Source organism: Lytechinus variegatus, chromosome 8 (genome assembly GCF_018143015.1).
Source record: "Lytechinus variegatus isolate NC3 chromosome 8, Lvar_3.0, whole genome shotgun sequence".
Classification (NCBI taxonomy): domain Eukaryota; kingdom Metazoa; phylum Echinodermata; class Echinoidea; order Temnopleuroida; family Toxopneustidae; genus Lytechinus; species Lytechinus variegatus.
In genome coordinates, this window is record NC_054747.1 from 4,905,242 (window position 1) to 4,966,382 (window position 61,141).

At 35.6% G+C, this 61,141-nt stretch overlaps 1 protein-coding gene, 1 long non-coding RNA gene and 1 pseudogene across 2 annotated transcripts; 2 read left to right on the forward strand and 1 right to left on the reverse strand.

Annotated features, from left to right (window-relative positions):
* Window positions 1-389: 389 nt before the first annotated feature.
* On the forward strand, window positions 390-26,081 carry LOC121420687 (WSC domain-containing protein 1-like). The gene is made up of 4 exons (XM_041615349.1): window positions 390-780; window positions 8,518-8,691; window positions 10,336-10,539; window positions 25,696-26,081. The coding sequence occupies exons 1-4, from the start codon at window positions 504-506 to the stop codon at window positions 26,037-26,039; spliced, it is 999 nt and encodes a 332-aa protein (XP_041471283.1). The 5' UTR covers window positions 390-503; the 3' UTR covers window positions 26,040-26,081.
* Window positions 21,606-22,704, forward strand: LOC121420688. The gene is made up of 3 exons (XR_005970798.1): window positions 21,606-21,617; window positions 22,001-22,120; window positions 22,600-22,704. It is a non-coding gene; the product is annotated as an uncharacterized LOC121420688 (long non-coding RNA).
* A 26,037-nt stretch (window positions 26,082-52,118) lies between the features above and the next one.
* LOC121419873 overlaps window positions 52,119-61,141 on the reverse strand; it is a 16,635-nt pseudogene continuing 7,612 nt past the window's right edge.

The following is a 61,141-nucleotide window of genomic DNA, read 5'->3' on the forward strand; positions in this document are numbered from 1 at the left end:
GAATTGTCTTCCCTTGGTAAATAATACCATTATTATTACTATTATATTATTATCATGTCTTTTTAGGCCTACATGAAATTTCCAAAGTTTGAGCTCGTGATTCGCTCGCAATATCTCACAATTTTGTTTGGGTGGCCTTGCCCTTTAACGGTTGCCCATAGAAATTGACCCGACACTTACACAGCCACTTACACTGCCTTTTATAAACAAAACAAACGGTCACATTTGACTATAATGTATCTCCACGATCTATCATATCACTCTTTCAGTATATACCCAGCTCTTTGCATGATGAATCGATTACTCAAGCACTATTTGATCAGTCTGCACATTACATGTATATGCATGTAAACGAGAGAGAGAGAGATTCCAATATAGTGGATACATTCCCATTCATATCGTCCACATCTGGCAACTCGTCTTCAACCTAGATAGTGGTGGCGTCAGCGCGGTGTTATTCGAACCTTTCTTCGAATTAATACTTCAGCATCTATTTTTTCACGATGAAAGTCATTATGGAATGTTTCATTCTGGTAGCATCGGTAACAGTATTGGGGATACTTCTGGAATATTTCAGTACTAACGACGCAATAGTACCTTGCAGTACGAGTCGGAAACTGTTGCATGCTTACGGGAGAGGATCTTGCAGAATGATGATTAGGTCGTTGGAGTTTAGGCCCGCTAATCATACGGATTTTAACCTTAATCATATGGTCACTTCATATGTGAGAAATGCCTCAAGAATTTTAGCAGGCCAACCGAAAGAATCTTCAGAGAAAGGTAGAATCCGTTTATAACTTTAATAAAATATTTTTAGTTTTTTTTTATAGAAAAGTTTGTATTTTAGTTCAACAAACACTGCATTTATAAGCAAATGAATGCACAAAAACCGTCATGTCAATGATTTTATTCAATGCAATTAGATTTATTTTTATCAGTATGAAACAACTATAGAAATAGAACAAACATGAAATAAATCAGACTTATACATAAACAAAGTATCATACTGAAAGGGACACAGTCAACCTCACGTACGGCCGATCCAAATAAAATATCATATCATTTGACAATTAAAGTAGAAAAGGGGAAAGAATTAGTTAACTAAACCAAACAAACAATCAAAATAACAATTAAGTAAACAATTAATAAGTACTGATGATTTGGTATTTACAATTCCTCCTAGACACGTAAAAAAGCAACTATCGTTAAGTACTGTAATAGAGTATTCCAAATTCAATGGTTCCTATAAAAATTGAATTTTTAAATCGTTTTGTTCTCTCTTTAGGTAGGCCCTATATGAAAATCATTATTGCCCCTGAATGTATAATTATACAGTGCGTATAAAAAAAGTTTACACTTAGAAAAAACCCTGTAAATTATACATTTGTAATATTCTGAAGACTTTTCCACATTTTAACATTGGTACAGATCCATTTAAGTAAATGACGATAAAACTGTCGAGAAATATTTCCGCTTGAGTGAGCACCACTTACTTTTGAAGAGTTAGTGAAAAATGATTTGCGCAGAACCTTGAAATAGTTATGCGAACAAAAGTTGACCTTAATCATGAAAAACATGTAGAATTTAGCTAGTAAAATTTATTTGAAGATATCTTTTACCCTTTTAAACTTGTTTCCTTGCCCAAAACACTTCGAAGAGTGCATTGCGCCCACCCCACTCCCCCACACACCAAAGCCATCGTGACGATATTTGCTTTACACTGACCTGTGATTTACATGTAATGGCTAAGGCTTGATTTTCATTTTGTTAATCATTGCCAAGCTTTGAAAAGTGTGGAGAAACAAGTATTAAATGAAAAATGAAATGTAAACCCACTTTAAACGATAAAAACTTAGTGAAAAAATGCTGAAGATGTCTGATATAAACTTTTGTTCAGATTCAGTTATGTCCTCAGATCCCGCTGGCACAGAAAGGGTAAAGGTTGTGCTTACTAAGTGCTGAAATTTCAATTTGGGTGGCAACATTGCTACAAAATGCTTGAATGTATCCGTTTTATCTAAATTGACTGAAAGTGCAAGGAAAATGTATGAGAAATGTTTCGCAGAGTAAGTTTGATATCACCCTTTCCCCTTGACACAGCGTGAAAACGAGCATTTTTGCGCAAACAGATTTCTGCGAGCTTTACAAAAATGGACAGAGCTCACTCAAGTGTAACATACTGTCAAAACTTTTACTTTCATTGGATAGATGAGACCCAAATCCAATATTATATGTGAAAAAATTACCCACATGTTGCATATATTTTAATTCCCAGGGCTTTTTCAAAGTGTAAACTTTTTTCTGATACGCACTGTATACATTACGATTTACAACAACATAATTACATATTGACTGAGGTAAAATATATTTATAACAGTTAAACATAAAAATTGCAGTCTCATAATTTTAAAAGTTTTACAATTTCAAATATCTCTGAGACTAAAAAAATTGGTTTTGTATGAGTATAAAAAGATGAATGGTTAACGATTCTTATTGCACGTTTTTTCAAGTTTAAAATTCTAACCAGGTGTGAACAAGAAGCGCTGTTCCAGGCAAGAATAATACCGTAACTTAACTCTTAGCCCGCCACGTACACTATCCCCCCTGCGCCATATTAATTTAGGGGTGCCGTATGCATTGTATTGTGACTTGAGTCGTCGTTGGCAGTCCGCTGTATGTGTCGCGAGTCGTCCGTGGCGGGCAAAGAGTTAAAAAAGCGCAATAAATATTCCGTAAAACAATAAGTAGAAAATTGCGTAATCTGTACAAAATGCCTATAATTTTGGAAATTCTGCTACAAATCAAATCAATATGAGGAACCCATTTTCTATTAATTATAATACCAAGAAATTCTACTTGCGATGCCTTTGCTTCACTGAAATTTGCTAATAGCACATGCAGATTGTTAATGCATATTTTTTTAATATTAAAAACCATATACCGTGTTATAAAAGTAATCACAGATAATTTATTAATTGTCAACCAAGAAGTCACCCTTTTTATCGCACTTGCAGAACATCAATGTTATCACGTGACAAGAATATTTGTATCATCGGCAAATAAAATATGTTTCAATTTCGAGGATACAATACACAGATTATTTATAAACAAAGTCAATAAAAGGGGCCCGGGAATAGAACCTTGGGGTACTTCGCACCTTAAATCCTTGTAATTAGATTGACTATTTAAAGTTTTAACTTGTTGTCTATGACTTAGTTAATTGTTTATGGCAAAATTGTTTGGAATTTGAATTTATAAATTAACTACGTTCAATTGATATGAACCTTTTTTTTTGATAATATACATAAAATGATAACATAAAAGAAAACTATAGCAGTGTATCGTATATACAGTAGTATTTCATATCATATAATGCAGTTGTCATGAATTTCCAATGAATTTGCATCACGTTCGTAAAGCGGTAATAAAATAGGAATTGTGCAGAAATTCAAGAGAGAATACAGACAATGAAATAAAGATATGAAGATCAGGAATTTCCATGTTATTAGCTCAAGCTGGGCAGCTGATTATGAGGGAAAAAATAAGCACACCGTTATAGAAAACAAAAAATTCAACAACAAAGTCATGCTGTATGTAGGTAAAAAAACATTAATTCATCAATTTAAAATGTGTCATGACGTTCCAAACATTTAACTCTTTTTTCGTTTGATTTTCTAGAGAAATCTATTTGGGCCTCGTTCGTTAATGAAGGTTATTTTTACCAAGGACCTATTACAAATGGACACTCATCGAATAGTTTCACTAACACGTTACCGCCATTGTGATATTCTGAATGATATTCTCTTTATGTTTTTTCTACTTTAATCCCACCGTGTTCCACCGTCAGTAAATAGGCCATGAGTTGAAAGAAGCAATTCGTGATTAGACATTGATATTGCATAAACTGTATATGCGCAGAAGATAATATATCACTTAAAACATGGAAAATCGATGTGCAGTCCTGGTTTTTCTTTGCCAATCTTAGTTCCATTTATTTCATTTCTGGAAATGTATACATATTTTAAGATAAAGGCAATGGGATTAATCGTCTAATATTTATAATCCAGTTTTTACAATTTTCCTCCTAATATTCCAGAGAAACAGTTCATATCGTGTAGAGAGCCTTTATCTTGTTATTTAGGTCAGTATGTGCGTGCGGAAGTGTGGGGATCAAATGATAACATGTTTTATGTCACAAAATCGTCTGCTTCTTAACTTTGCTGCTTCAAATCTAAAGCACGTTGATTGACAAGGATTTTCTGACACAAGGCATCAACAAACAAACCCAAAACCAAGAAAGTTATACATTTGTCATATTTGTGAATCACCAGATAGGCCTTGGTAGTCGCTATCGTAAAAACATGTATTTTCGCGTGGAGATGCTCATAACACTAGGCGGCAGATCTCGAAATGATGGAGTTAATTTCCATCTTTAATGGGACCATCTTTTGACTAAGCTAGTACAAGACATTTGAAACTACAAGTGTTTAAATGTTTTACTTCAGTTGCAAGGTTCACTTTAGAGGTACATGTAGGAAATTAACGCAGCCTTGCGCGATGACTGCTACATGCAACCATCCGAGTGCGGTGCATGAAACAACAGCTGTCGCTAGGTAACAATAGTTAGGTTACAATATTTAATTGGTTTTGAATGAAATGTCGTCACGGCGACAAAAGCGGTTTTTTTTCGCTCTTACTACGCAGAACTCTCTACAACGAATCGATTCATTTGAACATGCAATTAAGATCACAATGAGGCTTTTGTCGAAGGTTGGTAGCTGGGAGAGGAGAAAGAGCAATAAGCCAGTTAATAAGCCAGTTCGTAGTTCCACTCGGCGCATGATCAGAGGAAGGTCATTAGTAATAAAGTGACATGTTGGTTTAAAATTTATTGGGATAAGCGCCAGCTTTGATGTCTTCATTATTGATATATTTCATGAATTATTTTTTTTTTCATTTACATCCACGTTCACATCAAATGCCCATCAAGTCACAATCGCAAGATTAATGGTCATTGCCAAAGGTTTGTGGACCAGCGGTCCCGTAACACAAAGGTTAGCGATTAATCGCTAAATGAACTGGCCTATCAAGATCATCGTTTTATGCGCATTTTCCTTAGTAGACTGACTAGGAACCAATCAGAATTGTTCTTTCAAATTAGCGATTAATCGCTATCCTGTGTGTTACGGGGCCCAGGACAGCACTTTGTCTTAAAGGTAAATGCCAGTTGTGGTAACGATATCAAAATGAGTTCGCACAGAATCCAATGAAATGATCACCAAAGTGTCTGTTAGCATAAATAAAACATATGTGCCAAAGGATTCTGTAAGAAATTGTGTAATTGCTGAGAAATCAGCAAATAAGCACAGGATTCGGGTCAAGCGTCGGGCTGACATTCAAAGCAATAATAATACACTGTCCCACGTGCGCTTATCTGTGTTGGTGATTTTCAGCGTAGATTTCAAGATTTCACAAATAAAGTTCAGTTTATGTAACTGTACCGGATCTAGATCCTCGATGATATACTGACAATTAAGCCTGGTTTACAGACTTTCTCATGAAATCAGTGTTTATTGCAACTACTGGCATTATCTTTAAGATTCAGACTGGATGAAAAATTGCATATATGTTGTTTGTCCAGAGTCCAGGGCTCCGTAACACAAAGGTTTGCGATGAATCGCAAATATGAAAGAACCGCACTGATTGGTCCCTGGTCAGTATTTTAAACCAAATGCGCGTGTATAACATTGATATTGATTGGTCAGTTCATTTAGCGATTGATCGCTAATCTTTGTGTTACGAAGCCCAGGACGTTGTTTTGATTCAACGATTTTCGACAAAGACCGCTCTGCTATTATTAAGGGTTTTTGACAAAAGATTATCTGCGTTATAGAAAGCGTCTGCGAAATAACTCTTCAACATTTCAGCATATCATTTAAAGCAATTAAGGTACAAATGCACCTTTTCTTCTACTGGAAACGATAGTTGAGGGAATATTGATTCGAAATCGACTGGTTGATGACACTTTAGCACTCTTGAATATTTTTATTAATTAAAGCTTTGAGCCACGCCCACTTTTGAAGCTAGTAATAACAATCATTTAGCATCAATCCTAAGCTAAATCATGTAAAAAGTCAATATTAATAATCTGAAACAAAATGTAAGATATTTTTTGTTCATACAGGGTCAAATTTATGGCCATATAGAACCATCCTAAGATAATATTGGCCATGCCCACTTACTGAAAAATAATGAATAAAGAAAATCATATCATGTTTGGTATCAAACTCAAGCATGTTATGATGACGAAATTGGTTGGACTGGCAAAACTACTATATTTAAAATAGTACTTGCCAGAGCAACCTCGGATAAATAATTGCACTATACTTTCTCAAAGCCTGAGATATTTGTTTTTAATGTGTAATAATACTACAGTATATATAGTGATGATTTGCAATTTTACTTTCAAAATTGTAATTAACGCAAAAAACAATTACTGGGCAATCGAATTGCTCATACCTATAGTAATTAGATCTTTCATGTTGCAATATTAAAGAATAAAGTATAATGTTTGGTGATTGGATATGCTATAATACGTATCACCAATGCACCCTACAATCATGAAGAGAAAAACTGAAATAATATACAAATAGCGAATATGCATGAGTGCGATGGTGCGAGATTTCGCATGAGGTGAAAGAAAGATGCTCTATTCATTATTCGTTAGCCGAGTTGAATAGAGCGTTTCTTTCTTTCACCGAATGCGAAATCTCGCACCATTGCACGAATAAGAATATTCGCTATTTGTGTTGTACAACGCCTCGGAATCAAGCGAAAATATAAAAAAACAAGAGTTTTTCCCTACAGTAATCTATGAAAAGGGAGCAAAAATATTGAAGGCGAAAAGCAAAATCCCACAAGCCGGGTCCACAAGCGCACATGATCTTGGACAGCATTGCGCTTTTAGCCAGCGAAATGTACGCGGATTGTCATTTAATCATCGCACTGTGACGTCACCTCCTAAAGCCGCGCAATGGTACATTTTGGATGGTACGTCTTTTGTGCAACGGTACGACTGTGTGACATTCAGCCTCCCATTTGCTCGCATACAACAAGATAAGTAGGCGTTGTACAATATATAATGGTGGGTCATGAAAAGGATAACAGGGGGTGTTTCACAAAGTATGACTTAAATCGCTTTTAAACGCCGACGCGTATCTGATATGCAGCGCGCAATCTAATTGATCAATACGCTGTAGTGCGCGTCTTTTTACGATCTGACCAATGTGGTAATAAACAAATACATCAGGCTTTGAGAAAGTATAGTGGAACTATTTATCCGAGGTTGGTCTGGCAATTGCTATTTTTCCTGAGGGGCGCAGCCCCGAGGGAAATGTAGTAGTTTTGCCAGTCTAACCATGCTAACCGAGGATTGATAATTTCCATTATATAACTCAAACGAAGATTCTTGCCATCTGATTGGTTGAAAGGTGTTCAATATTTGGTCCATCCTTTACTGCGTGCATTTTGTAATTTCCATTTCACGGTGACCGTGCATTTTTTATTTTTCCATTGCACGGTAAGCACGCTAGCGCTCCCTCATTATAATCATGTATATGTCTACTTGTGTGGGTGTGTGTGTGTGTGTTTGCGCGCATGAAGTTTATAGCGCAGATCAAACTGACTGTGCGCACTCGACTCATATGCATGAAGCAATGCGCGTCACAAAACAATGAAAGCAAAGGGCTCATGAGCTGTCGATACATGGTGTAATCCACCGACTAGCAATAATTTTTTTATCAGAGAAAATTGTTTTTTTTTATTCCTTTATTACATTTTTAAAAACTTTGTAACTGATATGAGTTATATAAAACAAATAATGAAAGTAAATATTTGTGCAATGGAAAGAATATTTACATTCGATGAAAGATTAAAAGTTCCATTCAACTCGGCTAACGCCTCGTCGAAATGAACTTTACATCTTTCATCTCATGAAAATATTCTTCCCATTGCACGCATACACATTCATTATTTGTATACTATGCTTTCGAATGAAAAGCCTGATGTATTTGTTTTCTATCCTTCTTTTAATAATATATAAGCAATGCGCTAAGCTTGTAAAGTCCGGTTACTTGAGTTGAATTACCCATTTTTCTCCAAGCCATCGCGCTCAGCGGAACGCAGATTAGTGCCTGCGCCGATGCATCGCTGGACTTGCCCGGGAGAGAGAGCACGCTGGCCGGTACGCCCGATAGTTTAGCTAGATATCCAGTTTTGTGAAATAATGGCGTCAGACCTCGATATATCCAAAATATATCGACGTCACGCAACATCATACTTGAAATATATTCGTTCACATGATGCTACTAGAACCAATAACTATAAAGGATTCAACCTATGTAGGATATAATGCCTTTTATACCACACCCAACTCGGCTTTAACATGTTAAAATCATACATTATCTTTGGGGAAACACCCCCAGGTCATTTTTTACGGTCTTCATTTTTTTTTTTTAGATGTTTCGTACGATGTATGTCAAAAAGCTACCTTAGTCACACCACATTCCTATCCTCTGACTGCCTTGGCTAGTTTTCCTGGATCTGGAAATACTTGGGTGCGATATCTCTTGGAGAGAGCGTCCGGATTTTACACCGGGAGCGTGTACTATGATAAAGGGCTTTACAACGGAGGTCAGTATTATGGACTACTCTACACTAGAACTCAATATTATTTGCTTGCAATGATAAGAGGATAAAACAACCCTATACCATGATATGAGAAGACGAGGAGGAATGATATTTAAAGCAATACATAGAAAAATGAAAAAATGCCTAAAAAGAAGTTTTTGCATTAATTAGTTGGCTATAGTTTGTACTTCATTCTTATGTTAATGTAACACCAGCAATAACAACGTCATACCTACCGAATCAATTATCAGTTTATCACAGGAATGATTTGATTTGGCTAACAATGCGGTAACATTATACACACGAAAAGAGACAGCCACTAGTAAAAAGGGTTGTTGTACGGTTCATTTGCTACAAAGCTCTGTTCGTGCCAGGAATGCAAAAACAATATAAAATAAATATAGCTCTAGACCACTCAAACTGAAAATACCGTATGTTGATCTCTTGTAACATTATTTATCATTCTTGATGCTATAGAAAGAACAAAGAGTCACATAGTGTAATTACAGTGCGTTCATGCAGTGGACTATGTGAAAATATTCACTCTTAAAATTCTTCTTTAAACCCATATAACATCACAATAATTTTATACTTTAGGATTAAATCATTTTTCCAACATATGTACTTTTTTCAAAACTTTTCCAAAGCTAAGATCACTTTGTCATTATCATCATGATTTTACCATAAATTATTTTTGTAATTTCTTGATTCTTTTGTAACATTGCTTTATGTTGATTTTATGTGTATTTTTATGATTTTTTGTAAAACATTTGCAAATTCAGCTGTAACAAGCTGCGATCATTTGTTTTAATAAAATCTTGAATCTTGAATCTTCAGCTATCTGTTCTTTTGGAAAAATTGGCAATGCCGAAAAGGTGTCTCTACCGGGAATCGAACCCAGGCCCCCAGTTTTGAACGCCGGTGCCTTAACCACTAGACCACAGAGACGGGTCAGTGGCTAGGGTGACCCCGATCCGCTTGACTGTCAGATACATGTAGACAGATTTTCGACACTATACCAATTATAATTTCCTTTGTCGGGTGTAGGTGGGGATTGAACAATGACAAGCCGCCATGCTTCAGCTGAATCAAAGCTATATTGCTTTTATACAGTACATGTATAGGAGAAGGTATACAAATGTGTGAAATTATACATGTACAACAGCTTTGGCAACTCTTTTATTTTAATATTTTGTGACAGAAATGGATAAAGAGAACAATGGTATGCGTAGCTTAAATCAAAGTTCCCCGGAGCTATCTGCCCTTTTGGAAAAATTGGCAATGCCGAAAAAAATGTTTCTGCTGTGAATCGAACCCGAACCCCCAGCTTTGAACGCTGCGCCGGTGCCTTAACCGCTAGGCCACAAAGACGGGCTATTGGGTAGTGGTCTCTGTGGTCTAGTGGTTAAGGCACCGGCGTTCAAAGCTGTGGGCCTTGGGTCCGATTCTCGGCAGAGACATTTTTTCGGCATTGCCAATTTTTCCAAAAGGGCAGATAGCTCCTTGATTCAAGCTACGTCTACCATTGTTCTCTTCATCCAGTTCTTTCACAAAATATTGAAATAAAAAAGTTGCCAAAGCTGTTGTACATGCATAATATCACATATATATATTATCTCTATCTTTCTTTCCGGGTTCATCGGAAAGGTTTTAAAGGAGAACCTGAGAAACCGGAAAAGGGAACTACTCTTATCGTCAAAACCCATGAAATGAGACGGCGGAAATCTTACAAGATGTTTGAAAAAGCGGTACTGATTGTACGGAATCCCTATGATTGTTTGCTAGCCTATGCTAACTTTAATGCTAAAGGTCATACAGGGTTTGCATCACGCAAGTACTTCAAATCTCATGGTAAGCAACATTTTAATTTCATGCCAAAGATCAATTGGATTCTTTTTTTTCGTTCAAACATCATGTATATGACGTCATAATCTCATGTCGTCCTCCCACAGAGGATATAGGAATAAGTGTATCCTTCAAATAAAAGAAGTTCCTGCAGCAGAGTCTGGAAAACACCTGTAATCTTACCAGATTGCGTAATCTTACATAATATCATGTAAAATGACAGGAAATTGGTATTTGGTGTATGGAACCTTACAAATTTCCTTGAAAAAAAACACAATTTTCCCCCTTTTTAAAGAGACCTATTCTGTTAAATTGCAGAAAAATTCCTGGTTTATGAATTTACAGATAATTCTGTTATTGCTTTTATGCAAAATTTTCTCTTTTTCTGTAAAATCAGGGTTTTTCAACAGTGTAAGAAGTTGTCAGAGATGCGCCAGCTGCAAATCACCTGCGCTTGCAAGTCAAAGACGGCGAAATTACATCAATTTTTAAAGTTTGTTTTTGCCCAGATATCTCACGGTTGGCCGTGTCAATTCTTTCATTATTATGCCATCTGAAAAATGCATCATGTATCATGCGATTTCAAAACTTTTGGGCGTCATCAGTTCATCATAAATAAAGTTTATATAAGCCCTATAAAACAAAGATAATCGATTAATCGCTAGTTAAAATTGTTATCAAGATCATCGTTGTATGTGCGTTTTGCTCTGTAGACTGACTAGGAACCAAACAGAATAGCTATTTAAAATTGGCGATAAGTCGCTAATATTTGTGCTACGGTGCCCTGGTCGTCACATGAAAAATTACATGATTGCCCATAAAGAGCTAATCACATATTTACATGATATCAACTTCACAATAGGGCTTATTAGAGCTTATCCGAATGTTATGACGCGCGCACTCGACCAAAACAAGCTTTATGAGCAATCATGTAATTTTTTCGGCAAGCCCACCCTCTGTTTTACTCTAAAATACAAAACCATTTGAAGTAGCTTACTTTAAAAAAAATTGTGTTTATCAAATCTGTAATTATGTTATATGTAAAGATCTGTCTTGTAACATTTTATTTTTACTTTGTAATGTTATGTACATGTATTATATTTTGGATGATAATGTGAAAACGAAATCAATGAAAATCTCAATATAAACAGACCATTGCCATGTTGCATAAAAGTTACCATTAAGGTAACTTTGTCATCCTATGGTAACTGCCATAGGATTTATCTATCAATAAGTAAATTAATAAAATAAAACTACCATAGTAACGATGCTCAACAGCCAATCAAAATCACGGATTACATGCAGTTTACCATAATTGTAACTCTTATGCAACGGGTTCCAGAATAATGCTTAAGGTCATTCTAATCGTTTCAAAAATTAATATCCAGTTGTGCAACGTATAATTGTCAAATATTTTACATTATTAATTAAGGAAGGAGAAAAAGAGTTCATCAACATAATCGATGTTTCCAACACGTACTAACGCATCAGGTGAACCCCAATTTCTCAAAGAACTTGCGTCCATGCATAGGCAATGCATTAATCCATGTTTTCCACTCTCCACCCAGGTGCAATAAATGGGGAGAAAGTAAATCATTGAATGTTCGAGCGTCCGACAAGGGTAGCTTTGATAAAGACTGGGTAATAGTATGTAGCATTTGAACTTCCCTGAAAAGGTTTTCAAGTAATTGATAACTAATGCACTTACCGTGCTTGATCAGATGTCAATCCAACGGTTTGAGTTCTTACTAGACGAATTTTGAATAAACTTAATTTCATATAATAAAATACAAAAGAACAAGTGGGAATATGACATCATCAGTTTGCTCATTGAATATTCATGAAGGCATGTCTAGAACTGTTTCACCAGAACAACGCCAATCTTAAAAAAATCAACAACTCTGTTATCCGACTTTGGTTAATTTTTGCTCTGTGAATTTTACTCTATTTATTTCATACGAATATCTTCATCCCGGGGCGTCCCTTTAAGAAAGATACCCACCCTGATCATGTTTACAAAAAGCTGCTGCTGATGATTCCATTCTGTCTCAAACATTTCCAGCTGGAAAATACGAGAAGGATCTGGAAGAAATAACCCTAGAAAAATAATGAGCATTGGATTTTTTTTTCTTTTTTGCTTATCCTTAGGGCTATCGTTATTACATTACAGTAAATGACAAATAAAATAGCAAATATAATCAGTATAGATCATGTATTGATCAATGAGAATTAACAAAATGGTTGTAGGTCAAATAGTAAAAAGAATGTACATATACATCATGTAATGAACTTAATTTGCTGCAATGCATTCAAATGAAGCCACCCTCAAAAAAATGAATGAAGATAGAATAACATTGCAATCAACCAGAATCAACTATCCATACTGCATTCCATTGACAAGAGTACGAAAAGCAGACATCGACCGTGAATCATTTTTGTATAAAAGCAACACATGGTTGTGCTTGCATTTCGCACTCAAGCAACAGCACTTGAGTCATCCATAGCAATGGCTGGGTGTCAAATTTTTAAGCAAGACAATAGTCCAGTAGAACCACACTTGACCTTCAGGTTGGGTATGTTTTTTTTTTTCCTCGGCGTGGTAGTACAGAGTATATTTTTAAAGGATTCGAAGGGTAAAACGAAAAGAATTCGATGGGTACCATTTGAGCACCCTTGGGCATCGTTTTCTTCTTATAATTTCATTGAAATAAACATTCACTTTTCCTCCATTTACATAAAATAGCATTTTTTCAATAGGAATAATGCAAAATCATTTGTTATGAAATTATAGTTAAAACATATATGCTAACAGAAAAAAGCGTAGGTCCCTGAACACAAAAGCGTTTTTGTGACGGGATATGCCTGTAACACAAATACAATACAAAAACACAATACGAAGGGCGAGAAAAGGACAAAGAACAGAAAGAGTAGGGAATATATTTTTTTTATCGAAGAATCATGCTTGTTATCAGATTGAAGCTGATCAGAAATAGGATGTAAATAAATTGCACGGCATTAATGTCACGTATAGGTCATTTAAAGGTCACTTGAGGTCTCCAAAGGTCAAATTGGGGCACAAAATGTTGTAAAATAATACGAAAATCTCATGTTAGGAAAATTAACATACAGTGTATTACACGTGTATGCATAAACTTTTTTTCTGCTGAATATTGTAGTTGAGGTTGTGTGTCCTCAGAATCTGACGGTTGCCACCTCATTATGACGTCATTGTACACAATGGCCCGTATTCTGAAGTCGGGTTTAACTTAAAATCAGGTTTAAAGTTGTGGTTTAACTATGGAAAACCAGTTGTAACATGAATCTATAACAGTAGAGGTTCAATGCATCAGCTCATTGACTCCCAAAACATCATTAACTGCCTGGAAAGGATAAGTATGACAGTTGTCTTCACCATTAGTAAAGAGCACAGTAAACATTAGAAGCATTCAATGTAAACCAAATTTCGAAACGTTTGGCTTCTCATAATTTAGCACAAGGTTAGACCATGGTCTATGAAATACGGGCCAATGACGCGTATACATGGCACTGATTGGTGTACGCATTGTATATTTTAGCGCATGCACCGCATTGGACTGTTGAATAAGGTCTCATATTGAACAGGCAAACGAATCAGACCAACATGTGCGTTTTTGATACAGAAATCAATAAATGAAATGAAATTAGCGTTCGTGATTCTAGTTTGGTTTCACACGTGCTAAGAATTCATCATTAGCCCTTTATTCACTGGAATATGGAAGCTTAAAAGTGCCACCGAGATGTTGAGATAATTATCTCGGGAAGTCGACATCTTGATAGCAAAATATAAGATGACGAGATCCTGGATCTCATCATGTTGACATCTTTTAGAAGAGATGATGAGATGACGAGATCCTGGATCTCATCATGTCAACATCTTTTAGAAGAGATGTTGAGATGACGAGATCCTGGATCTCATCATGTCAACATCTTTTAGAAGAGATGTTGAGATGACGAGATCCTGGATCTCATCATGTCGACATCTTTTAGAAGAGATGATGAGATGACAAGATCCTGGATCTCATCATGTCAACATCTTTTAGAACAGATGATGAGATGACAAGATCCCGGATCTCATCATGTCAACATCTTTTAGAAGAGATGTTGAGATGACAAGATCCCGGATCTCATCATGTTGACATCTTGTAGAAAAGATGATGAGATGATGAGATGATCTTGTCATCTCAACATCTCTTCTTAAGATGTTGACATGATGAGATCCAGGATCTTGTCATCTCATCATCTCTTCTACAAGATGTCAACATGATGAGATCCAGGATCTTGTCATCTCATCATCTCTTCTACAAGATGTCAACATGATGAGATCCGGGATCTTGTCATCTCATCATCTCTTCCAAAAGATGTCAACATGATGAGATCCAGGATCTTGTCATCTCATCATCTCTTCTAAAAGATGTCAACATGATGAGATCCGGGAACTTGTCATCTCAACATCTCTTCTAAAAGATGTTGACATGATGAGATCCGGGATCTTGTCATCTCATCATCTCTTCTAAAAGATGTCGACATGATGAGATCCAGGATCTCGTCATCTTATCTTTTGCTATCAAGATGTCGACTTCCCGAGATAATTATCTCAACATCTCGGTGGCACTTTTAAGCTTCCATACTGGAATCATCATTCAAATTACGATTATTATTTTTTTTACCGTGTGAAAGGACGGTTCGAGTGGTTAAAGGCCACCGCACACCTTACGACCCAACGGTCTACGACTGGCTGGCGACTGAGAGGGGGATATGTGATGTCACTGATCTTGTCAGCTTGATAGTTGCAGGCCGGTCAGAGACAAGTCGCAAGGACAATCGGAAGGATTTGACACGCAAAAACCTTATGACTGAATCACTGGCTCAATCCAACTTCCAGCCAATCAGACAGCAGAGTTGTACGACGGGCATATGATAAACAACGCGCATACGCAGTAGTAAGCGCATTTTCCTAGTTTTTTATGGCCAAAAGCAAAAGCGCATGCGTGGTAGTCGGATCGCAAGGTATGCGTTGTCGAGGCTTATGACCACCTTGCGATTCATCTCCCCTCACCAAAGACCTTTTATCTATTATTTATTTATTTATTGATATATTCATATTCCACAATCATCAAAGTACATTTCGTAATCATGTTTACAATGAAAAAAAAAAAAGTGCATAACATATGCAGGATTGAAACGTAGCAATGAAATGAAAAAAGTGGAGGGGCCTACTAAAAAGCAGAGCTTGTAAAATGTAGACCCCCTATCAAAACTTTATACAAGGGTAATAATTATCATACAAATAGAGTAAAATAATCAGCAAAATTCTATAAAATTATATAGATATAAACACTGTAAAACAAATGTATTTACACTATATACAAAATTAAATATTGACTTTAAAAAATAATCAATACTACCGTGGATAAGTATGAAGTTCACAAATGTTAGATTGAATCAATAAGAATTCAGGAGAAATTTTTTGATGAGTAATTTAAATCGTACAAGATTAGCTGCCTCTTTCATTTCTCTGTCCAGAGAATTCCAGAGTTTTGGTCCTGTGAAAAATACAGTTTTGCTAGAAAATACTGTTTTACTTTTAGGTAAGTGATAGTCATTTGATTGTCTCGTATTATATGAATGTAAAGTATTGTTTCTCATAAATTTCTTTTGTAGGACATTAGGTACACTAATTCTATCTAGCTGATACATGAATTGGAATAGTTGCAAGCGGTACAGGTCATTGATTTTAAGGATACGTTTCTGACGAAACAATTCATCCGTATGAGCTCTAAAGGACATATTGCATATTATTCTCAGTACTTTTTTCTGAAGTAGCAAGACTTTATTTAGTCTAGTTTGAAAGGCATTACCCCATGCCAGAATTCCATAATTAAGATATGGTAGAATTAATGCACAATACAACATGGATAGCGCCTGTGCTGGTAGAACGTATTTAAGCTTATTGATGACTCCAATATTTCTTGACACAGTTTTGCAAGTATTGTTGATATGAGCGTTCCACGTAAGCTTGTTATCAATAGTAAGACCTAAAAATTTTGTTGTTTGCACTTCTTTGATTTCAGTATTATCTAAAAGTATTTGATGCGGTAGATGTTTCAATGAATGACTAAAAAGCATATAATTAGTTTTTTTGCAGATTCAGTGACAATTTGTTGGCTTTAATCCAGTTTGTTACTTTTTTAAATTCTGTATTCATAGTGCTCACAAGTACATGTGGATCATGGTGTGTATAGAAAATATTGGAATCATCAGCAAAGAGAATAAATGAGAGAACATGAGATGAATTTTTCATATCATTAACATAAAGTATAAATAACAAGGGGCCAAGAATACTACCTTGTGGAATTCCACAGGAAACTGGCCTTGTTGGAGATTCTGATTCATTTACTGTAACAAACTGAACTCTATCAGTAAGATAACTCCTAAACCATTGTAAAGCTGTCCCTCTGATACCGTAATTTGATAGCTTACATAACAGTATTTCATGATCTATTGTGTCAAACGCTTTTGAGAAGTCAAGGAATAATCCTACAGTATGATCAGAATTATCAAAAGAAGTAGATATTTTATTTATTAATGTCAATATAGCATGAGTTGTATTATGTTTTTCTCTAAAACCAAATTGATTATCACATATAATACTATATTTCTTAAGGAAAGCAACTGTCCTTTTATAAATGATCCTTTCAAGAATTGTTGAGAACGAAGTTAACAAAGATATTGGGCGATAATTACTAGTAATTAATTGGTCCCCCTTCTTGAAAATGGGTATAACTTTAGCTATTTTCATCTTCTTTGGGACCTGGCCAAGCTGCAATGATAAATTAAATATATGAAGCAGGGGACCTTATAATATATTACTAGACCGAAAGCTGCGCTCGCGTTCAACACAAAACAAATCAGATTAGGCTCCGCCTACCGCGATCATTTGAAGACAAAAATAAGCCCTCATTGACATTCATGAGCGTAAATATATTCATAATCCACCCTTTTCATTGGCTAAGAGCGTCATTAATACGCGATTTCCCCGATTCTTTGTCATCGATACTAGTGGTATCGTGTTACAGAATTAATTATTCATTTGACCTCATTACGTCATCTAATTTATTCATTCTGAAACTTTTCTTTCCACACAAAAATGGACCTACGAACACTCCGGTGAGTACGTATAAATTGATATAACCACATGAATTCAGTGGACTATTTACAAATTTCACACTGTATTTTGTGATCTTAGGTTATTTCATTACCAAATTAAAGAGTTTGCTATCATTCTTCTTTTAAAGGAAAGCAGAATTTGGTCTTTGAAATTGAAGTTGGATTGTCATCGTCGCCCAGTGCAGCCTGTATGTTGCTTGCAGTGTTGCGGTTATGCCGCTGTGTTAATTACATGTATTTTGTACGGGCTCCTAGCCGATTGGGCATCGAGAGATATTCGAGCCGATTTGGTTGACCTCCAATGGCTCCAATTAACAAGGACCTACCCACGATTGATTAAAACAAGAAGAATGTACACTAACGTTAGATCTAGAGGGAGATGGAGGGAGATCTGCATCTATCTTCAGTAGATCGAGACCCAGTCAGGAATAAACTGTGAAGTGGAGTGTGGATGAATAATTGCCTGTAATTGTGTCAATCCTCACTTCAGGTTCAGATATCAAATTTATTTTGCATAACTTCAGGCCAGGCGCGCCGGAACACTTTCAGTTTTAGGGGGGCAAAATCCGTAAGGGGGCACAATATTTTGGACAGCGTGAGATACTCAGTTGCCAGGTACACTGACCTAAAAGAGACATTTTAAGGACAGTGCCATTAACTGATCATGCAATGCGAGCGCGAAGCGCGAGCTGAAAATTTTTGACATTCATACCTAGAAAGGGACATTGTCAGCAATTTTTATTAATCATGTTACATTCCTGTCTCGCTAAACAAACAATACAAGCTAGAATTTTGTAAAAAATTATGTTGACCCCAAACAGGGACATTTTAAGGACTATATTTTAGAAATCAAGAGTATACATATCTCACTATATTCCTTTAATGCGAGTGCGAAGCGCTTGCTGATTTCGTTAGGGCTATAAACTCAGGAAGCTCTTGTAGCCATTTTAATCATGATTATCAGACGCATCTCACTAATCAAATATTGCGAGCGCGAAGCGCGAGCTGAAATTTAGGAAATTCAGACCTTCTAAGGCTTGTTTGTAGGAATTCAGTAAGACCATACATATTTCACTAACCAAATGATGCAAGCACGCAGCGAGTGCTGAAAAGGGGATATTTTGAGGACTATTTTTAAGGAATTCATTAAGTGTATAGATATCTCACCACAGTAATCTAATGTAAGTGGCAAGCGCTTGTTGATTTGGTTTGAATTACATCTAAACACATGAAGCACTTTTTGTTGTCATTGTTATGATTATCACACGCATCTTACTAATGAAATATTGCGATTGCGAAAAATTGAAAAGCTGAAAATTTTTGATATTCAGATCAGAATAAGGGACATTTAAGGACTGATTTGATAAATTCATGAAGAGCAGACATATCTCATCAATCCTTTAATGCGACCCTAAACACGGACAGGAAATGTTTTACATTATAAATGGGGCGATCACTTTGATTAGTCATGAAAAAGAAGCATATGTCACTACATAAAAAAAAACGATAGCTGGAACTGCGGAGAAACATATTTGGTGTATATTGACTTGATTTGACAACGTCGTGTCTCTAACATATACATGTACTTGAAAACTATAGTATTCAGAAAAAAATATTTGATCTATTCTATCTAGTTAAACAGACAATGCGAGCTCCGAGAACAATAAAGACATTGGCCCTGAGCAAATTATGTTTCATAAAGTTATGACCAAAAAAATGTTTATTTATGTAATATACAGCAACATATATACAATATAATATTAAATTAATAATTTCTTTTTTCCACTACGTTTCTCTTTCTTCCTCCTTCTTTTTCTCCTTTTCCTCGATTTTTTTTTGTTTTGAGGGGGGGGGGGGCACGTGCCCCCATGCCCTCGTAGTTACGCCACTGACTGGAGCAAAATGAAATATGACAAGCTTAATTGTCTAACAATTTCAAACCTTTCTGAAAATCATTAAAATTTAAAACATTACTCGATTTATGTGCTTCCTGTTGCATATTTGTATGGCTGGGAAGCACATTTCGATGACTCCTTCAAAATCTTCTTTTTTCTTTACATATTTTCTGGGGAAAATGTGACCATAGCTAGGAAGTGATGAAAAATAAAATAATAACGTTTTATTTACCGAGGGTATTAACCACTTCATTTAGGAAACTGCTCTACCAGCGGGCCCTGCATAACATTATATGTTATATCAAATTCCAGGAAATATTAATTTGTAAATAAGCATGAACTGATTAACAAATTACCGCAGTTCATAATGTACATATTATTTATAAGAAAGATATTATATTTAGTCTGAAATTTATTCATTAAAAGGTTAAACGTTATCACACTGTAATAAGATGGAAAAGGGGCTTATTAAAGGTATGTTTCATAGAGGGACATTTTCATAAAATACGCGAGGCTTACTATGATATGTAATTGCCCCGTCAGGGGCGAAATTTTTTCATATTTGACAATGGAAATGGCAATTTGTAGGCAGAAAAGTGCCTTCATCGTTTACTTTTGTCCTTAAATAATTTAGCATTTTTCTACTTTTAGGGGGCACGTGGGGGGGGGGGCAAAATCCCGTTTTGCCCCCCCCCCAAAAAAAAAAAAATTATTTGGGGGGGCACTTGACCAGCTTCCGGCGCCCGTGCTTCAGGCTTCTGCATTTAGCCCCCACCCATTTAAATTTATTGTAATTTATATAGTTAGACTCTGTTTTAGAAATAACTAGACCAAAGCTTCAGTCTCTCTACTTTGGTTGTTCCGCTGAACTGCGTTGGCTCGCTCACTCACGAATAGTAAAATGTCAGAAATTGTTGAATAAATCCCCAGAAACGACGGTTATTCCTGTCTAAGATATAACGTGCTGCTCTGCATGTTTGTCTTATTATAAATAGATCTAGGCCTAGGACATATAGGCCTAACGTTCGATCTAAATTCTAACTTGGTTAACAGAGGATCATCTAGATCTAGTGTTGCTTCTTATTATTTTAGACTTACTTTACTTTTATTCATCGATGCTTTCTAATTCTAGGCCAACCTGATTCAAATCTAGTCATCTAACTTATACTTTCCCAACCGTGACACTTACTCCCAGGGCTTATGATCTAGGTCTGTAATTTAGGCCTAGATCTAGGTCTGGGCCTAAACGACTCCATTTACATGTACGAGAATGACTGCAGTGTCAGTGGACCAAGGACTAGATCTAGATCTACTCTAAGTCAATGGCAATGAAGTTTAAACTTTTAGCCAGGAATAAAAGTCAGAGTCAGACATCAAATCCATATAGATCTCGGTTTAGAACCAAAGCTTTACTTTCTAGGTCTAGATACTAGATCGAGAGTCCATCGTTACTATCTAGATCTAGACCTAAAAGTAATTTAGATACGCGAAAGCTGTTGCACAGCTCTGAGTCTTGGACTAGATCTATACTTTCTTACAAATATATCTAGACCTAGTGCATGAGATGAAATTATGTTAAAGTCAAATGAAATAAGATTCGGAAATAAAAAGATGCAGATGCTTTTTTTTTTGGGGGGGGGGGCGCAGGCATGTGAAAATTTTTTTAGAGAAACCTAAAATTCAGAAAGCGAGGGCCAGACATGACCAATATAGGGCTGTTTTGTGGCATTTTCTAAAATAAAATTGAAGGATGTCATGCAATTCTTTTTTTGATGAAGGTTTTCACATTTCAGCTCTTTTCAAATCCCTCCCCTATACTTTATATATAAGGCCATGAAAAAGATCACTTATTAATTATTGTACTCTCTTTTCTTTCACAAACAGGTTGAGTTTGAAGAACAAGAAAAACAGTATAGAGGTCTACCTATATGGTTCAAGATGATGATCATAAGTGCATGTATCATTTTGCAGATTCTCATCCAGGTATAAAAGTTAAACTAACCCATTCAAAATTACAGATTCATTACATGCATTGAATGTTAACCATGTTTGCATTCAATAAAAATAACCTGAGCCACAAAGAGGTAGGATCTGTACTGAATATACACTTCTTAAATATAAAGGCTGTCGAGTCTAAGGTAGGACCAATGTCAAAAGTTATGTACCTTGGGCAAATTTATAAAATAAGGTCATGTCCTTGATCTACTAGTAATCAAATTGCATTTTTATTTCTTATTTGTTTATAAACAAAACAATATTTATTTTTCAAGAGTTATATTTAATAAAATTCATTTTATTCATTCTTTAGTGTGATATTCATATTTCATATTTGTAGATTTACATTTTTTTTACATTTTTTCTGATAGGATGATGCAGTTTGACAATTTCCATGGAGGTGATTGATGATGATAAATAATTGGTGAAGTAGGCCTAATAGAACAGTGACTGGACCACAAAGAGAAATACAAACTACAGCAGTTATATGAGTGAGTGAGTTAGTTAGTGATTATTTTTGATAATGGAGGTTGTTAACATTTTTTTGGCAACAAATAGACCTGCCTTTGAAAAACCCATTTCAATTTTGTTTTTTTAGATTATAGTTACTGTCGTTTTTAATTACAGATCAAAATATTCTGTGCAACAAAGCATATCAACTTTAACTCTGACTATTCAAATAATTTATATATGTTAATTTATATATTCATATTTACGAGAAATCTCTGACATTTTTCAAAGAGTACATGTAGTTGAAATGGAGAGTGTTATGTAAACTGCATAGAATAGGTTTAAGTGATATGCTTTATTGAAGTACAAGTTTATAATTAGTAGAAGTAAGATTTCCTATGTTATGTGTTGAAGAAACATATATATATGCATAGTCTCACTTTTCTTAAAACATTTATGTTTTATAAATCATGACAATTTAAGTTAATTGATTTTCTTTCTCTATTTTTTCAATCTGCAGGACTGGTGTAACAGATGTTTTCATTCAAGAAATCCAACAATTCAACATTGAAGACTTGGGAACCACATGATGAAGATGGAAAAGGTTTTTTTTCCAAGTCCAATTTAAAAAAAATTATTATCACAACCCAAATTCATGACGTATGAAATTTCTTATTGATTTTCATTAAAACTGGTTGCAAAAAGAGAAGCTATAAACATACAAATAGGAGCGGCTGATTGAAGTTATAAGTGTGGGGGGGGGGGGCACAGGGAAATTGCTGTTTTATGTGAAATTTTTATAAAGTTGCGAGCGAGCAAAATTTTGACATTTTAAAAACAAATATCCAATTTTGTGATAGATTTTGACAAAATATTCAAAATAATATATTTCACCCTTTGCTTTCCTTTTTCTTTTTTTTGTTCGTGATTTTTTTTTTTTTTTTTTTTTTGGGGGGGCAATAGCATTGGCGGCGGAAGGCAAAAAAGTTAGGGGGGTCTACCTGAATCTATCCACCTAAATCTTAGAAGGGACCGCAAAAATTTCCAGCCAAAAAAAGGGTTGTCAACCACAATTTTAAGGGGGGGTCTACCTGAATTTAGGGGGGACGCAGGAAAAAAATTGACGAGCAAAAAAAAATTCTCAACAAAAAAATTTAGGGGGGGACTAGACTGTCCCCCCACCTCAAATTTAGGGGGACAGGTCCCCCTATCCCCCGCTTCCGCCTGCTATGGCCAAGAGTCCTTCAAGCCCCCCCCCCTCCATGTGTGCGAAACTGCTTATATACCCCACTCACATGAATTATTAAACTTAATGCACAAAGGATTTCCTTCAGAAGTATATTATAGAAATGAAAATATTGTTTTCTTGTTTCAAAGGACATTCGTCATGGTGACCATAAAACAGATCCTTCTCAGGTGAAAGGGCACAGAACAAGTTCTTTAGGAGCACCTTTCTTGGGTAAAAGGGGGCAGTGATTCAAGAAAGGGCACTTTCAAGAAGGCGAGGGGGCATTTTGTAACACATGAAACGGGCCCTCAGATGGAAGGGCACAGAACACGTGGGGGGGGGGGGCATTTGGGGTAAAAAAATTGCATATGAGGAAGAGCATTGATTGGTAACACCTAAAACAGGTTCTCATCAGGTGAAAGGGACACGGAACACGCTCGTGAGGGGGGGGGGGCATTTTTCTTGCATAAAAAAGGCACTTTTCAGTGCTTCAAAAGGTAGTGGGAATTGTGCCCCCCCAGCATACAAAAAAAATAGTTTGGTTCAAAGTATTAACATACGCTTAAGAAAAAGGTAAAGCTTAATCCTCATGATGATGTGATTTTTTTCTGGATAATTAATAAAATTCACCACTAACCAGAGAATTCCTTCATGTCTTTCATTTGTGTTCATATAGTATTTGTACAGAGCTAAAATGAAAGGGATTTGGAATTGGCAAATTCAAAATGAGACTGAGATCAAGAGAGGGAAAGAGTGATGAGAAGTGGGTTGAAAAGCAATGAGAAAAGAATAGAGGGCACATATGAAGAGATAATTTAGAGGGGGTGTAAGAGAGCTGATGTTTGAAGTAGGAACAAAAGGGATGGAAGAGAAATAAGACGAGATTTTTGAAAACCAGGAGACAGATAACAAGTGAAAAAAGAAGAAGGAAACATATGAAGAGTTAAGTTGCAAAAGGGGCTAGGGCCACTCCAAGAAAATCATTTTTTTTATTCTCCCATATTGCAATATTCTTATGCGAAAATGAATTTTCATGTTACCCTACCATGAGAAATTTAAAATTGGGTATAAAAGAAATCTACTCATCTTCATATAGATATCATTTTCCAGAAAAATTATGTATGGACCGTGTGGTGATAACTGATAAAGGTCTGCAAGCGTAGACTATACTTTGTTATTACACGTGACTACTTGCATGGAGAAAGTTGTGGCTGCTGTTAAGATGACGCAGTAGTGATCGTTGTTGCATCTCACCTAATAAATGTCTGTTGTATATACGTTTAAAGCACTGCCTACTGGACTTTTGATTTATATAACCTAAGTTCCAACTATGGTGTCAGAAGTGGTTCCAACCATGGTGTCAGATCCTGCATTATTATGCTGAGTAACTCACCGAGCTTTGAGATGGAAGAATCATTGAAATAACCATGGTTTGTCCCCACCCCCACCCCAACCTTTTTACCTAATCGCGACTTGATCTTATTCATCAGCATATAGGCCTATAAGACGCAATACAAACATTGTTTTGTTTTTAAGTGATATCGCTTGTGATATCGATACTTTATAAAGCGCAACGTATCGCCTCAGATTTGCGCTTGCTTGATTCGCTGAATCCTTTGCGTCACGAGCGCGTAACAAAATGAATACATTAATGAATTTTCCAAGTTGACCTTTGTCATTGCGCTGATGTGCGTATTGTGTAATGCACGTACAAAACCACAATTGACGAGGGAGCATCGTACGAAATTAATATTAATGATGGCTTATTTTAGCTTCTAATGGATTAAACAAAATGGCGGTAGCTTCGGGGGCCTGCCCCTCACTCAGTCGCAAGCCAATGAGCTACCAATCAAAATCAGAAAGAAACATTCAAGGTCGAGTTTTTTATATTCGCGGAACATTTTCTTAGAAAGTTGTATACATTTTTTTTTGGTATCATTTAACATGCCTTTGCTTTTAGTCTAAATTGTGATATTTCGGCATTGTTCATTATACATGTACTACAAACTATGGTTAGTAGTAATAGTAGTAATATATAATGAACTGTTCATTTTAAATAACAAAGTGATAAACAATTATGTTTAATTGTCTAAACTACAAGGGGCCAGACTTGAACAGCGTTCATGCTACTTTCTGGCTCCTTTTATGCCGTTTTAATACTAATTGGTGTTGTATAAACACTTGTCTGGTGTTAGACCAACACCAAACTGGTGTGGTTTAACACTTCTCTTGTGTGGACATATAGATTCTGGGCATTTGGTAAATCAACATCGGATTTTTTTTTGTTTGCAGTGTGCAGCATTACAACATGGTTGAGAGGAAGTCTTTCTTTAATTTAATTTCCTTTTTCTAATTAAATGTTTAATGTTTATTATTTCCTTTTAACAGAATGGGATAACTTCGTTGAGAAGAATTCTCAGATCTGGGAGAATACTATAGCATCGTGGATCGCTCTGAATAACACACTGCTTGTATTTTACGAAGATCTCCAATCGGAACTCTGTCAGCAGATCACAAGAATTCTGAAGTTTCTTGGCGTTCCTCTCGACGAGGAAAGACTAAGTTGTACGGAAGCTTATCCACAGGGGAGATTTCGTCGTAACAAGACCGACAGTGATAGATTGTTCGATCCTTACACAAAACAGCATGAAACAATCATTAAGACACATATCGACGCAGCTTCAAAATTACTCCTTGAAAAGGGCTACATTTCGAAGAATTTAACTTATTAGTGCAGGATAGGCCCCATAGAAACTTGACCAAACCTTGTTTTTTTATATATACAATATTTTTTATTGGTTTCTTGTCAATTCGAGGGTGCTGATTACGAATCTGGATGATGCCACTCGTGTAACCTTGAGCATTTTCTGCAAATTGGCAAAATCCAATATGGCCGCCAAAATATGCAAATTACCCATGAAAATCCTAAAATTGTCCGAACATTGGCTGTGGAATGCATGAAAGCGTGTGGCAGGAGTAAAATAAACTCTGAAAATATAATTGTTGACAAAATATTTATTTTCCTGATATTCAAAATGGCCGCCATAGTCCTTTGTATACATTGTATACATTGTATACCATATTATGTACAATATAAATAGGGAAAACCAATTTTCACAAAAATGAGCACTAAACCGCAAAAATTGCGATGTATGAACGAAGTAATATATGCAAATCATCATTACTAAAGAGATATATCATTTATTATGTCATAAATGGGAACATTTCTGTATTTTGATATCTAAAATGGCAGCCACTGGCCCAAACAGTATTGCGTACAATAGCAATGGGGGCCGAAAAAAATCACAAGAGTGATCACAGAAATGCATATTATTAAGATTAAACGAGTGAAATATTGACTTAAAACATAATTTTTAACGAAATATATTATTAATATGTCATGTATGTGATGAATGTTGTATTTTGATATTCAAAATGGCTGCCAAAGGCCCTAAAAGTATTATCCACAATGAGAAAGTGGGCAAAGAAATCACAAGAGTAATCACTAAAATGCATATATGTGTGATAAATTAATGAGATACTGTTTAAAAACCTATTTTCTAACGAAATATATCATTCGGGTTTAAAGTGTGTGTTAAATACTGTATTTTTACTTTCAAAATGGCCGCCAGAGATATTAACAGTATTATGCACAATGCAAAGTGGCAAACCAATATTCACAGGAGTGAGCACCATAAATGCAGGTATTAGTGATCTATGAGTAAAATATTGTCTGAAAGCATAATTTCTATTAAGCAGTTAAGAGATATCATTTATTCTGCCAGTTTGGTGATAAATACTGTTATTGGAACGTCAAAATGGCCGCTACAGGCCCTTACGATATTATGCACAATATGAATGGGAACAAATTATTTCAGCAGAAATTGGCTTTGCTTGGCCAGATGGTGCCAGGTAAATGGCAGAGGTAATAATGGCAGAGGTAAAAATGGCAGATACTGAGGTAAAAATGGCAGAAGTAAAAATGGCAGAGGTAATAATGGCATAGGTAAAAAATGGCAGAGGTAAAAATGGCAGAGGTAAAAATGGCAGAGGTATAAATGACAAGAGGTAAAAATGGAAGACGTGACAATAGCAGAGGTAAAAGTGGCCGAGGTACACTATTAGAAAAAACAGTAGATTCTACAGAAGAAAAATAAAAAAAAACAGGTTTTACAGAAAAAAAAAATAATAATTTTGAAGATTATAATAACAGGAGGGTTTTCCACAATTTTTCTACAATTTTACAGAACAGATATGTTTTTAAAAAGGGGAAAACAATTTTATTACAATAAATTTGTATCGGTACATGCACAAAATACCAATTTTCTGTAAGTTTATACAAATGCATGCATGTAGGATTACACAGTGCAGTAGCTAATTACCAAGAGGGTGCTGCTTATGGTGTACAAAATACCCAACAGCACTTCCGCTTCCAAGGGTTATGACCATCAAGCCGTCTATATCATATTGGATGCAATAGTAAAGAAGGTTCAGGGTCTTCTTTTATGCAAAGAATCTGAACCAGACGGTACCACTCGATCGACCCCAAATTGGTTTACCAGTCAAGATTATTATTGATTTTCATAATCAGTTACATATTCAGTGCCAAACCTGGGAATGCATGCTTATTGTCATTCAAATATTTAACAAGAATAGTACAGACGACATTACAAATTAGGACATAATATTCAACCACAATCATTCGTGACAATTTCAAGGTCTAAGCTTTTCCTGCTATGTTCTTTTCCCACCTCTAACCCTCTCTGTCTCTCCACCTCTCTTATGTCTACTCTTCCTCCTTTTTGTAACGGTAAACCTGGCAAAACTTTAGATAAAAAAAAAAAACAGCTAGACAAAAAGTAATGTTATAAAATGATGAATGAGAATAGTGCAGTTTCATTTTGCTCCTGATGAATTGAATTAAAAAAAAAAAATCGTTTGATTTCTTTTTAAAAAGCCTTCACGGTACACCTCCAACGAATTCGTAAATAGCATTGTTAGGCCGATAAAGACATAATGATATGATGAAATGCCTAACCGTGACATGCACTTCTAATTTAATCTATGTACATGCGGGGGCTTTTTGACAATTCATTTCCGGGTTTGAGGCTGGCCATATTTTACCTATAGCTGTCATTTTTACCTCTCCCATTATGACCTCTGCCATTTTACCTCTGCCATTATTACCTCTGCCATTTTTACATCTGCCAATTTTACCTCTGCCATTATTACCTCTGCCATTTTTATCTCTGCCATTTTTACCTCTGCCATTATTACCTCTGCCATTTTTACCTCTGCCATTATTACCTCTGCCATTTTTACACCGGGCCGGCCAGATGGTGATGTATGAGTAAAATATCGTCTGAAAACATGATTTATAACAAAATATATATCCTCTTATGTAATTTAGGTGATAAATACTGTATTTCAACATTCAAAATGGCGACCAGTGGCATAAAGAGTATTATGTACAAGGGCAATGGCCGGGGAAAAAAAGTGACAAGAGTGAGCACTAAAATGCATATAATTAAGATAAACTAGTGGAATACTGACTAAAAACATCATTGTTAATATGCCATTTATGTGATAAATGCTGTATTTTGACATTCAAAATGGCCGCCATAATCCCTATATTTATTATGTACAATGCGAATGGAGAAACTAATTTTCACAAGAGTGAGAATCATAAAATGCATATGACTGTGAAATACGAGTAGAAATATTGTCTTAAACATGATTTCTAACTAAATACATCACATATTGGTTGTGGAGGTAATAAATGCTGTACTTTGAAATCCAAAATGGCTGCCATAGGTCCTAAAAGTATTATGTACATTGTAACATTGGACATTTGACTCTAAATATTGCCTATAAATGTGAATTCTGATGCAAGGGTGAAATGTTGTCTAAAACCATGATTTCTAACAATATATATCATAATTTCGTGTATTTAAGGTGATAAACACTGCATTTTTAAATTGAAAATGGCCACCATAAGCCCTTAAAAATATGCAATTTGAGTGTAGACAAATAATGTTCACAAAAAGGGAATATGGCAGCCATTTTGAATGTTGAAATACAGTATTTACCACCTAAATTAAGAGATGATATATTTTGTTATAAATCGTGTTTTCAGACGATATTTCACTCATACATCACCATTTGGCCAAGCAAAGCCAAATTCTGTTGAAATAATTTGTTCCCATTCACATTGTGCATAATATCATAAGGGCCTGTATCGGCCATTTTGACTTTCCAACTGGCAGAATGAATGATATCTCTTAATATAAATTATGCTTTCGGACAATATTCTACTCATAGATCACTAATACTTGCATTTATGGTGCTCATATTGGTTTCCCACTTTGCATTGTGCATGTGCATGTCTATGGCGGCCATTTTGAAAGTAAAACTACAGTTTTTAACACAAACTTTAAACCTGAATGATATATTTCGTTAGAAAATATGTTTTTAAACAGTATCCCATTAATTTATCACATATATATGCATTTTAATGATCACTCTTGTGATTTCTTTGCCCCTCTTTCTCATTGTGCATAGTACTTTTAGGGCCTTTGGCAGCCATTTTGATTATCAAATTTTTTTTTTTTTTTTTAATAATGTTTTTATTCTGATTTCATGAACATAACATTTCAATTTAACATTTCAAATCATATATAATACTTTACACTTCATATTTTCACTTTTTTCCACTAACTTAACAAAATCATGAGTCATATATATCTTAAAAAAAATCAACAATGAAATCAGTTATTATAAAAATGCTTAAAGACCAAACTTCCCCCTCCCCCCCCCCCCCCCCCCACCACAAACACACCCAAACACACATACACAACACACCACTGCCCAGAAGATCTGCTCACACTCATTATAAATAAATCATGTTTAAAAGTACAAAACAATTCGATGAAAAAATTTTGAATATAACAAGCTCACGGGAGAAGCATTACATATATTGAAAGTAAATAAAGACTTACAACTTAACCTTGTCACAATGTTTCCCATTTTTGCAAGTGCCGCCCTAATTTCCCCATTTTAATAGCTATTTTCTTTTCTTGATCCTTATATTCTAAAATAAGTTTATGTATATCGTCAATGGTTGGTAAAACCCCCTCCTTTCTAAATATAAATAATATATATTTTACCATAAAGATAATAGTATTACAACTTTTTATTCTATTTGTATTGCCTGACAAACCAACAAATATATCCCGCCAATTCAAGTCCTTTATTTCATCTAATTCAAATCGCTGTATCAAAGTTTCCCATATCAGTTTGACCTTTAAGCAAGACAAAAATATATGTGAATATGTTTCCGTTTCCAGTTTACAGTACGAACAGAGATTATCTTCAACAGATCCAAATCTAAACAAATTAACTTTAGTACAAATTGCCCCATGCAGAAGCTTAAATTGAAATTCCCTCTGTCTTCCAATTAATAATGTTATTCTTGGTCTAAAAAAACATTCACTAATTTCTTTCTCTGTATAATTATAATTATTTTGTCCATCTCTTATCTGTAAATCATATGATTTTTGCAATTCTTTAATAAAATATTCATATATTTTTCTTGATAATACTTCCTTAAAGCTAATTTCCCTCCCCAACAGAAGCAAGTTTATATTATAATTAATTAAGTCTATCTCACAAAATTGTATCGAACCTAAATCATTTCTCCAATCACTTGGAATTGCATGATATATTTCACCTATTATAAACAAAAGATCACTTCCCATACCAAGGTTAAAAAAATATGCGACTGGTTTAACATGTCCATTGTCAATGATATGTTCAACCTTAATTAACCCTCGTTCTAATAAATCTTTATCAAATATCATTTTATTTTTTATACAAATATTCTTATTATTGAAAATGATTGGATTTTTAGAACCATTGAAATGTCTTAAATTATCAATCTTTTGCCAAGCATCTAGCATTTCCAAATAATAAGATGGAATATTCAACTTACTTTTTATCTTTTTCATTTCATAATCACATAGAAAAATTAACCTTCCTCCAACTGAACTTAGGGAATAATCAAAAAATAATTTCCCCCCCAGATTTCTTTCTCCATACAAAAGTCTTTTTACCCACATTATACGCTGCGTTCTAACAAATATTTCAAAATTTATCATTTTAACCCCACCACAATTATAATTCTGATACATAATTTTTCTTTTAATACGATCTTTCCTCCCCATATAAAATCAAATGATAATTTCTCGATTTCTATATACACCCATGAGGGGACAACAAGGATGGATGAAACATAATTTAACTTTGTCAATGCATATGTTTTCAATAAATGTATTTTTCCCATAATAGTCAAGTCTCGTTGTTTCCACCAACCTAAAAGCTTTTTTAATTTACTTAATATTTCTTTATAGTTCAGATCATCTTTTAATCTAAAGTCAACTGAAAATATTACTCCTAAAATTTTAACTTCCCTAACATATTTGCCAAATACATATACAGGGTCATTTGTTTTTCCATTTTCCTTACCCATGTACATAAAATGTGTCTTGTCCATATTTACCTTTAAGCCACTGACTTTTTCAAATTCTTCAAAAATATAATGCAACCTTTTTATTGAATCCATGTCTTTCAAAAAAATTGTCATATCATCGGCATACAAGACCTGTCTTATTTCATGCTCCCCCAAACTTATCCCTTTAATAATTTTGTCCCTTCTTATTTCATGTGCCAGTAATTCTATTGCAATCAAAAACAAATAGGGCGAAAGTGGGTCACCTTGTCTGACCCCTCTTTCTACATTAAAGTAACCGGTGGAATACCCACCATTCATAACACAACTACTTATATCCTTATATAGTATTTTCACCCAATAACAGAATGACTCCCCAAAACCAAAAAAAATTGAGTGCTTTCAATAAGTATTGATTAAGGACCAGAGTCAAAGGCTTTTTCAAAATCTACCACAATCAAAAATCCTTGTCCTTGCTCCAAGTAATGTCTAGAGTAAAATAATATATCTTCTATTAGTCGAACTGCTTCCCCAATATTTCTATCTTTTATGTATCCCACCTGATCATAATGAATTATTTCGTTTAAAACCTGTTTGATCTTTGCTGCCAAAACCTTGGATAATATTTTGTAGTCTACATTTAATAACGTAATGGGTCTGTAATTTTTAATATATAAAGCATATTTTCCTTCCTTCTCTATCAATGTGATAGTCCCTTGTTTTTGAGAAATTGTTAATTCCCCTCTTATATATGTTTCGTTTAATACTTCTACCAACAAATCCCCTAACACTGGCCAAAGTGTATCATAAAATTCTACGGTAAGACCGTCATTTCCAGGTGACTTATTCCATTTCATTTCTTTTGACACCTTAAAACATTCTTCTTTTGTTATTTTACCTTCACATAATTCTCTGTTCTGTTCACTTAAATTTAAGACTTCGTTAAAAAATAAAGTGTTATCATAATAACTTTCATTTTTCAAAGAATATAATTTTTCATAGAAAATCTTTATTTCTTTTAAAATATTATTTTTGTCCCTAATAATTTCTCCATTTTTAATGACTAATTCTTTAATAACACTTTTCCTCTTATTTATTTTTAACAGTTGTTAGAAGTACTTCATATTATTTTCCCCCTCCTCAAACCAATCTGCTCTAGAGCGAACTTTAATTCCTTGCCGAGAAAAATTATATAATTCATTTAACTTATCTTTTTCAATTTAATTGTATCAATCACAGATCCCGATGATCCTTCGAGTATCTGCTTTTCTAAAATCTTGATTTCAGCCTCTACTGTTTCTATTTCGCGTTTTCGTAATTTTGCTTTTTCCCGAGAGTATTTCATAGCGAATTCCCTCATTTTCATTTTTAAGAAATCCCAAAAGACTAATTTATTCGAAAACCTAGGTGCCCATTCATTTTTCAATTCAGATATAATATCATACATCTCTTTAATAAAATCTTTATCCATACAAAGACTATTATTAAATTTCCAGTACGAATTTCCATAAACATAATTTTCTTTCAAATTCCGAAATTGTAGAATAATGCCCGAATGATCCGGTGTTACTGATACTAAGATTTCACACTTATTCACTAATTTTTCTAAACTGCATGATATAAACCAATAATCTAAACGACTTTGGACTAAAGGCGACCTTTGTCTAAAAGTAAATTGTCGAGCATTAGGATTCCTTTTTCTCCATATATCTTCTAAATCATACTTATTCAAAAATTCTTTCAAAACTGCACTAAACCTAGAGTTTGATATGTTTGGCCCTTTATAATCCATACTCCCGTCCATTACAGTGTTAAAATCTCCTCCTAATATTATCGAATAATCCGAATCAAAAACTTTATGAATACTTTTATCTAGATCATTTAAAAGATCACATTGCAATGCTACTTTGTCTCTTGTAGGAAAATAAACATTTCCCAACAAAAATTTAACCCCTTGGATTTCTGCTTTAAGTATAATGTATCTTCCTTCTTTACCTGTAACAACAACATCCCTTTTAAAATTTAAGTTAGGGGAGAGCAATATAAGAACACCCCTACTGTGGTTTGACCCATGACAAAAGAACATTGGCCCACCCCATTCTTTTTTCCACTTTTCTTCTACTTCTATAGTACTATATGTTTCCTGTAAAAACGTCACATCACTCCCGTTTCCTTTACACCACTCCCAAATGCGTGTTCTTTTAACCTTATCCCTTAACCCTCTAACATTTAAAGTAATCCAGGAAGAATTTGGCATTATAAACCCCTGTAAGTAACTAAACGTCTTATTGTACTAAACAAATGAAACCAAGTAATACATTCGTGTCTCCCGTGAGCTCGTATACCATATATCCATTTTATCACCAAACAAAGATAAGACGAACTAAAATAAATACCTCTTCCAGACTGCGAGCAGACCCCAAACCCAAAACACCCCACACTACATCCAAATAACATTGTATACCCTTTTTCAAATAAAATAAAAAGTGTGTGAGGGATACAAACGCACACACAAGTACCATAAACCATCTTATGTACAACAGGACCACACGTGAAAGGCCCTCCCGTAACCAATTAATATGTTTTTTTTTTAAATAACAGAATTGTTTTCGTTTTTTTTTCAAAAACACTTTTTTTTCCTTTTCTTCCTTTTTTTTAAGAGGAAAGAAAAAAAGATTTATAGATGTTTCAAGATAAAAAGATTGACGTTTGTATAACCTATATAAACATTTTCAGATAGATAACAGACCGATTTAGACAGATACGCCAAGCCGAGTCAGTCTCGTACTACCTACACGAAAATTGTGCAACTTCAATAGAGTTTGAATATAGTGCACCGAATCAGTACGATATAACTAATCTCGTATAAGCATGCATCTTTCATTCTGCATAGCAAAAAGTCCTTATCCTATTTAAGTCATGACGAATGACAATAGTAATAATAAAAAAAAAACAAAAACAAACAATCCCATAATGGAAGAAATTGTGAAATCTCAACCTTGACTGATCATAAGCTACTCATGCATATAAATTCTGTATTATCTAGTCAAGCACCCATGATGATAGAATAACACAATGCTATTTTCCCCTTGGCTGTATAAGAAACGAAATGCATGGACCACATGTGTCGCATCACGTAGTTGATTCATGACTCTTAACCTGTTAACTCCCGTTTAAATTATAACAGAATAGCCCCATACACTGCCTTAATACCAGGAGTAATGTCAAAATTCGTTCAGCGAACCACTTAAACAAATCAGCAACTCCCTATTGATACAACACCTCTTGTTCAGTTTATAAAACGATAAAAAGGATTCCAGACCATACATTGAACAATTTAACCTGGATGACACCTGATCCAAATTTAAAAAAAAATATTCTCACTCTTGACTGTAATTGTACGAAACTAAAATACATGCAGTCAGTTCATGATTCCTAACTCCATTTAACCACAACATAATAGCCCACATGGCGCCAAATTAAAATTCCACTTATTTGTGGTTTTGAAAAGCAAAACGAACATATTCGTACAAAGGTTAAAGGGGTACCCCGGGCTGAAAACATCTATATCTATACAGAAAGATCAATCTGTTCAAACCATATTATTTCCAACCCGGTGCACCCCCTCAAAACCTTAAACTCCCTAAAGATACAACACCTCTGTTCAGTTTATAAAAACCTTAAAAAGGATTCCAGACCGTACATTGAACTATCAACGTGGACTACACCTGATCAAATTCAACAGTTCGATAAAGAGACCTCAGCAATTTGCATAAGTATCAAAAACACTGTTCAAGAAAGCGACAAAAAGGCTATTCTCATTCTTGACTGTATATACGAACTATAAATATATATATATATATAAAAACATGGATGGCGTGTAACATTATTATGCAGTCAATTCATGATTCTTAGCTCCATTTTAATTATAATATCCCTATATACAGGCGGTATATCAGGAAAGGCGTCAAAATCCACTTAATTGTGCTTTTGAAACGCAAACGAATAAATTCGTACAAACCAGCCTGGAGCACCCCTTTTAATTACACAGAAAACAAACCACATATCAGCAGTTCGATAAGCAGACCTCAGCAATTTGCATAAGTATCAAAACACTGTTCAAGAAAGCGAACAAAAATGCTATTCTCATTCTTAACTGTATATACGAAAAAAAAAATAATGAATGGTGTACATTCGCTGAACGAATTCGATAAAGGTTAAAAGGGGCGCTCGGGGCTAGAAACATCTATAGCTAAACAAAAAGATCAATCTGTTCAAACCATATTATTTCCAGCCCGGAGCACCCCCTCAAAACCTTAAACTCCCTACAGATACAACACCTCTGTTCAGTTTATAAAACTTTAAAAAGGATTCCAGACCGTACATTGAACAATCAACTTGGATGACACCTTATCCAATTCAACAGTTCGATAAGCAGACCTCAGCAATTTGCATAAGTATCAAAACACTGTTCAAGAAAGCGAACAAAAATGCTATTCTCATTCTTAACTGTATATACGAAAAAAAATAATGAATGGTGTACATTCGCTGAACGAATTCGATAAAGGTTAAAAAGGGGCGCTCGGGGCTGGAAACATCTATAGCTAAACAAAAAGATCAATCTGTTCAAACCATATTATCTCCAGCCCGGAGCACCCCCTCAAAACCTTAAACTCCCTATAACACCTATGTTTAGTTTATAAAACCTTAAAAAAGGATTCCAGACCGTACATTGAACTACCAACGTGGATGACACCTGATCGAATTCAACAGTTCGATAAAGAGAACTCAGCAATTTGCATAAGTATTCGAAACACTATTCAAGAAAGCGACAAAAAATGCTATTCTTATTCTTGACTGTATATACGAACTAAAATAAATGAATGGCGTATATTCGCTGAACGAATTCGATAAAGAGTCCTCAGCAATTTGCATAAGTATATATAAATTAAAAAAAAACGGTTCAAGAGAAGTGACACTATAGCTATTCTCACTCTTGATTGGTTGTACTCAATTTAACCACAACATAATAGCCCCACATACCGCCTGTATATTAGGAATGGCGCCAAATTAAAATTCCACTTATTTGTGCTTTTGAAAAGTGAACAACATATTCATACAAAGGTTAAAAGGGTACTCGGGGCTGAAAACATCAATAGCTAAACAAAAAGATCCATCTGTTCAAACCATATAATTTCCAGCCCGGAGCACCCCCTCAAACTTTAAACTACCTACAGATACAACACCTCTGTTCAGTTTATAAAACCTTAAAAAGGATTCCAGACCGTACATTGAACAATTAACCTGGATGACACCTGATCAATTAAACAGTTCGATAAAAAGACCATATTAATTATAACGTAATAGCCCTATACAGGTAGTATATTAGGAGTGGCGTCAAAATTCCACTGATTTGTGCTTTTGAAACGCAAACAAAAAGATTCGTCCAAACCAGCCTGGAGCACCCCTTTTAATTACACAGAAAACAAACCACATATCAACAGTTCGATAAATAGACCTCAACAATTTGCAGAAGTATCAAAACACTGTTCAAGAAAGCGAAACAAAAATGCTATTCTCATTCTTGACTGTATATACGAAAAAATAATGAATGGTGTACATTCGCTGAACGAATTCGTTAAATGTTAAAAGGGGCACTCGGGGCTGGAAACATCTATAGCTAAACAAAACGATCAATCTGTTCAAACCATATTATTTCCAGCCGGAGCACCCCCTCAAAACTTTAAACACTCTATAGATACAACACCTATGTTTTATTTAGTTTATAGAACCTTAAAAAAGGATTCCAGACCGTATATTGAACTATATCAACGTGAACGACACCTGAACAAATTCAACAGTTCGATAAAGAGACCTCAGCAATTTGCATAAGTATCCAAAACACTGTTCAAGAAAGCGACAAAAAATGCTATTCTCATTCTTTTCTGTATATATAAGCTAAAATAAATGAATGGCGTATATAGGGGCTAGCTGGAACATGGGGCAAGTTGAAACACCGCAACCCCCCCCCCAAAAAAAAAAAAAAAAAAAACCTGCAAAACAAATCTATGCAACACCGCCCCCAATTTACCGCCATTAATAACACAACAGTGTTGAATCATTACTGCAATAAACTGAGGGCAGCACCGCACAAATTCACTCTACAGGCCTCAACAATGCCTCAACCCACCCCATGCTCCAACCAACCCCGGTCTCCCCTACGAAAATAAAATACATGGGCGGTGTGCATTATTATGCAGTCAATTCATGATTCTTAACTCTTAACTTTTAATCATAACTTTATAGCCCCATATCCTGCCTGTATAATAGAAATGGTGTAAAAAATCCACTTATATGTGCTTTTGAAAGCAAACGAATAGATTCGTACAAAAATTAAAGTTAAAGGGGTACTCGGGGCCGAAAACATCTATAGCTAAAACAAATAGATCAACATTCACTACTCCATCTGTTCAAACCATATTTCCAGCCTGGAGCACCCCCTAGTTACATCTAAAACAAATTACATATCTACCCTTTACACAAGTTGTACTCATTTAGCAGATGATAAGAAAATAGTAAGCAAATACTCAAAACAGTTCAAAATGAATGAAATAATATCATCTCAATTTTATTACTATTGTGTTTTTACCTCTTTCTTTTTCTCTTTTCCTGCAATTAGAATAAAACATTAAAAAAAATGTATCGCCTAAACTAGGCCAATTCCCATAAAATTCTTTGACTTAAATCTTATAATCCCCGTTCAGTTGCTTCTGAATCACATTTGGTCACAAGCTAAGACCTAACAACATCACTTCTACAAACATGTTCTCATTTTCAGAAGGTTTAAATCCATTGTCAGAAGGTTTAAATCCATATATAAATTCAAACAAATGTTTTCATATTCATCATGTTCATGATATCTTTAAGGAAGCAACCCGAAAGAAGAAAAAGTTCTTCAGTCTTCTTCCTTCTATAGCTCTAGACTTATTCTCATGTTTGTCCAATGATTTTTTCACTGTTCTTCCTTCTATAGTTCTGATGTTTGTCCAATGATTCTTTACTATTCTTCCTTCTAGTTCTTATTCTCACATTTTAGCAAATGATTAGCTCAAATCGTTTCAACATGACTTGTTTTCATATATTCTTCATCTTCTTTATTTACTTTTAACTGCTGTCGTCTCAATCCTAAATGTCTTCGTGTACTTCTATCTATTCTTTTTTTTTTACTTTTTAACTACTGCTGTTACCTTTTTTCAGCATTTCCATATAATTGGCTTGAATTTTCCTTGGAATCCACTTCTTGTCGATGAAAAGCCGGTCGGGTTCCGCCCGGGAGAAGAAGGCAAGGCGTCCAGCCTTCCTTGCCTCGTATAGCAGCGGTAGTTGAGCCTGTCGCTCCTGCCTCACCCTCCATGGAAGGTCATCAGTTACCACCATCTTGCTTCCCCTCAGATGATGCGCCTCCTTCATGATCTTGCCCTTGTCGGCATATCTCAACACCCTGGCTTTGATAGGCCTTGGTTTGGACGCCGCCGGAACACGATGTACCCTCTGGAACTCGATTTCTTCCACCTCCGCAGGCTCAAACTTCAGTTTCTCTACCAGAAATTTCCTCACGACTTCTTCAGTCTTCCGATGTTCGGACTCTCCTTCCTCCTCTGGTATACCCAAGAGCACGAGATTCTCTCGAGCAACATACAACTGAAGCTTTTCAACCTCTTTGCTGACCTCTTCGCGATGATGTTTAATTTCCTCTTGTATTTTAAGAATAGTTTTAGTTTTCAGCTCATCCACTTCGTCTCCTTGATATTTCAGAGCTTCAATCATCTCTGACATTTTAGTTTCCATATCTTTCACTTTCCCAGCTACTTCTCGAATTTCCTGTTTCAAAGTGTCCCCAAGCTTGGCCAAACTTTCAGTCATATTACTGACGTATTTATCAAGCATCGTTTCCAAATCTTTCGAACGAGTACTTGTAGTAGTTGAACTCAATCTCGAACGTTTTTCTCCTTTGGTGTGAGACATATTATAAGTTGTCCAGTTATACGTTGAGCGGAAATCAGTTGAAGTTCCCGCCAAAATTTTCGGCGGTCAATCGAACAGATTACGTCGATTCAAACAAAACTACGGGGAACAGGTTCCATATATCATTTAACGCACCATTGAATATGGAAACGGGAGAGCCATTCAGAAGCGTCCTTACGTGTCGATGGTCATGGTCACGCCAAAATACAACATTCATCACATACATGGCATATTAATGATATATTTCGTTAACAGTTATGTTTTATCATAATAGTCAGTATTCCACTCGTGTAATCTTAATAATATGCATTTTAGTGATCACTCTTGTGAATTTTTTGGCCCCCATTGCCATTGTGCGCAATACTGTTTGGCCAGTGGCGGCCATTTTAGATATCAAAATACAGAAATCTTCCCATTTATGATATAATGAATGATATATCTCGTTAGTAATAATGATTTGCATATATCACTTCGTTCATACATCGCGATTTTTTTGCAGTTTAGTGCTCAATTTTGCGAAAGCTAATTTTCCCTCTTTATATTGCACATAATAGAGTATACAATGGACTTTGGCGGCCATTTTGAATATGAGGAAAATAAATATTTTGTCAAAAATTAATTTTTCAGAGAGTATCTCACTCCTGCCACACAATTTCATGCATTTCGTAGCAAATGTGCGGACAATTTTAGGATTTTTACGGGTAATTTGCATATTTTGGCGGCCATATTGGATTTTGCCAATTTGCGGAAAATGCTCAAGGTTACACCAGTGGCATCATTCAGATTCGTAATCAGCACCCTCGAATTGACAAGAAACCATTAAAAAATATTGTATATGTAAAAAAACAAGGTTACGCCTCTTCTATCCTGGACTATATTCCATACGCCTATTAAGAATCAACGAAACTCTATAACTATCAATATACAATGTGTTATCAAGAAAGTCTCCCATTTGTTGCCATTCATCAATATTCAGCAATATATACTGTTTTTATCTTCATATTGACAGATTAGATCAGAATAGTAAAAAATACTCATCATCGTTTTTTTTTTCACCATTTGACTTATTAATGACCAGTAGACTACCTTTTTACTTATTACTTTCAATCATTATCTAGTTGTAAACATCAATCAGCTTCTGCATTTCATTATTATTTTATAGAAACATCGCCAAACATTGGGCTAGATTATTTTATGTGCAATTTGTTTTCTAAGTTGATTTGTACGCAGTGCTCCATGTAGGGGGGGGGGTGATATGCTTCTGAGCAACAGCTATTTATTATGCTTTTATCACCACTGACCAGCATTTAGCACTGCTCCATTCCGTATTGTTTCTTTTTACCATGTATAATGTCATCTACACAGTAAAAACGCTGTTTAAGATTTTATACAACGCTGTTTACTATATGAACCTTACTGTAGTTGTTTAACAGTTTAAACAATCATGTTTAATTTACTGAAGATTAGATATTGAAAATTAAACTTTGTTGTTTAAGATTTAAACACTTGTTTAAACTGTTTAAACAATTAATGTAAGGTTCATATAGTAAACAGCGTTGTATAAAAATTTTAAACAGCGTTTTTACCGTGTATGCTTGTATAATGATTTGGTCAAATAAATGATAATAATAATATAAAACAAATGTAAAAGAAAATAAATTCATAAAAAGGTGGTCAGTAATTACTTTGCTATTTTAAGTCTCTCTGATCGTATTCTCTGTAAGAATCTATTGCTTACATGGATTTTTACTTTGAAAGTTTGTTTTCTTTACAAGTGAGGTGACAACTTTCCATCATTAACGTCACAGATTATCCAGTATCTCGTACGCGTCGGTCAGCGAGATGTCTCGACCGAGCAAGTCCCCCGAACGCGCCAAAGGACGGCGCGGCACTACTCAGCGTTCTACTGAGCGCGTATAGGCTCCAGGTGGGTGTTTCACAAAGCTGTTCGTAAGAGCGACTTTAAGAACGACTGGTTATCCTTTCTTATAGTAAGTGGTATATATTCATTGCCGATGGTTTAGCGCGTAAGAAAGGTTCAGCAGTCGTTCTTAAAGTCGCTCTTAACTTACGAACAGCTTTATGAACAGCCCCCAGGTAAAATAGGTCAGTCAGCGTAGCATGTTATAATAATAATAATAATGGTAATAATAATAATAATTATAATAAAAAGGAGAGAGACTGCAGAGCTTGGCGTAAAGAGAAGGAAAGGATACAGAATTATAACGATCTGGCATGGGAGCCGAGAAGGATATGAAAGGTGAAGGTGAAGACGAAGGTGGTACCAATAGTCATTGGAGCCTTAGGAACTGTGACAACAAGACACAGAAGCTTTCTGGCTGTTCCAGGAGATAGATGTGTCCTTTGAAACGATTCAGAAGGCAAGCTTACTTGGAACAGCTAAAATCCTACGAAAGGTCTTGAATGAGAAAAAGAAGTAAACAATGAGAAGGGGACCAATTTGATAAAATATAGAGCAATATAGAACAATAACCCTAGATTTCTGGAATAAGTCCGGTTGCTGTTCAATATACCAAAAGAACATCAAGTTGTGGACAAGGGAAACGATAATAATGATCATGATAATAATAATGATAATATTAATAATAATCATATTAATAATGATGATGATGATGATAGTAGTAGTAGTAGTAGTAGTAGTAGTAGTAATAGTAGACAGTTCTTGATTAGTGCGTATCACATTATGAATAACGTCTCTATATGCTTCCAAAAGGCTTAGATATTTTTACACTGGCTGTAGCTTGGCAGCCCTAATTATTTAGGTTACAACGCCCACGCATATCAAGGAAAAAAATCCTGCCAGATACCCATTCACATCACCTAGTTTGAGTGCAGCACAATGTGGATAAACTTCTTGCTGAATGAAAATGTGCCATGGCTGGGATTTGAACCAACGACCCTCTCTTTCAAAGTTCGGAGACTAATCCACTACGAACAGCTTTATGAAACACCCACCATGTCTTTATTTCGAAAGTACACAGTGCGTCAAAAAAACAACAACTATACACTTTTGAAAAGGCTGCAAAATAAGATAAATATCACTTTAGGGGAAAGACTTATATAATAGATGAAAAGCCAATAAAGTCAACTTTCAAATGACACCAAAAAAGTCGAAGAACTTTCATGCTTGAGCGATCACTACGTCATGAAACAAAGGGTATGAAAATTAGGCTGGGCCGGAATTAGCCTTCCAGTTTCTTTCAGGTTTTTTGTTTTGTTTGCAACTTGCAAAGTTGAGGGTTTTGTGGTGAATTAATGATCAGTTGTGATCATTTTGTTTTTGAGAAAATTTCATGAGTTATTGGATTGAAATGTGATGCATGAGTGATCAATTATTGCAATTTTAGTGTATCATATCTTGTGGACCTTAGCGTTGTGTTCGTGAGAGTCAGAAAAATGTGATGGTCCTGTTACAAGCCAAAGGACGGGATATGGAAAGACTTGCTTAAAAGGGCATTCTTCTTCTTTGTGTCCTTTTACAAATTAAAAGTCTTATGTACCCCCCCCCCCACCTCCACCCCCCCCCTCTCTCTCTCTCTCACTTCCTGGATTATAGCCTATTCAAAACTCTGCCAAGTGACCGGTGGCGGATTTTTTTTTTTATTGCATGATTCCCAAGAAATTGACTAATAATGATGATTTATGAAATACATGTAATTTATTTAAATAAATGAATGTTTTATTGATCACATTGTACATTGAATGAGTGGATTTCTTGATAAATTGATGATTTAATGATTGATGAAAAAAATGATGCCCCAATTCAGTATTTATCATTAAATCAACATTCTGCTCTGGACTTCACGCGTACATGACAATAGCAATTATTCTCTCAACAGGAGGGGAGGGCGGGAGAGAGGGAGGGGGGGGGGGGCTAACTATTTTGTTGACCCTTATTCCATCAACCTACTTCTCAAACTTAAGTCCTATCTCACCCCCTATTATCCCGACTCCCATGAACATATTGCTGAGATACACATGATAAAGTTGAAATGCTGTCCCGAAAGGTAAAATTTGTGTTTACTCATGCATGAAAGTACAATTAAATGAAATTTGCTTAAACAACCAAAACTGGTCACGGCTGATCATTAATTTATCACAACACCCTTACATGTAACTTTGCAAGTTCCAAACGATTTGCCTCTCAAAACCTGACATGAATTGGAAGGCCAATTTTTACTTCTAAGCGCCAATTTAACAATCACATATCAAACAAAATTCCAACCATGTATAGCAACAGTTGCTAAGCAACATATTTTCCATAGAATCTGTAGATAATATTCCTGAATACAGCATAATTATGGACGTAATATTTTGATGAGAATATGGTTAAGCATTGGTCAAAGTATGAAACTTGGAATTTAAAAAACACCTCATATATATATGTATATATATATATATATATATACATTGTGTAAAGAAATGGATGAAGAGAACAATGGTAGGCGTAGCTTCAATCAAGGTTCCCCAGAGTTATCTACCCTTTTGGAAAAATTGGTGATGCCGAAAAAATGTCCCTGCCGGGAATCGAACCCGGGCCCCCAGCTTTGAACGCCGGTGCCTTAACCACTAAGCCACAGAGACGGGTTAATGGTTAGGGCGAGCCTAATCCAATTGACCGTCAGATAGACAGATTTTCGACACCATACCAATTATAATTTCCTTTGTCGGGTGAAGTTGGGTTTTGAACAATGACAAGCCGCCATGCCTCAGCTGGATCAATGCTATTGCTTTTATACAAAGCTAGTGCTTTTGATACAGTACACGTATGGGAGAAAGTATACAAATGTGTGTGAGGCTATACATGTACAACAGCTTTGGCAACTCTTATTTTAAATATTGTGTAAAGAAATGGATGAAGAGAACAATGGTAGGCGTAGCTTCAATCAAGGTTCCCCAGAGCTATCTACCCTTTTGGAAAAATTGGTGATGCCGAAAAAATGTCCCTGCCGGGAATCGAACCCGGGCCCCCAGCTTTGAACGCTGGTGCCTTAACCACTAAGCCACAGAGACGGGTTAATGGTTAGGGCGAGCCTGATCCAATTGACCGTCAGATAGACAGATTTTCGACACCATACCAATTATAATTTCCTTTGTCGGGTGAAGTTGGGTTTTGAACAATGACAAGCCGCCATGCCTCAGCTGGATCAATGCTATTGCTTTTATACAAAGCTAGTGCTTTTGATACAGTACACGTATGGGAGAAAGTATACAAATGTGTGTGAGGCTATACATGTACAACAGCTTTGGCAACTCTTATTTTAAATATTGTGTAAAGAAATGGATGAAGAGAACAATGGTAGGCGTAGCTTCAATCAAGGTTCCCCAGAGCTATCTACCCTTTTGGAAAAATTGGTGATGCCGAAAAAATGTCCCTGCCGGGAATCGAACCCGGGCCCCCAGCTTTGAACGCTGGTGCCTTAACCACTAAGCCACAGAGACGGGTTAATGGTTAGGGCGAGCCTGATCCAATTGACCGTCAGATAGACAGATTTTCGACACCATACCAATTATAATTTCCTTTGTCGGGTGAAGTTGGGTTTTGAACAATGACAAGCCGCCATGCCTCAGCTGGATCAATGCTATTGCTTTTATACAAAGCTAGTGCTTTTGATACAGTACACGTATGGGAGAAAGTATACAAATGTGTGTGAGGCTATACATGTACAACAGCTTTGGCAACTCTTTTATTTTAAATATTGTGTAAAGAAATGGATGAAGAGAACAATGGTAGGCGTAGCTTCAATCAAGGTTCCCCAGAGCTATCTACATAATATACATATATATATAAGAGTTCAGATGCAGAACAAACCTAATTTTCGTGTACATAATTTAATAATTGGGTCATTAAATGTGCTTACCATTAACAAATTGTATAAGATCTCTCCTGTTATGAAAGTGAGACCTTGGACCGACTACTAAGAGTAGGTGAGACAGGGTCTTGTAGTGGATGTAGAGTGGGACACTGGGAAACACTGAACTTTGGGGGCAAAGAGAATAAGCTGAAATTTGATTGATATGAATTTTTGCTCCTAATTGATAGATCTTCATTGGGATGCAATGTCGAGTAATGCCCACACACTTACTTCTCACTAGGCTTTTGATATTATTGACGGACTTGAATAAGCATGTACAGTAGACCTGAAACAGCCTAAAGCATCATTGACTGTGTGTGCCCTGTTTAGCATGTACAGTAGACCTGAAACAGCCTCAAGCATCATTGACTGTATGGTCCCTGTATACCAATGAAGCATGGACAGCAGACATGAAACAGCTCCAAGCATCGTGGACCGCACGTGCACTAAACGAAGCAGTACGTATGGTGATTATACATCACAATCTTTTGAGAGAAATGAATATCTCTGTAGGCCTTATATATCGGGCCCCCTTTGAAAATAGATAGCCACAAATTTCCAGAATGTCAATGGTTTCTAGACTCTCGATGGTAAAAGTGTCGATCAATTTTACCTTTATTGTCAATCGCTCAAATAAGTAATTATGAGGTCTATTATCATTCAATTATTAGTATGTGCTATATTGTAATATGACATACATTAACAAATAACCTGTTTAATATGAAAGACACCAAATAATTTAATCAATGATTGATCTTTTACATAATTATGTTTAGGTTAATCCCTAATAATTATGGTTTCCAAATGGATACTTTTCTAAAATGCAAGAAGTAATATTATACCAATGATAATGGAACCCTTGGTCATCGTTTTGGGGAAATATAAGACATATCATGCAATAGTTTAATTTCCGTAAGGTTTTACGTGTTTAAGCATCTACTAGTAGTACCTCTTAAACACATTAAAGTGATTGGATATCATTGGTTTGACTTTTAAAAAATCTGAGCTAGAAGGTCACACTTGTCACCTGTGTCTCTGATATGTTACAAAAATGAAGCCCAGAAAAAATTGCGTTCGAAAATCATTATTTAGTGCTTCAAAAATTGAAATATAAAGTGACCGGATTCACCATCTTAATTTCATCCCATACACTTATGTGTACTATTTAGGTGTCTATATATATATCCGAAAACAAAATAAGGTTCGTTAATCCGAAAACGAAATAAGGTTCGTTAATCCGAAAACGAAATAAGGTTCGTTAATCCGAAAACAAAATAAGGTTCGCTAATCCGAAAACAAAATAAGGTTCGTTAATCCGAAAAATGAAAACCGGGAAAGCAGAGGCAAGGGGGGGGGGGGGGTGGACACTTGCCGTTCAATTGTTATGAGGATGGGAAGGCAAGGGCGGCCAAACGAATTTTCGTTTGGGGGGTAAAGCCAAAAAATGACACTCATACGTCAAAATGGGCACTTCCGTGATATTTTCACCTTAAGATTATAAAAAAAAAACTTTTTTGAAATGACTTATTATGGCAAAATGTATATTTAGCCTTTATTTTTCGGGAGAGAGTATAATGAGCGAGCGGCTTGTTAAAAAAAAATCAAATGTGAAGTTGTAAAACTCGTTTTGGGGGTCAATTATTCTTTAAATGGCATTATTGCGAGGTGTTGCGAGCGTGAATCACAAGCTAAAACTTAAGGGTATTTCAATAAAAATGGAAATAAGTTTTTAAAAATCCGAGCATATTTACACGAGCGCAATACGCCAGCTTAAACATACTGACCAGAAAAGGAATCTTAAAGAAAGAATTTAGTGACCTCTTTAGGATACATATTTCACCAATCGAATAACTGAGAGTGCGAAGCGCAAGCTGAAAATTTGCAATATTCAAGCCTGAAAACATTACTTAAAAAAAGGGTATTTTATTTCAAAAACATGAAAAACAGCAAACTTATCTTTAAAAAAAGATCTTTCCGATTTTTGGAAAATATGCATTTCCCTGTTTTTTATTTCATTTTTGGGTTGCAAGTGCCCCCTGCCTCCCTCCCGGCGGATCCAACTTTTGTCAAATGGGGGGGGGGCAATTTTTTTTCGGCCATACTTTCCTCGATCGGCAGCTTAAAGTTGATTTTTGTCTGTTTTTTGAAAGGGTAGTCCTAACAGTCAATAATTAGCTTTATACTTATAAAATAAAGTAAATATGTAATAACATGATAAACCCTTTTTAAATAATGCGAGCGCGAGCTATATATATATTTTTTAATATGATAGGCAATATCTTTGTGATCTTCAAAACAAGATGCCTATGTAACTATAGATAATAATTGCGAGCAAGAAGCGCGAACAGAAATATAAGCTCTGACCTGATCTAAAGGGGACATTTTAAGAACTTTTTGCAGTTAGCCATGAAGACGATGCGTGTTTAAACCAGTGGCGGCGAAACGTATTTTCCTTTTGGGGGGAGCCAAAAAAGGGGCCAATAGGGGCATTTTGGTGCAAACGGATATTTTCGCCATAAGATTATCATCTGTGTAAAGAGTTTGTGTGTTTTTTAGTAATTAAGTTGAGCAAAAAAATTAAGTGATCTCTGATTGGTAAGTTATATATTACGTTTCATTTCTGCGAGCGTAGCGAGCAAGCGGTTTTGGGGAAAATGTAAAAATCGCCTCTTTTGGAAATTTCATGTAGGCCTAAAATGATAAACATTATATTATTTACCCAGGGAAGCCACTTCAGTTCTGAAAACTGTTCTCCTAGCTATTATTATTATTATCCGTGTTTGTTACCAAAATGAATAATTTTCATTTTCGGAAATACGAACCTTATTCAATTTTCGGATTAACGAACCTTATTTCGTTTTCGGATTAACAAATCTTCGGAATTACGAACCTTATTTTGTATACGGATTAACGAACCTTCGGAATTACGAACCTTATTTCGTTTTCGGATTAACGAACCTTCGGAATAACGAACCTTATTTCGTTTATGGATTAACGAACCTTCGGAATTACGAACCTTATTTCGTTTTCGGATTGACGAACCTTCGGAATTACGAACCTTATTTCGTTTTTGGATTGACGAACCTTCGGAATTACGAACCTTCGGAAATACGAACCTTTGGAAATACGAAGCTTCGGAATAACCGAACCTTCGGAATTACGAAGCTTCGGAATTACGAATTTATGCGTCATAAAACACCCTCTAAGTATTGGTTACTATACCAACTGTTGCTTTGGTGCTCAATGGGGCTACCTAAATGACCTATGGAAATATCCATCATATAGTGAATATATGGGCCAAATTTAATTTCCGAGTTCTTTTGATTTAATTATAATGAACCGTATTGTGAGAAACTATTGTTGCTATCGAAAGCATTTAGCAACCGTTGCTATAAATAAATGTATCAAAACAGTTGTGAAACAAAGTGATACAAAGAAATATGCTTCAAATTAAAATTTGTATGACATTTGCTTGTGAAACTGTTCCTCAAGCCCAATAAAGCTAGGTTACTAAGGTAAATATGTTACCTCGTAACCGTTACTATTTTTCGGAAACTCACGTTGGCACCTCCTGCTAGAAATGTTTAGAATAACTTATTCTACTTTTTTGCCAATGTTCATGCTTGTACCATGTTCTGAACATTTTTTTTCACCAATCACCAAGACTACTAGGTCATAAATCAATTATAGAGTCTATAGCGATATCACATAGCTTAAGATTCGAATAGCTTTATGAAACACCCACCAGCTATACTAACTCCAAGCATGGTATATCATATTATCAAATCTATCCGTAGATCAGGTAATTCTTTTATGGGAGGACATGAAATATATACGTTTCATATTGTGTTGTGGCGGCGGGCTGACGATGAGTCATCCCGTTTGGCGGCATTCCATTTTTTGCCACAACACATTATGATTCTTCACTTATTATGGGCTTCCTGAGATAATAATTTTCAGTTATTTAGACCAATTTCGTATATTCCACTCCTCAGGTTATAATGTGAACGGGGCGTGGTTCGTCACCCGATTTGGATGAGGCCACCAGCGAATTCCATTTAGGACCGAACATTAACGTTGCCTCGTTCACATTCTAGTTCGGGGCCGTTGGTGGGGCTTCTGAGCACTAGTTTCTGTTTTAAAAGTTTTCCTGCATAAGCTCGTGTTGCAAACGGGAATCTTTGCTTCGTAGCTTTGCAGATGGATTTTTACGTTTCCCACATTTGGCCAACATGACAAACTGGTGTCTTTGTCATGAATGTGGATGGACTGTTTTAATTTTCAATTGAGGAGATTGGTTTAATAACTTATATTTTTTCGCATATGACACATCTCAGGAGGCTTTACGTTTATACATGTATTATTAGGTTTTAATTCTTGCATTATATTATTTTGGCTTTATTTAATGCCACATCATTTTACATTTCGGTATACATCATTTGGAAGATGCTTTTCAGAAACAATTTATTAAACTCCACGGAAACTGCATTTACTCGCCTCTCGTGTATTTTGTCTGGGTTGAGATAAAATATATCACGGACACAGATTTGTGCTATCATTAGATTGAGCGTTTGAGCAAAAATGTGTGTTTTGGGGAAATAGTATCACATTGCTAATGGTAGGATCTCCACAACATATAGTGATTTTTACAATGCTCATAACGTTTTCTCACTGTTTGTTCAATTTTTATCAATTTCATTGATCTTATTGTTTGATTTCCATGCAAGATAATTTGTTCCATGGGTATCATTCGGTTTTAAGTTATAGTCTTGTTTGGGTAATATGCGTCTTTTTTTTCATGTTTGACAACCGGGATGTAGAGGGGGTGTCTCACAAGGGGCATGTCCCCCCCCCCTTTGACAAGAAAAACCGAGGTGTGCCCCCCCCTTGATGTTGATCCTTTACTTGTCCAATATTTTTGGGTACAAACTATATTTCATTTGTGTTTGAAAACCTCTTTTTTTGGCTTGTCAAAATTTTCGTTTTAAAATCCCCCCCCCTTTGGAAAATCCTGGATCCGCCCCTGATGTTTTACAAAGACCATCATCGCTCAAGATGCATGTTTTCTGTTAATCTGTTTTTAATTAATAATCCATTATTTTTTTAATATATATTACTGATCCATTGCTTATAACAACGTAACTATTTAAATTTGTTATTATATTTGTACATATTAACTTGTAAACTAATATATCTGATATATCAAATGCAGAAATAAATGCAATCAATCTATCAATCAAACTGTTCCTTCAGTTATGCCTAGTGCCGAAGAGTGCATGATATTTATCGCCTTACACCAATGATGAATACACAGTATAACGCACCTGGTGGATGTTTCATATAGCTGTTCGTAAAGTTACGCACAACTTTACGATCGACTGGAACGTTATCTTAGGTCCTAAATCAATTAAAAGACAAGTCCACCCCAACAAAGAGTTAATTTGAATAAAAAGATAAAAATCCAACAAGCATAACACTGAAACTCTCATCAAAATCGGATGTAAAATAAGAAAGTTATGACATTTTTAAGTGTCGCTTGATTGTACAAAACAGTTATATGCACATACTGGCTGGGATGCAAATGATGAAACTGATGACGTCATCCACCCACTATATATTTTGTATTTTATGAAATATGAAATATTCTAACTTCCTCCTCATTGTCAAGTGAAACAACGATGATTCCTCCCTGAACATGCTGAACATGTGGAATTAGCATTGTTTAATACTATTTGGTTCAGTCAAGTTGGTCATTATTGTTAAATCTGTAACAAAAGAACATATTGTATAATTCAAACAATAATATACGAAAGAAAAAGTGAGTGATAGACATCATCGACTGACTCATTTGCATGACACTGAGCTGTGCATATCACTGTTCTGTGAAAAATAAGCGAAACTTTCAAATGTCATAACTTTCTTATTTTACATCCAATTTTAATGAATTTTTCAGCAATATGCTGGTTTGATTTTCCTCTATTTAGTCAAATAAACATTTTCCTGTGGTGGACTTGTCCTTTAAATAGGGATCTCGCTTGGCATGAGAAAGGATCACCAGTGCGCAAAGTCATTCGTATCTTACGAAAGCTTTCTGAAACACCCACCTGATCCGTTGAAGCGTTTTATCCAGCATCATGCTAGAAATACAATTGCGAATTTCAGTCACACTTAAAATGTGAAATACACCTAAATTTCAGGGTTCGCAGTTGCCCCCCAAAAGAGAACAAGACTCAGCTTTCTCGGTGTCATCTGAAAAGGTATCATTATACCACAACTCGCACAATAAAATACATTTCACAAATCCAAGTTTAATTGATTTCCCAACTCGTATATAGCATTTTATTATTATCACACTCTCTTTCTCTGTGACTCGTACGACACGGAGTGAAACTTTTGGTGTTTTATTACATTTTCTTTATTGTGGCTTCCCACGATGTTGAATTGTCTTCATCAGGCCTAACTCACAACATAATTGAATAAACGGCAATAAATTCATTACTAGATATAGACAAAATAATACATATTTTCCAATGTACATTAGCGTTACAAAAGCCGAGGCTCTCGAGCATTCAAGGAAATTCGTACTACCAGGGACTCTTTTATACTACATTTGGGTTAAGAGTGGCAAATATTAAACACATTGCCAAAACGACGCGAGTTCTGTGGTTGGATTCGAACCCTGGGCTTCGTTGCTGATAGTCCAGAAACTTATCCAATCGTGCACAACACCACTAAAATTATATACGAGTGCATGCAAAGTATATATTTACAAATAACAACAGCAATGCTTTCATTACAAAGTATAAAAAGTGTATAAATGCACGTTGTGTTTATTAGTCGCAATAAAATGCTATAGTATATTACGGTAATTGTTTTACAATTCATTCGCGGCCAACGGCTAAATGAATCTATTACAAACAAGTACAAGAATATACAATAATCAAATGCATAGTGACACAATGCCTGAGAAATTATCACTCGTTCTAAATATAAATTTGTCTAAATAGATGGATACGGGATATTTTATCATGCATAATGCGAAATTTTATGACAGACTGGTATTATGACATGTTTGATTATTTTTTTCAACTCAAATAAGCATTTATTTTCTTCTATTTCCTCAAAATATAATATTTCAATATAATCCATACAAACATTTATCATAAAAGAGCGTAAATGTATAAAAAAAAAAACTTACCTCTTAACCCAAAACAGAGAGTAATATAACTGCGATAAATGAAAAAGCAACAACCTCAGAAGCTCTAAGGCTTTGACCACTACTCTTTGGCGTAGTCGCTCCGATTCTACTACCAAACCCTCCACTTACATGCCTAGCCTCTGGGGAAGGAGGGGTACACCTGTCGGCGCTATCACAGAGACAGAACGTTGCATTTAAGATACCATATAAAGTCATTTCCTCTGTATTAGGGTACAGCTCAGAAGGAGGGTTGTCTGAAAAATAATCTTCGACCACCGATTTGGGAGCGCAGACATCTCCTGAAGGACTCGAAGCAACAACGTCTGGTGGGGCGCAGGCGCGTCGTTTGTCAGTTACGGTGATGGTGTGACCTGAAATTGAGACAATCAGAGGAAAAGTGTTATAAGGGTCCTCAATGCTGAAAATGTTCTATCAAATAATTAGAGTAAAATTCACTTTGCAAAATGCTGACAATTTCATCAATATCGGTAAATAATTACTATCACAAGTTACTGAACTTTGTAATGAAGCAATATTAAAAAAAAATAATAAAAAAGTTGTATACACACCGTCACGATATATAACTATATCGATTTAATTACACTTAATTATATTGATTATACTGATTTAAATTTGACATGCATTTTGATTTATATTTGAATCACTTATTGAATATGTATATAATTTATACAATGTTGAATTTTGTTCATGCTTCTATTTAAATTGAATTAATTTATCTTGTACTTATTTGTATTAGAATGAAAGAATGAAAAAATAAATTGAATTGAATATTCATCAGCAAAGTTGATGATGTGATTTAGCCACTTCCGTTTTTCCTACGTTATTACATGATATAATTATTTCATGTAATATGTGATATGTAAATATCTCCTGCATTAAATCAAGAGCCAATTTTTATTTTTAATGCTTGGTTAGCAAAATTTGAATAAACGTATTGCATAATGCGAAATACAAAAGAAACAAGTGGGGATATGGCATCATCAATTGGCTTAGGAATATTAGACATGAATAGCACGTTTCCCCCGAAATAATGATGATAATTAAAATCTCATGAATTTGTTATTCAATGTCCGACTTTGATCAACTTTCCAGTGTTTTAACTAATTTCTCTTTATTCGTTTAAATCATATTATTTTCAGCTCGGAGTACTCCTTTATTAGGTATCTGCTCACCTTGCGACTAATCAATGATCTGATTTTGGAACAAGTCGCATTTTGCTTATTTTTTGAAAATGTGTATAAAAAATGAAAAATTGTATTTGAGGTTCAAATTAATTGTAAGAGTTTAGCGCACGTATCCACCTTGCTAGGTGCGCACAGCTATTTGAGGAATTACTTCCTGTCGGTACCCATTTACCTCACCTGGGTTGAGTGCAGTACAATGTGGCTTAATTTCTTGCTGAAGGATAACACGCCATGGCTTGGAACCGATCCCACGTCCTTCAGATTAAAAGACCGGATAGTCCAGGATAGAAAAGGCATAACCTTGTTTTTTTATATATACAATATTTTTTGATGGTTTCTTGTCAATTCGAGGGTGCTGATTCCGAATCTGAATGATGCCACTCGTGTAACCTTGAGCATTTTCCGCAAATTGTCAAAATCCAATATGGCCGCCAAAATATGCAAATTACCCATGAAAATCCTAAAACTGTCCACACATTGGCTATGAAATGCATAAAATTGTGTGGCAGGAGTGAAATACACTCTGAAAAAAAAAACTTTTGACAAAATATTTATTTTTCTGATATTCAAAATGGCCGCCAAAGGCCCTTGTATACTCTATTATGTACAATATGAATAGGGAAAACTAATTTTCACAAAAATTAGCACTAAAGTGCAAAAAATCGCGATGTATAAGCGAAGTAATAAATGCAAATCATCATTACTTACGAGATATATTATTTATTATGTCATATTTGGGGACATTTCTGTTTTTTTATATCTAAAATAGCCGCTACTGGCCCAAACAGTATTGCTTACAATGGCAATGGGGGCCAAAAAAGTCACAAGAGTGATCAATAAAATGCATATTATTAAGATTGAACGAGTGGAATACTGACTAAAAACATAATTGTTAACGAAATATATTGTTAATATTCCATGTATGTGATGAATGTTTTATTTTGATATTCAAAATGGCTGTCAAAGGCCCTAAAAGTATTATGCACAATGAGAAAGAGTAGCAAAGAAATCAAAAGAGAGAGCACTGAAATGCATATAAATGTGATAAATTAATGGGATACTGTCTAAAACATATTTTCTAACGAAATACATCAATCAGGTTTCAAGTTTGTGTTAAATACTGTACTTTGACTTTCAAAATGGCCGCCATAGACATTAACAGTATGATGTATAATGCAAAGTGGGAAACCAATATTCACAGGAGTGAGCACCATAAATGGTGATCTATGAGTAAAATATTGTCTGAAAGCAAAATTTCTATAAAGATATATCATTTATTCTGCCAGTTAGGTGATAAATACTGTTATTGGAGAGTCAAAATGGCCGCTACAGGCCCTTATGGTATTATGCACAATGTGAATGGGAACAAATTATATCAACAGAATTTGGCTTTGCTTGGCCATATGGTGATGTATGAGTGGAATATTGTCTGAAAACATGATTTATAACAGAATATATCATATCTTAAGTAATTAAGGTGATAAAAACTGTATTTCAGCATTCAAAATGGCTGCCATATGCCCATTTTGTGAACATCGTTTATCTCCACTCAAATTTATATTCTACGATAAGGGCCTATGGTGGCTATTTTCAATTTTAAAATGCAGCGTTTATCAACTTAATTACACATGATTTAATATATCTCGGTAGAAAACATGGTTTTAGACAATATTTCACCCTTTCACAATTCACAATTCACAATTATATATAATATTTAGAGTCAAGAAAAGCCAAATTATGTCAAAATTTGTCCCATGTTACAATGTACACAATACTTTTAGGACCTATGGCAGCCATTTTGGATTTCAAAGTACAGCATTCATTACCTCCACGACCAATATGTGATGTATTTAGCTAGAAATATTTTTTTTGTCATTTTTTGGCCCCAGCCATTGCCATTTTACATCTCTTTGGGCCAGTGTCGGCTATTTTAGACATCAAAATACAGCAATATCCCCATATATGAGATAATAAGTGATATATCTCGTTAGTAATGATGATTTGCATATATTACTTCGTTCATACATCGCGATTTTTTGCGGTTTAGTGCTAATTTTTGTGAAAATTAGTTTTCCCTATTCATATTGTACATAATAGAGTATACAATGGCCTATGGCGGCCATTTTGAATATCAGGAAAATAAATATTTTGTCAAAAATTATTTTTTTCAGAGAGTATTTCACCCCTGCCACACGATTTCATGCATGTCATAGCCAATGTGCGGACAATTTTATGATTTTCATGGGTAATTTGCATATTTTGGCGGCCATATTGGATTTTGCCAATTTGCGGAAAATGCTCAAGGTTACACGAGTGGCATCATCCAGATTCGGAATCAGCACCCTCGAATTGACAAGAAACCATCAAAAAATATTGTATATATAAAAAACAAGGTTTGGTCAAGTTTCTATGGGGCCTATCCTGGACTAGGATCCTCAACCACTAGACCACGAAGCCCCACGTAATATCTCAATTTAAGATGGTTGTAACTTTTCATTTTGGAGAAAATTCCATATTGTGCATTCGGACATGTTCATCAGGCTCCCAGATATGTAAGGGTCAATATAGGCCTATCCTTGGCACTCACCAGATTCCAGTACATATAAGACGTTAACAATCCCAGTCATACATGTAGAGATGCCGTCGGGGCACACCATTTCATCGGGGTTGTCCGAGCACGAAACAATGTCAGTCTCACCAGGATGTATGACGTCACCGGTTGAAGTCACCTCCTTGCAGTCGATGCACGTTCTTGGATTCCCTACTCAATGGAAAAGACACATAATATACATGTATGGCTTCACTTCAACACGGTGGAGATCATCATGGGCAGGGTAGTGGCGAATGATTTCCTCTTTAAAAGTTATTAGAAACTGTTTTTTTAACTTATATCCAAGCTTCTCCTCATAAAAATCTACATGTCCTACGTCCCAAGCACTTACGTGCAGTGGGGAGGGGCCTACGGGCCATGAACCCCAAAAGGTTTCACGGCCAAGAAAAAAGGTGGAGATGAAGACAAGGGAAATGAAGAGTGAAATAATTTATTTTTCGAATATTATATCAAAGTCTATCAGAATTTCAGATTGTTGTATCTATTTATCAGATTGTTGTATTTCAAAGGTATGTGCTTTTGCTTGGTCTCTGGGCACATACGTAATCCTGTCTGATCCCCTAGAAAGCTCTGCTCATTATACTAATAATCCTAAGCTCCATATACCAGTCTAGAGTCAGTTTGATTAAAAATAATGTGCCAAAAAATGACCTCACCTTGTCCCATCTAGCCATCGTTTTGACCGTCACTGGGTGGTGAAGGTGGTGTGCATTTGTCGCCGCTGTCACAGACGCAGAAGATTGCATCCACTATACCGCGGAACTCCATGATCCCAATATCGGGATACAGTTCGGCGGGATCGTTGGTAGAGAAGTAGGCCTCGACCACGGTTTGATCTACGCAATGATCTCCAGAGGGAATAGAGCCGACTACCTCTTCAGGCGCGCAGGCACGTTTCTCATCGCGGAACGTCACATTTTGACCTGTTGTTGATGAAAGCAAAGGAGACGACGAACATCTGTTTTAGTTAGGTTTACTAAACTATTAGATTAACCTTGATAAATAAAATTGAATGATAATTAAGACCAAAAAGTCACCAATAACACAGCTGTACCTAGTTCAGTGTATGCATGGTATGCCATATATTTCATTTATGCCAACTTTTATTGTAATTTCCTGAACAACACCCCGGCGGCAATTACTCCAGATTTAATTTTGTCTATATGTAGGGTTAGGGCTGCATTATGGTTTTATGACATGTTTAGAGTATGACATAGTGTGAAACCCAGGGTTAAAGTTAGTCATTCGATTAGTGTGTGGAATTTAGAGCGGAGCAAATGTCGCCGGAGCAAAAGTCATGGAACCCATCAACAATGTCTGATTTTATAAATAATTGATTCTCTGTGCAGGCATGCAATTAGAAAAGCATGTTTTTTATTTAACAGACTCATTATTTCATGTGATTTCGATTGGTAGTGTGGTAATTCTGACCTTAACTTCTTAACATCCCAATTACTTTTGTTGAGATACTTGAAAAAAATTCTGCTTTTGTCTGCTCTTGACTGCAGACGCGATGATAAAACGGAAATAACGAAAGATTTACACTGATCAGATGGCACAGTACCAATCGTTTAAAGTCAATTGTTGTGTTAAAGAATATTCAATATATTGGTGCATTATCTGTTTGGATTACTCACCAGTTTCTTGATTGTAATATCTAACATTGATGACCCCAGTCATACACGTTGAGATGTCATCAGAACATTCCATGTCGCCCGGGTTGTCTATGCAGGATTCATATTCACTTCCACTAAGTTCCATATCAAGATCATCAGAAGTTACTTCCTTACAGGTTAAACAAGTTCTACCCATTCCTGTATCATGTGTATGGTAAGACAATTTTATATGATAAAAAGGGGACATGATTTATGCTTTCTAGATATATACTTATATTTTCTCATATGATCTAAATGTACATTAATATATTGAATGTGGTGCAGCGATTAATGAATAACTGAACAGAACTGTTCGAGAGTGCTATAGATAGGGAAATGGGGAGTTAAATCATAATTATGGGTCCTAATCAGATGATCGGCTGATATATATCACGTGACCAAGCATTTATTTTGGCTAACATGAATATTTAATAAAGACTAGATAAATTGACATTTTTGTGTGTGATGAGGTTGCCAAATAACCGTTCAAAAGATGCGACCTTTTTTCTTACATTTAATTGTTATACACTGTATGTCATCAATTGTGTATCATTATCGATGAGGAAATGGGAAAACCTGGAAAATGGGATGGTAATCCCCCCCCCCCATTTTTTTTGTTTAAGAAACCATGACTAGGAAGATTAAAGGTTTAGATCCAGCTTTCGCCAATAGGGGGGGGGGGCGTAATTTTTCCTTTTTTACCAACTTTGTCCCCGATCGGCCCTGTTTTTCGGCGTTTTCTGAAGTAAAAAGGATTTTTTGTTTGTTGCCAAAAAATAGATTTAAATGCAACTCGATCAACTACCTGATCTAGCTGACGTGACGTGACGTTGCGTAACGGTGTCTATTGTGTCAGTGCTTCCTCTCGGTGGACCCTCGCCGTCGGGAGATGGCGGTGTGCATCTATCGCTGCTGTCACACACACAGAAGGTTGCGTTGACGATGCCATGGAACGTCATACCGCCATCGTTTGGGTAAAGTTCTGCTGGATCGTTGGCAGAGAAGTAGGAATCGATGACAGACTGGTTTAAGCACTGGTCTCCAGGAGATATTGAAGCAAGTATCTCTTCTGGTGCGCATGCTCGTTTCTCATCGCGGAAGGTCACGTTTTGGCCTGTTAATGAAGAAAAAAAGGGTGAATGGCATAATGATACCATATAACTAGTCCAGCTTTCCTGTTTTATCATAAAATAATCGTCACTGTAGATTATGTCATGGAGAATGATGGTAAATAATGGAAAAAATAAATTGAGTGGCGACCGCCTCTTTATTTTGCGCGTACGCGAACTAGTTCATAACGCGTTATGATCACGGCGAGTATTGATCGATGACGAAACTACCCTCCATCACGTTACTGACTTTTGGCCAATCATATGGCTAGATTTTCAGTATGCGGAACACCATGGCCTATAACATTATGTCTCCATAGGTGTTTAAGTGTTATTATAGAATGGATGAGAAAATCCCTGCAATCTGATTGGTTGAGAGCTATGCAAGAATTTTTACTGGGCTGCACGAACGATATCCCGATAATCAAAACGATATCCACTGTAAACAAGCTATCGCCCGAAAAGGTCATTGTGATGTCATCGCGCATGTACTGTTACGCTTGTTTACGTCAAAATTTTGAATTTTCGATCAAGGCAGAATGAATCAAATAAAGGATGCAAAATGATATGTAAGTACAAATACGGTACTGTAATTGTCATTGGGATTAAAACTGCCCGCATACTTGTTAGTTGAGAAGCCTAGACATACGATCTAATGTTAGATCTACTGCCCTGAGCTGTGAACAGCCAAATTCTCCACTGCACTGCACTGCAGGCCGGCCAGGCAGCTGCAAGCGCTGGCCCCCGCCGCGGCCCGGGCATACACACACAGCTATTGGAGGTCGGAGGCTGCCTCAAGATCTTGTCAATGCAAAGCTGTATTTGGCAGTTTGGGTATAATAATGCCTTTGTGCCAACATATTATGCAGTTAAGCCCATATTTATGTTGTCCAGGGTTATCAAAGTGTCTGCATTACATTTTGGAATTTTCATGCATCCGGTAAATAAATCATGCGTCCGGTAAAAAAAATCATGCGTCCGGTAAATTTTTTCATGCGTCCGGTAAATTGAATTTACCGGACGCATGAAATTATCATGCATCCGGTAAATCATTAATTTTTGTATTTTATTCAATAAATTTTTTCCATTCTATAAAACAGATGATGCATGGGTTTCTTTCGTGGGTCAGTGGAACTGTGTGCACGCGGTAACTTTGGCATTATGGTCTAAACCCACTCGGCTGCGCCTCGTGGGTTAAACCATGCCAAAGTTACCTTGTGCACACAGTTCCTACTGACCCACTCTAACCCATGCATCATTTGTATACTAATACCATAATACACTACAGAGCATACATTGCCTTGTTTAAATTATTCTTCACAAGGATTTTCTAGTTCTAGTTTCTTTGTTTAATTTTCAAATGAGCGCTTTCCAAAAATTAATACTTAATTTGGTAAGTTGGAAACTGTTGGTATACACCACCACCACTACTACTACTACTACTACTACTACTACTACTACTACTACTACTACTACTACTACTACTACTACTACTACTACTACTACTACTACTACTACTACTACTACTACTACTACTACTACTACTACAACTACTACTACTACTGATAATAATAATAATATTAATAACAGCAATACTACTACTACTACTAATACCAATACTACTACTTCTATTACTTCTACTGCTGCCA

Coding starts and splice junctions, on each gene's coding strand:
- LOC121420687 (XM_041615349.1), top strand. CDS start 504: ATGAAAGTCATTATGGAATGTTTCATTCTGGTAGCATCGGTAACAGTA. Junction 781..8,517: donor GAAAGAATCTTCAGAGAAAG/GTAGAATCCGTT, acceptor TTTTTTTTTTAG/ATGTTTCGTACGATGTATGT. Junction 10,540..25,695: donor CAAGTACTTCAAATCTCATG/GTAAGCAACATT, acceptor TCCTTTTAACAG/AATGGGATAACTTCGTTGAG.